The sequence below is a fragment of the Ziziphus jujuba genome, chromosome 2 (genome assembly GCF_031755915.1).
Source record: "Ziziphus jujuba cultivar Dongzao chromosome 2, ASM3175591v1".
Taxonomy (NCBI): domain Eukaryota; kingdom Viridiplantae; phylum Streptophyta; class Magnoliopsida; order Rosales; family Rhamnaceae; genus Ziziphus; species Ziziphus jujuba.
In genome coordinates, this window is record NC_083380.1 from 29,891,761 (window position 1) to 29,956,284 (window position 64,524).

Consider the following 64,524-nt stretch of genomic DNA (forward strand, 5'->3'; position numbering starts at 1 on the left):
ACCTTCTTGAGGTAAACGACTATCTGCTTTTTATTCTTCTGCTACTTTGGAAACTGGAAAGATTACTGTTTTATACAATTCATATTTTGTTGAATTGGCTAGTCTCATTTTGACACTTCCTCTCAACTGACAGGGTAAAGACTCCACCATCCGGAAGAAGCTTTTGGAATCAGATATTACACTCTATATTGGAATTCATGAACTAGAATTTGCTTTGAGGGTTAACTGTGCTGCCTATGTTGGTGATCTTTATCGAGTAAAACGTTTGATTGGAGCTGGAGCAGATCCAAAAAAGACAGATTATGATGGAAGATCACCTTTGGTATGAACTCTAAACAACATATTACAGAAAGTTCTAGAATAAATTAGAGCAAAATGAGGTTGGAAAATACCCGAATAAACCAAGTAACCTAACCAATTAAACTCAATCTAACTTGGTTGGACAGTGTATTCCGGTTGGTTTGCGTAAACGATATCCATTTCAACATTGGTAGGTTCAGTTAAAATTCTAGTTCATGATGCCCAAGTTATTGTTTTTGACAGCACGTTTCTGCATCCAAAGGATATGAAGATATTACTGCTTTCCTAATTGATCAAGGAGTGGATGTCAACATGTCAGGTTAGCTTAAAGAGCATATGATATAATTCTTGTCCTTGCTCGTTTCCTAAGAATCTTCCAACTAATGATTCACTGTGAAAAGAAATCTCTAGTAACTAATATTTATGTTGTATCTAGATAAGTTTGGAAACACTCCCTTGATCGATGCCATCAAGAATGGTCATGATCAAGTAGCCTCCTTACTCGCCAAGGCAGGGGCAACACTTACCTTCGATGATACTGGTGGTTTTCTCTGCAATACTGTAATGAAAAGAGATTTGGATCTTCTTAAAAGGGTTTTGGCTAATGACATCAATCCAAATGCCAAGAATTATGATCTTAGAACACCACTGCACATAGCTGCTTCAGAAGGGTTATATACAATGGCAGAATTACTTCTAAGTGCAGGAGCAAGTGTCCTAGCAAAAGACAGGTAGAATCTGCATTGAAAATCAACAAAAATTAGTTCTTAAAAATCACATATATCTTGTCCTACATTGAAAATTTTTGTGTGATTTGACTGCAGAATGTAATTTTACTTACATTGAAGCTCCTTTTCTTTTCTTTTCTTTTCTTTCTTTCTTTCTTCTTTTTTTTTTTTTTTTTTTTTTTTTTTTTGGTTTTAACTTTAATTTTTAGTGAGTTTGATTAGAACTACTAGTCACCAATCTTCTAGTTCGTTTTGGATTTAGGACCTTAACGTGAAGCAAAGTAAGCATGTAAAGTATGATAAGCCTCTTGACCATAGAGATATTACTGCAGGTTTAACTATTTTAGATTACTTCCTGCTTGCAGATGGGGAAATACTCCGCTTGATGAAGCCCGTATAGGCGGAAACAAGAATTTGATCAAGCTGCTTGAAGTTGCAAAAACTTCCCAGTTGTCTGAGTTCTCTATTTCTTCCCAAGAATTTCAAGGTACCAACAACACATTTTCAATAATGTGATTTATATGTGGACTGCTTGATTGTAGGTAGTTTACACGAGAGTTTTGCTTGTGCTTGAAGCAACAACCATGGATAATATGGAAGGATTAATATTGTTCTTTTTGACAGTAAAAGACGAGATTCGAGAAAGAAATGTATAATACCTTCTCTTCCTTCCAACGGAAACATAAAGAAAAAGAGCTTTTCATGGGTTCCACAGAGCACTCCAACTTTATCAAGGAAGCTGTGGAGCAGTTGAAATGTCCTGTACCTCCTTTACATACAGAAAAATTAATGGTCATGAAATCCTTGGCATATACATGATTAGCAAATTTTATCAGAGTACTGTATTTGCTTACTAAGGACAATATGGTACTTTGTTATACCCAATTGCAATATTAATGCTACGTAGCTATGGAGTATTGAAAGCTATCTATTTTCATGTGTAGAAGAACAAAGCATCTTATTCTTTATCTTTCTTTGAAGCATTTGCAATTATAGTTATAAGGACCTTGATTAGGGTGGTTAAATGAAAAGCATAATCTTTTCTTTAGTACAGTGAGCGACTCATTCCATCTCAATAGATTGTTGTACTCTACTAAAATTTGCTAATTGGTACAAAGTTGAAGCTATAAATTAATTAATATGCAAAACATGCTTACCATCCAAGAATTACCTAATTTTCATTATGTCGGTAAGTCTTGTCAAACCTTTTAAAAAGGAAAAAGATAAAAATTAAGGATTTTATTTTATTTTTTCTGAAATATGTAAGAATTTCTTTTCTTTTTTTCTTTTTTTGTTTTTTTCCCAAATCTGAATGAAATTCAAGTACCATCATCTCCGAAAGCAAGATCATTGCAAAGGAAAAGTTGGTAGATATTTCATATCTCTGTTACACAAGATTACAAAGCAATTTATGCACTGTTTCACATGGACATATAAATCAATCTTTTTCAATTGATGGATGTAAATCTTTATCAAATGATTGATGTAAGATACATAAGGTAAATTGTATTTTTCCTGCTTTCTTCTTTTTTTTTTTTTTTTTTTTTTCCTAGAAGAAAACAGCCGATTTAACTCGGTAAAAGTTCAAGTTCCGGGACCATCAACCTAAAAATATAATACCCAATTTTGGAAGCAAATTATAAACCAAAATTTATCCAATATATAGTTTGGTGCCGCAATAACCAGAAACAATGTCAGGTTTAAGGAGTTTAATTTTTCAACTTATTAAATTTTTGTGTACGAAATGTAATGATAGTGATACCAACAACATGGTTATAAAAGTAATATTTGTTTTAATTAGATTCCAATTAAATGTGAAACTTTTTTTATTACCTTCCACTAGCTGTAACAAATCTTTTTTTTTTTTTTCCTCCTTTTCTGAACATATGTTAAATTGAGAAAGGGGATTTTTTTTACTTAAGCATTATGGAAACCAAATCCTGAAAAAATGACACTAGCTGTCATTGCGGTCAGGGATATCTTCATGAGGCAGAGGACTGCTGATAAAGTAATCAAAATAGTAAAAACAATTAGTGAACCAAGCAAAATTTAGATTTGCTATTAATTGTGTTTAAGATATCTATCATTAAGAATAGTGAAGAGTAGACAGCGGCAAATAGGTGATTTTGCAAAATTGAAATAGGAATAGAAGCATTCAATAGAATAGCCTAGTTTGCAAGCAATAACAAACGAAGTATACAAACTCAATTTTGGGAAGCCTTGACGACAAAGAGAGCGCCACCAACTACCAAACCGAAATGGCATGTGTGTGAGAGAGAGAGAGGGCCCCAAAGTCAAAAAGAATGCCAAAAAAGCCACAAAGCTAAATCATCAAACTCAGTTTCTCTTCTCCTTCATATCCAGTGGAATTCCCACTTGCCATAATTTTCTAAAGTCTCTGCTGCAACAACTATATATATATATATATATATGTATATATTCTCCTGGCTTCCTCTAGATCTTCTAGAGAATGAAAGAAAAACTTTCCAGGAAACTTCTCAAAGATGCATTCAACTTGGAAAACCCAAAGAGCTTTCGGTATGAGGATAGAGAGGAGATTCAAAGTGAAGGTGTGGAGAATGTTGTCTGGCACGAGAAAACAGATCTAAGATGAAACTATGTTTCTTAAAAAATTAAAATATGTATATAAATTAAAAAGATTTATTATGATGGTGATCAACAAGAAGGAGAATTATAATGATCAGTTTTCTCGGACCAGGCTTCATTCCCCTCACTACCTTCTCTTTCTCTGTTAGTTTTCATTCCAGCGCATCTCATGCTCCATATATGGATGCAATATGTCAGTTCTTCCAGGTATTTAATTTCTTTACATATAAATCAAATCATACAAGCTAGCTACTTTCACTCTCCATTATGTGTATCATATTATATAGATTTTCTGTCATATAAGTTTATATTTTTTTTGGTATCTTTTCTATGTCCTTATTTATTTTTGTTTTCTCACATGTTAATTAGACATATATATAAGATTGTGCAGCAGCTATATAAAGAATTCTTTCATCAATGGGTTGGAAATTAATTAAAAATTGATAGGACATGGAATTAAGGAGAGGTAGAAAGCGCATGGGACAAAAACATATATATATATATATATATATGGAAATTCTACGGTGAGAACGGTTCGCATAAGGATCGCAGTATTAGTGACGGTTTTTTATAGAATTAACAATGGTTTTTTAAAAAATCGTCACCAATACTATGAAAAATCGTCACCAATACTGTGGTCCGTATGAGAATCATCCGCACCATAGACTATATATATATATATATATATATGTGAATTCATCCTTTTGTTATGAATTCGTCAATTTCAGTTATTGATATATAATTTGATTCTTAGGCGCCTGGCCAGCTTATAATCTTTTTGGGGCTTTTAAGTGATGATAGCTTCTTTCCCCGTCCCCCTTCCCAAAATAATAATAATAATAATAATAATAAATAAATAAATAAATAAAAAATAAAAAAGGCCTAGGCTTATCGTGGCTCCAACATCTAGTTGAAAAGAACCATATATATATATATATATATATATAGACACACACACACACAAATGCATAGAATTGTCTTTTGTTAATTTCCTATACTGCTAGACTATAGAAAAGTTCGTAGTATTGAACATAATTTCGATATGTTAATTGTAATTAGATATGTTAATGGGGCATTAGTTCGTATAAGCATTGTTTGAAATTACTTTTAAAAAGGTGTTTTTGACTTCTATAATTTAAAAGCTATCTGTATAAGCGTTTGAAAAATTTTCGAAAAATACTTTAGAATAATTTCTAATCAAAACTAATAAAAATTAATTTCTCCAGAAATATTTACAGAAAAGAAGAAAAAGCACAAGTAAAATCTATACCATATAATGCTACTTATGCCTTGAATTGGCTATGCAAAATTTTGTATGTCTTACAAATTACAATCTCAAATACATACATACATTTATAAGTAAAATACGATAATATTATAAGCATTTCTTAAATAGCTTTATAATAATATTGATATTTTTAACTACCGTTATACAAAAAAAAAAAAAGAAAAATATTTCAACAGAAAAGAGCAAAATTATATCTTCTCAATAGAAGAGAGAGAGAGAGAGAGAGAGAGAGCAAAATTTTATAATGCATGCAATATATATTTACACTGTCAAGATTAGTTGATCACCCTAATTAGGGAAAATTTCATAGACGGCAGGTTTGCCAAAACATCAGCCACCCCGTTAAGTTTACAAATTCATAACCTACCTTCTATGTTTTAACATCTATTAAAAAATTTCCTAATTTGACTGAAATATTTAATTAATAATTATCCTTTTATCATTAGATGCCATAAATTATTATATATATATTATCTTATAAGTGTAAAATATGAAAAATCTCAAAAGGGTAAATGATATTTTATCAAACCAAAGAAGTTTAAGATATTTTTCCTTTTAATTAAATTGAACTACTTATAAGTGTAAACTTTTCTTTAAGAATAATATTACGGGTACAAATTTAATAAAATAACGCCAATTTATTTTGCTACATAGTTTTTATTTTTTTTATTTTTTCCCTCTCTTTTATATTAGAATTGGAAATTTGAATTTAGGATAATTTTTTGGGCTGTCTTTATATATACTTATATAATGTTTAAATGTTGAACATGTTTTTTTAATATATAATAATTGATAGTCAGAGTTGATTAAACATATCAATTAACTATAAATATTAAAGAAGAAAACAAATTAAAAATTCTCATAATACTAAGTTGTCATTCATTTTCTATTTATATATATTTTTTCTTCTTATATTTATAATTAATAAAAATATTTAATTACTATTAACTAAATAAATCATTGAAGTAAATAAATTATATATAATTTAAAATAAAAATAAAAACAAAAATAAAAAAACATAATTTTGTTATCGAACTGATCTAAATTATTAATTCATGTAACCAAATGAATTTATACTTTTTATTATCATTTATAAAAAACGCTTTTTATTTCAAAGAAAAAAAAAAGAAAAAAAGAAAAAAAAAAGCAATTTTCAAGCCCATCTCATTATCGCACAAGCAAGAATTTTCTTCAGTCCATGCTGAGTCATGCACACATTGACCAACGTCGTGATCATCACAAAATAAAATACATCGACGGTCCAAACAGCACCACAAACTCACAGGGACCCACCTAATAAAGATCCATCCCCGAACCAGTTTTGCACTCATTTTTTTCTTCGCCATTAAGCCAAGAATCCAGAACATAAGCGAACCAAGAGAACCAGATCAGGAAGAAAAGAAAACCCCCCCAAAACAACAAAGTATTGGAGGACTGCCTCAGAAGAAGAAGAAGAAGAAGAAGAAGAAGAGACGAAGGCAATGGCGTTGCAGTGGATGATACTGACGTACGTGGTGGCAGCAGAGGCTGCCGTAGCAATCCTCTTGACGCTTCCATACCCGAAGCTCCTCAAGAACCGCTTCGTTTCGTTGGTCTCTCTCATCCTCCAACCTGCGCTTTTCATCGTACCCTTTGCTGGGTTTCAGCTCCTAGGTTCTTCTCCTTTCCCATTTCGCTTCTTTTTTCATTTTCCTTCTCTGTTTAATTTGTGGGCCAAAAAAAATTGGGGATTTTTGGGATCTGGGTTTTTATTTTTTTCTTGTGTTTTCTCGGAAAAATAGGAAAATAATTGAGGTGAAGTAATTTGGCAAATTTGTTCTTTGTTTGGATTTAGATATCTATTGGAAGAACGAACATCGGTTGATGTGCACGTCTGAGATCTGTACTGCAGCTGAGAGAGATCGCTATGAGAAATCTGTGAGTTTTTGATGGAACGTTTACTTTTTTATTCATTTCGTTAGTAATGGAATTCGAATCTAATAATGGCCATTTTAGGACCTTAATTTGATTGGAAAAATTCATTTTTACTTGCTTTTCATGTCAATTTTTTAGCATCATCATCATTATAGATACACTAGTCAATTAGCAATGGTTAGTTCCTTTTCCACAATTAATCTAAAGTCAAAATATTCTCATGAGGAGCTGCCCTTTGTTGAAAAGGATAATCATAACTGCTTGGCTTTCCAAATTTGTTTTCAAGGTAAAAAGCAATTTTATGGGTACCCGTCAAAAACCTTTAGAAGTATTAATGTCAAGCTTGCTCCATTTGAAAGGCTGCTATCCACTGTTTCCTCCCACTCCTTCTAATTTCTTTTGTTATCAGGGAGTACTTTTGGGAATGCATTTTGGTAACTTGTACAAGTTTCCGGATCTAGTACAATGAGAGTTATATTTCATAAAAGCTCCTGTTGAAAGTTAAGGAAATATGGTTTAATCATCAGATTTAAATTTGCCAAACTTTTCTGTTGTGTAGCTTTTTAATCGAAGATGTTATGTTGGGCAACATGGTACTTATAATTCTTATTGAAATCATTAATTATTCTTATCTCTGAGATATGAATGTACAAAAGTAGTATGAAATTTAGTTGAGAGCTCAAGATAAGTTAAAGTTCTTTTCTCAATGGAGAAGGAAAGGTCAGTTTTGGAGCGGGTTAAATATCTTAATGCTGCTGAGCAATAGACCTGTTTCTTATAAGGGTACGCCTCTTAAACAAGTGAATAAACACTTATATGACTGTGGATCATGTCTGACTTTTTAAAGCATAATGTCTTTATCCTGGGTATCACAGGAGATTTCTTTATTATCAGTGTATTTATCATTCATGCAACATGTTTATTGTAGTATAAAGTGAGTTATTTTTCAAGGGTACACTCTGCCATTGTTTAGGACATGTTTACGTTTTCTGATAAACTGGAGTGTTTTGGTTTCCAAGGCATGTGTTACGAAAGTTTCTATGTGTTTTGGTTTCCAAGGCATGTGTTTCAAAAGTTTCTTTCCCCTTCTTCTTCTTCTCTCTCTCTCTCTCTCTCTCTCTCTCTGTTTTCTTAGTTATAAAGTTATTGTTCATATCATGGATACTGTTCAAGGATGCTGTTCATAAATTTTGAGATCCAATGTCTGTCTTCATTTCTTTTCTGTATCCTTCAACCATAACCTCAAGCCCCTTTTTTCACCTGATTGACACCTCAAATTGCCAATTATTTTTCACTACTTGAAGCCTTCAAATAATCCTTTAAAAGAGCTCTATAATCCAACAATATATTGGTGCTTCTCTCACCTAGTGTCCTGCACACACCGACACTTACACATGCATGAATTTTTGTGTGTGTTGCTCACTATTATTCTTGGTGCCCCTAACCATGGATATTATGTTGTGCAGATCTACAAAGCTCAAAGGAATGTAATTCTATGTGCTACAGCATGTCTACTTTATTGGTATGTTGGAAAACTATTCACTACTCCTATCATGGAAACCAGTTTTACAAGACCATACTAGATTTAAATTCCACCTGTAACATAATATAACAATCTCTAAATGTTGTTGTAGGTGTATTCACCGTGTTTGTAAATATCACAAGGAGATTGAACGTTTGGAACAAGTGGAGAAGAGGTACAAGGATCAGTAGCTTTCTCATACGTAAATGAATTAGATGGAGTGGACGAATTTGATGTCACTCAACTTTGTTTGAAGAATTGAAGCTACTTGTAGAGATATTTGTCATGTTATGGATTTTTGGTATCCAATCTGCTTTCGTGATGTTTTCTTAGTAGCTTAAAGCTTCAGATTTATCTTATTATATTTTTCAACTATTGCATGATGTATTATGAGATTCTGCAGAGTTCTCTTTGTTTATTTATTAGTTTCATGCTTATTTTAAATGATTTTACGTATATTTTATATAATATATAATATAATAATTTAATTTTATACTTGGAAGCAAAGACCTCAGTGTCTGGAGATTTTATACCGACAGCTAGCCTTATTTGCCTTTTAAAACATCGAGCAACTAGTTTACTTTGAATTCTGATCAGAAGGAGGTTGTGAATGGATGATCGATTCCCAATTTTTTATTCTTTTCACTTGGCCTTGACAAAGTTCACCAACAAGAGTGATATCAGATTGATGAGATGAAAATGTCTTTTTGCACAGTTCATTGATAGTTGAGGGATGTAGTTGCATGAAAAAATAAATTAGGACCGATGGGAAAGTTAAAAGAAATTTTACATTCTACATTATTCTAAAAACTAATCCATCCGACAAAAAAAAAAAAATAAAAATAAAAATAAAAATAAAAAATAAAAACAAAAATTTAAAAACAATCACTCTGTGGAGTCAAGTCAACGTGTTTTTCTCTAATGGACCGCCAGATTATGTTTGTATGCTGATGTGATACAATGGATGTCTTGTAGGTAAAGCTTTTTTTAAATATACGTAGTAAAGCTTGTTTTAAATATACGTAGTGTACATGGAAACTGCCAAGAAATAGCAAGAGATCCCCTTCTTTATAAAAGCTTATCGGGCAATAAACTAATACATGGTTGAGTGAAATTGGGCACTATTGAGCAATAATTATTTACATCGTTAGATTATTCAGGTTCAAATTTGATGGTTATGGATGACAGTCATTTATCAAACAGTGAATAATTTCTTTTACAATAATATTTTCGCGTATATGTCTATACATAGTGGCAAACTCAAAAAAATTTTTTCAGAAAAATTTTCATTGTATGTAGTCAAAGTAATAGGAATATTCTTTAAACTAAAGACTAAAATAATCGTTTTTTAAAATTTTTTTCTCAAAGCTTTTTGAAGGAAAAATATGTTTTCAAAGATTTAGTTAAATATGATTTGGTAATCATAGTTGACTAATTACAAATTTACATATATATATATATATATATAAGAAAAAAAAAACTTAAACATTAATTATACTTCTTGAAAAAAAATTGAAAATTAGGAAAAAAAAAATAAAAAAAAAAGAAGAAAAAATTAGTAGAAATGATGTTCGAGTGACAGGGATGATCTCATAATTATCTTATTATATTTTTCAACGGTAGCATGACTTAAGTGAATTCTGTGAGTTCTCTTGTTTATTTGTTATGCTTATTTTTAATAATTTTACGTATATTAATATTATATAATATTTTAATTTTATATTCTGAAGGCAAAGACCTCAGTTCCTTGAGATTTATGTCCGTTTATAACAATTGAGTAATTAGTTTACTGTGAATTCTGATCCTAAGCTTATTGTAAATGGATTATTATTCGTTCACTTGGCCTAGGCAAAGTTCACAAACAAGAATGACATTGGATCGAAGTTTATATTCAACCGTTATATGAATAAAATATAATGTCATTCATAATAAAAGTACTTAACAATTACTTTGTAGAGTCAACATGTTTTACTTTGAATTTAATATGCCACAAGATTATGTTTCTATGTTATTTGCCCGAGTGATGTGATACAACGGTTGTTTTCCGGGTAAGGCTTGTTTTAACTGTACTCATATATATGTATATATATATATATATATATATATATATACAGTATATACAGTCTGTCTATGATGCAGACGGTCCTCATGCGGACCACAGTATTGGTGACGGTTTTTTATAGTATTAGTGACGATTTTCTAAAAAACCGTCATTAATACTATAAAAAAACGTCACTAATACTGCGGTCCTCGTGCGGATCGTCCTCACCATAGAATTTCTATATATATATATATATATATTTGGTAAAGTTGTATTCATATATTGATCGAGAATAAATAACTAAATATATTTAGCCTGAATGATTTCCAAATATATATATATATATATATATAGTCTACATGGAAACTACCAGGAAAGAGCAAGGGATCTTCTTCTTTATAAAAGCTTATCACCACTAATTGGGACTATAAAAAAAATAGATGAATAAAATAAGGGCTATTCAATTTCAACGAAAAACTAATTAAATAAAGTTGAATACATGATTTCCAAATATATATATAGTCTACATGGAAACTACCAAGAAATGGTAAGGATCCCGTTCTATTCAATTTGAACGAAAGACTAATTAGTTTCTTTACGTGAATGACAAGGAACCTACGCATACCATTTTCAAAAGTCGGTCCTGTGGAGAAGATTATTTAATAGAAAGTGGTGTCTCCATTACGTTGGTTGATTCTTTCGAGGTACTCTAAAAACACTTTATATTTAGGTGAATTACCATCCTCTCTTTGCGCTTGTGGTTACATGAGACACACAGAAATTTCTTTTGTCAAGGATGAGTACAATAACTTTTCAGGAGGGGGCGTGGTGAATCCGCGGATGTGAAATTGATTAAGTCTGAAACACACAGAGTTGTACGTATGTGATTTTGATATTCTCTCTGCACTTGCAAATAAAAAAAAAAAAACGCTGCAGAGGCAGTGAGCAGTACCCCTGAAAACCAATTGTAACACATTTTCTATGGCCCTGACGACCTTTAGCTCCTATTCTTCTTCTTCTTCTTCTTCTTTTTCCACCCCTAAACATCTGAAATATGATGTTTTCTTGAGTTTCAGAGGTGAGGATACTAGAAACAATTTCACTTCCCATCTTAACCGAGCTTTGCATCAGAGGGGAATCCAAACCTTCATAGACAACTAGCTTATAAGGGGAGATGAAATATCACCCTCACTCATTAATGCAATTCAAGAATCCAAAATATCCATTGTTATCTTCTCCAAAAACTATGCATCCTCTGCATGGTGTTTGGATGAGCTTGTCACGATCTTGGCTTGTCGAGAATCACTTGGACAGTTGGGTTGGCTAATCTTTCTCAATGTGGAGCCTTCCCATGTGAGAGATCAGACTGGCAGTTTTGGAGATGCTTTGCTTTTATATGAAGCTCCTTATGATTCCGTTACCGGTAGTAAGTACAAGGAAAGGCTACCTAAATGGAAGATTGCTTTGACGAAAGCTGGCAATCTGTCTGGATGGCATTTAAATGAAGGGTATTTTTCTTATTTATCCAAAGTTTATTCTCAATTCCCTTGCTTCAAATACGTGATGGGTACTTGGGGAGGATAGTGGACCTTATCTCCCTACTACCTCCACTTAATTAGATTTTGTGTTTTTATATTCTCTTCAGATCATTGGCAAAATGATAAGCCAAAGTTTTAAGACTTCAGAATCTAGAAAATACTGATTTATTTCAGCAATATATGAAAAATAAAACTTAATCTTAATCTTAGCTACCTGAACATTTTTTTGACGTTATACATAAGACCACTTACCTCTTTGTCACAATTACCATATTAATAATTCATATTGTATATTATAAATTCTTAAAGTTGTCTTCTATATTGGTAGAGATGAATCTGAATTAATCCAGAGAATTGTGGAAGCAACATTGAGCAAAATGAATGGCATACCTCTTGACGTTGCCAAATATTTAGTTGGAATAGATGCCCGTGTACAGTATTTGGGTTCATTAGCAGATATGGAGCAAATGATGTCAGAGTGATAGGGATTAACGGAACTGGTTGTATAGGCTAGACAACTATACCACATGATCCAGAAAATACTGATTTATTTCAGGAACATACGGAAGATAAAACTTAATTTTAACCTTAGCTAACTGACAAGATCAAATTTGCCATACACAGTTGAGCCCTGTTAGACCTGTGGAATTTTTCTTGTATTTTTGGAATTTATTTTTAGGATTTTATTATGATTATTCGTTCAGTTTCTTATTTTTGTATTTGTTTAGTTTCCTTTTCTTTATATTTGCTTAATTACTTATTTCTAGTTAAATTAGGACTTTATGCCTATTTGATATTTCATTCAAAATTGAGACTATTATTTCAATAATATAATTTCTATCAATCTTCTTCTTCTCTAATTTTATAATTTTTTAGTTTTATATATCTATCTACATATATATATACATATATTTAACGTAAGCTTATTTGCAACAAGCCCTTTTTTTCTTAATACATAGACCGCTTACCTCTTTGTCACAATTACCTTATCAATAATTTGTTCGGTATATCGTAAACTCTTAAAATTGTCTTGTACACTGGCAGAGATGAATCTGAGTTAATTCAGAGAATTGTGGAAGCAACGTTGAGCAAAGTGAACCGCACACCACTTTTATGTTGCCAAACATCCAGTTGGAATAGATGCCCGTGTACAACATTTGGGTTCATTAGCAGATGTTGGAGCGAATGATGTCCGAGTGATAGGGATTCATGGAACTGGTGGTATAGGCAAGACAACTATTGCCAAAGCTGTTTTCAACAAATTTGCTGATGATTTTGAAGGTTCTATGTCAGGACCCGTCCAGAATTCCTCCTCCGGAATCCTAGACAAGCCCTGATCCCAGGGAAACCCTACCGAACCCTCCAACGGAAAATCCGGCAGAGCCTCCCCTAAGGGATTTACTTACCACAAATTACCTGCACTGAAAACACACTTCTATAAACATCCCCTTATTCCTCCCACAATACTACAAATTGGCTCCACAAATTTCAGCACTCCAAAATAAATACAGTAATCCAGTGCAATTTAAATACAACAAGAGTGAAGAAATATTACAACTGCAATAAAAGAAGAACAGGGTACTTCACGAACTAAAACAGCGAGGAAGATCGAGTCCGCTCCGAATGAACAACGACAACCTGGTACCTAGAGGAACGGAATTTAAGAGTGTGAGATGCTAATCATCTCAGTGAGCGACCCTACTACTAAACAATATAATACCACGGTAATAGGTATATAAATAATAATTATTTGGAAATAATATTTTCTCTCAAAACCCTTACAATTCTCTCAATTGGAAAGGTTCCCCTTTTAAAACATTTTCACAAAACCCTTTATTCATATTCCCTGAAAACCAAGACATCAAATAAATTCCAGAAACAGTGATAATTATTTTTAATTCCAATACAGTTTTAAAACATTTTATTTTTAAAACACAGTTCCGAAAATCAGTTGATGCACCCACTATATACTAGTGGCGCCAACGGTACCCAGCGTCCCGAGGTACCGCCAGACAGGAGGTTATAGAAAGAAACCGGCATACGATCGCGTGGCGTCCCACTGCGCCGCTGCTAACCTGGTGTCCCGGCCATGGGGGGTGGCCACCCTCATCCGATGGCAACCACAGGACACCCTCATAATATCACCTGCGCGCTACTCACACCCACCTGCGCGCTAATCATATCCGTGTGCACAATATCCATATCACATATACCATATCACATATAATCAGAATACCAGTACGTGCACGGTGCATCTAAAAATCATAAAATCCACAAATTTAAATTATAAAACAAATTTCACATTTTTCATAAGCATAGCGGGCATAATCCATCCGCTTGAACTGGAAAATTCTCCACAATTTCTTTATAATCAATACCATAAATTCCATGATTTTCAAATCCACCAACTCCCAAATCCATCAATTCAAATATCCACATTTTTCCAAGCATAAATAATTTCTCAAAATATAATAATCAAATCTCATAATATTCCATGGGCATATTTTATAAAAATTGAAATCACCAACATAACCAAATATTTTCCTCGAAATATTTGAAAATCAAATCGTGCCCAATTTACCATTAAAACCACACAAATTTCAAAATCCTCAAAACCATAAAATAATTTCACATGGCATAAATTTGTAAAATGCACATTTTCTTAAATCCAATAAATGCATAAATAATTCCACAATAAATCCAATAAATATTTGGCACATAGAAATTAATTTCCAAATATTTAAATCACACATAATATATTCACCAATTAAATTTCCCAAAATAAATTTGAAGGTGGGTCACTCACCTTATGCACGTATCTCAATCAAGATCCTCCGTAGGATCGACTCCGCTACTCGCACGTGCACCTAAAACATCCACAGTACCAAACCACAAATATTAATATTTTATTCGGGTAATTCCCAAATGGGTACCCGATGGAGCGAACACCAACGATAACTAAAATTTACGAATTATATACCGAATCGAAGCTCGAGTGATGCTAATCACAGATCTGGTCTTAATTTCTGATGATCGTACCCGACGGGGTCGGAATTTCGTCGGGAAGCTTTTCGGATTTTGGCTCCGCAATTCTCCCAAACCATCGCGAATTGGCGGAAACGGATGCTGGATTCGGGTTCAGGAGGTTGAACACAGTGGACTGGAGCCGGCCGGAAAACTGGGTACTCGCCGGAACAGTACTTTCTGGCGAGCCACCGCGGTCACCGGCAACCGTCGCCGGCGGCGGCGCGTGCGGTGGCCGTTGGTCGTGAAATTTTGCAGACTTGTAGATCGTGAGGAGAGCAACCCAACGGGACCGACGGTGAGCAAAACGGAGGTCGGACGGCGGAGAAATCACCGTTTGAAGATTTCCGGCCCCTCGCCGGAAAATGCTCCGATCCAGGCGCGTCGGTGGTCCGATGGCCGTGATTTTTGGTGGGTCGGCCGGACTTGAGGAGAGGAGGATGGGTGTACGGTGCGTGTGGCCGGAAAATGGCTGGAAGTGGGTCGATTTGCGGTGGTCGGCGGTAGAGGGGAAAAACTCGCCGCCGAACTTCGGACGTTCGATCCGGGCGCGTCCGGCGGCCGTTCACCGTGAAATTTGGAGGTTTTGCCGGAAATGAGGAGGGCAACCTTGCTGGCCGGCGCGTGTGCAGTAACTCGGTCGAAAAATTTGAAAATCTCCTGTGGCCGGCGACTCTCTCTCTCTCTTTCTCTCTCCTCTCTCTCTTTCTCTCTCTTCCCCGAGAGTTTTAACAAATAAAAACCCCTGTGTGACACTGTTCATGCCACGTGGACCAATCAGAAGCTGACACGTGGCGTTACTGTGCACTTAAGCCAGATATATTAAAATAATACGGTACCCGGCGAATTTCAAACGTCCGTAACTTTTTAACCAAATGTCTGATTTAAGCGTGCCACTAGTCTATGAACTCGTATCGACGAGTACTTTACAACCATACAAGAGTCAACTCAAAATTACATAACAAGAAAAAGTCAACTCCCGGCACCTTTTGAACAGTTTGCACTTCAATTTGTTTCGCCCATAACTTTCAAACCGTAGCTCCGTTTTTGACATGCTACTAGTCTACGAACTCAGGGCGCCATGCACTTCGGCACGGTACCCTGGTCAACTTGAAATTCCAACTAGAGCAAAAAGTTAACTTTTGACCCGTTCGGTCAACGGTCAACCTCGGTCAACGTGCTCGGATTCCGGTGCGATTTGGGACGGGGTGTTACATTCTACTTCCTTGCAAATGCTAGGGAAACATCACAACAATATTATGGTTTGGTCTAGTTACAGGAAACACTTTTGTTTGACGTGTTGGGGGATCGAAATTTAAAGGTTGGGAATACACATAGAGGTATCAACATCATAAGGGATAGACTTTGTCACAAAAGAGTTCTTCTGGTTCTTGATGATGTGGATCATATAGACTAGTTGGAGGCATTGGTTGGAGAGCATGCTTGGTTTGGCCCAGGAAGTAGAGTTATCATAACAACTAGAAATAAGCACTTTTTAACCACTTACGAAGTTGACGCAACATATGATATTAAGGGACTCGATTACTATGAAGCTCTTGAACTTCTTATCTGGAATGCTTTTAAAGGGAACAAGCCAGCAGAAGGTTACCATGGACTCTTGCGGTGCATTGTAGAATATGCTGATGGGAATCCTTTGGCGCTAGTGGTTTTAGGTTCCTTTCTATGGGGTAGAAGCAAACATGAATGGACAAGTGCCATCGAGAATATAGAAAGGAAACCCCACAAGTAGGTTTATGGCATACTTAAGATAAGTTTTGATGCTTTACGGGATAATGAAAAGACTATCTTTCTTGATATTGCATGTTTCTTTGTTGGTGAGGACAGAGGTTATGTCATCAAAGTACTTGAGTGCTTTAATCTCTGTCCGACCATTGGAATTGAAGTTCTTATTGATATGTCTCTTGTTACTATAGAGCAGGGAAGAGTGAAAATGCATAACTTAATACAAGAAGTGGGTTGGGAAATTGTCCACCAAGAATCTCCTGAAGTTGGCAAATGCAGTATATTATGGTTAACTGAGAATGTTTTTCATGTGTTCTTGGAGAACATGGTAAGGATTGTGTAGGATTTTTAGAACAAAAAACACAACAAAAACGAAAGAGAAAGAAGCTTAAACTGGTGTGGTTCACACCCTCGTTCATTTTGGATATAACATATAGCCATAAGTTTTCAGAAACAATAAACCACCTAATTTTCACCTACTACTGCAGTAATCATATTGCCAAAAGACAAATCATACTTTGGCTACCTAATACAACACTGTTTTTACCAAAAACTGAAAGTACAGTAACTAATCATTACAAAGCAACTTATGACAACAACAAAAGTGATATTACACTAACACTCCTTCTTGACACTTTTGCTGGAAACACTACGATCATTTCTTAATGTTTCAAACTTGTTTCTTGGCAAAGCTTTTATCAAAATATCAGCAAACTGGACCTCAGAACTGCAATGAACCAGCTTCACTTCATCATTTCTTTCAGCTTCTCTCACAGCATTATATTTGACTGGAATATGCTTTGTTCTTCTATGTTGATCTGGATTTTCAGCAATAGAAATTGCAGACTTGTTGTCACAGTGTATAGTGTTAGCTTCTTCTTGCCTCTCATTTAAATCAACAAGCAACTTCCTTAGCCATAAAGCTTGATTTGAAGCAACTGCAGCAGCAATATATTCAGCTTCAGCTGTGGATTGAGCAACTGAATCTTGTTTTTGTGAGCTCCATGAAAAAGGACTTGAACCAAGAGAAAATAAATACCCTGAAGTAATTTTTGAATCCTCCATGCGTCCAGCCCAATCACTATCAACATAGCCCATCAACTTGCCTTATTCTTGCTTCAAAAACCAAATACCATAGTCTATGGTGCCTCTAATGTACCTTAATACTCTTTTAGCTGCAGAATAATGCATATGTGATGGAGCATGCATAAATCTGGAAAGCAAACTCACAGAAAACATAATGTCAGGTCTAGAAGCACATAAATACAGCAAATTTCCAATAAGGCTTCTATAGGTTGAAACTTCAATCTTGGCAGCACTATTTTCGAGTTCAAATTTTTGATTGTAAACCATTGGAGCGTCAACTGGATTACACTTCTCCATGTCAAACTTTTTGAGTAGTTCCACAGCATACTTCTTTAGAGATAAGAAAATGCCATTACTAAATTGATATATCTCCATGCCAAGAAAGTAGTTCATCACTCCTAAATCTGATATTTCAAACACCTTTTGCATTTCAGATTTAAACTCCAACACACTTTGTGAATCTCCTCCTGTAACAAACAAGTCATCAACATATAGTGAAACAATCAATTTTTCATCATTTGAACCTGACTTCATGTACAGAGTAGGCTCATTCTCACTCCTTTTAAATCCTTTTCCAATAAGATGTGAGTCAATTCTGCTATACCAAGCTCTGGGAGCTTGTTTCAAGCCATAAAGAGCCTTTTGCAATTTATAAACTTTGTCTTCCTTTTCTTGAACAACAAAGCCTTTAGGTTGTTCAACATGTAATTCTTCCTGCAGATAACCATTTAGAAATGTAGATTTCACATTTAAATGGTAAACTTTCCAGCCCTTTTGAGCGGCAAGTGCTAGTAGAAATCTGATTGTTTCATGTTTTGCAACTGGTGCAAACGTATCTCCATAATCAATACCAGGTTGCTGCACATAACCTTTAACTACCAATCTTGCTTTATGCTTATTTATTGTACCATCTGCATTGACCTTGGTCCTAAAGACCCATTTCACTCCAATGACCTTTTTGCCTTGGGGTTTGTTCACTAATTTCCAAGTTTTGTTTTTGATTATCATATTGATTTCCATTTCATGGCCTCTCTCCATGTCTCGAACTGATTTGCGTCATAGAAAGTAATTGGATCACACAATGCTAGGTTGCATCTTTCATATTCATCAGTCAAGCATTTTGTACCTCGAACATCGGACATGCGTCTTGTAACTCGAACATTGGATAGGAATCTTGTATCTCGGACATCAGACAGGGGTCTTATAGCTTGGACATCGGATATGGGTTTTGTATCTCGGACATCGGACATGGGTCTTATAGCTCGGACATCGAACAGGGATCTTGTATCTTGGACATCGGACAAGGGTCTTATAGCTCGGACAGGGGTCTTATAGCTCAGACATCAGACATGGGTCTTGTATCTCGGACATCGGACATGGGTCTTATAGCTCGGACATCAGACAGGGGTCTTGTATCTCACCCATCGGACATGAGTCTTATAGCTCGGACATCGAACAGGGGTCTTGTATCTCGTACATCGGACATGGGTCTTGTATCTCGAACATCGGACAAGGGTATTGTATCTCAAACGATTCTTTTGGATGCATCAGTCAGAGGTCTTGTACCTCGGATGCTTCTCTCGGATGCATCATTCAAAGGTCTTGTACCTTGGATGCTTTTCTCATATACATCAGTTAAGGATCTTGTATCTCGGATTCCAACAGCATCTTCATCATTTGAATCATTCTCCTCCTGAATCTCATCATGTTCTTGGATAAAATTCTTTTCTGAGGCTTGAACTTCACACTTTTTCCAATTCCAAACAGCAGCTTCATCAACTTTAACATTCCTACTAACAATTAGCTTGTTAGTTTTCAAATGATATACTCTGTACCTTTTTGTGTTGCTGCTGTAACCAACAAAAATTCCCATATTAGTTTTATGATCCAACTTGTCTCTCTTAATTTCAGGAACATGCATATAACAAATGCTCCCAAATATCTTCAAGTGCTCCACAGTAGGCTTAACCCCATACCACACCTCATATGGAGTTTTAAATTCCAATGCTTTAGCTGGTAATCTATTTATCAAATACACTGAGGTATTCACTACTTCAGCCCAAAACTTCTTTGGTAATTGCTTTTCAAACAACAAGCATCTACACATCTCTATTATGGTCCTGTTCTTCCTCTCACTAACCCTATTTTGCTGAGGAGTATAGGAAGAGGTCAGCTGATGTTGAATTCTAGCTTCTTTGCATTGCAACTCAAACTTTTAAACTGTATATTTAGTCCCATTATCTGATCGTATCACCTTGATGCTACATTTTGCTTGATTTTCTACCATGGCTTTAAAGTTAGTGAATATCTCAGCAACGTCAGATTTTTGTTTCAGAAAATACACTCAACACATTCTGGAGAAATCACCTATGAAAGTGAGAAAATATCTACTACCGTTGATAGAATTCTCACTCATAGGTTCACATATATCACTATGAATCAACTGATGCTTTTCAGAGGCTCTCCAAGCGCCTTTCGAAGGGAATGGTAGTCTTTGTTGGTTACCAAGCTGACACACTTCGCACACTTCCAGGTTTTTGCTAACAGCAGGTATATTCTCCACCAATATCTTTTCATGCATTAGATTCAAGGAGTCATAGTTAAAATGACCAAGTCTTTTATGCCACAACATCATTAGTTTTGGCATAAAAAATATTATTTCCTTTCTTGTTCCACTCTACCACAAAACTTTTATCTTTCATTCCAACATTTAGAATTTCAATTCCATGTTGATCATATATTATGCAAGACTTATCTTGAAAATTCAAAGAATATTCATTTTCAAGCATTTGTCCCACACTTAACAAGCTTTTATTAAGTTCGGGTACATATAACACATTTGAAATGAGTTTAGTACCTGTTGAAGTTTCCACAGCCACTTCTCCTTTGCCTTGAACTTGAATAAAATCTCCATTTCCTATTTGGACTTTGGAAACAAAGCTTCTATCCAAGGTCTTGAAGAGATCAGCATCATGAGTCATATTTTGAGTGCAGCCACTATCCACCAACCAAGCTTCTTTGCTGCCGTTTTCTGCAATAATATGTAGCAACAAATAGCCTTTTCTCACTTTGCTGTGCTTTATCAGCAACTTGTACTTGGTATGCTTGTTGCACTGGTCTTCCTTTGTTTTTGCAAACTTTTTCAATATGTTCAAGTTGTTTGCAAGCTCTACATTGAAATTAGGCCTAAACCAACAATATTTTTTAGGATGGTTGTCCTTTTTACAATGAGAGCACTTCATAAACTTCTTTCTTTCACCTTTTCTGCTTGTACCAGCACCATGTTTTCCTTTGACATTACTTCTTCTACCTTGCTGCTTCCTTTGATTATTGTTTGCTGGGGCCTTACCTTTTTGTAATGCTAAAAAAACACTTTCTGAGGTTTCTTCTTGTCTTATAGATCTTCTTTGTTCAATTGCTTGTAAAGCATTAACAAGCTTTGACAAAGAAATTTGATTTAGGTCTCTTGACTCCTCCAAAGATGAGATCTTTGCTTTGAACTTTTCTGATAAGCTGACCAGCACTTTCTCCACCACTCTTCTATCTCCTAGCTCCTCTCCAAGAATTCTGATCTGATTTACTACCTTCATCTGTTTGTCAATAAAGTCTTTTACCAACTCAGAATCTTTCATTCTTAAAGTTTCGAACTCCCTCCTTGAGTTCAATACCTGCATTTGTCTTGTTCTTGCACTTCCCTGGAACTCTTCTTTCAGCTTGTCCCAGACTTCTTTAGCTGTAGTGCAAGCCATAATTCTGGTGAACATCACTTCTGAAACACCAGCATATAAGGCAGATAAAACCTTAAACTTTTTAGCAACCTCCTCACTATGTTGCTTTATTTGAGTGATAGTGGGATTTGTTGTCAAAGGGGGAGAATTTCTTTCGGTCTCTACTACTTCCCACAAGTCAAAAGCTTGAAGGTAAGCTTTTATTTTTATAGACCACATGGCATAATTTTCTCCAGAAAATATAGGAGATGATGAAGCAGAAAAATGAGTTGAAACCATTTAAAAAATGAAGGAAAGATAGAAGGAAGGTTTTCTGTATTTTTACTGTTTTACTCACAGCCCCACTAAGATCATTAGAGCTCTGATACCATTTGTAGGATTTTTAGAACAAAAAACATAGCAAAAACAAAAGAAAAAGAAGCTTAAACTGGTGTGGTTCACACCCTCGTTCATTTTGGATATAACATATAGCCACAAGTTTTCAGAAACAGTAAACCACCTAATTTTCATCTATTATTGCAGTAATTATATTGCCAAAAGACAAGTCATATTTTGGCTACCTAATACAATATGGCTCCATAATCCAGTTTATACGTCCAGGACGTCATATTCCACACTGGTTTGCCAAAACATGTGAAGGGAATTCTATACGCATTGCTGTATGTTCAAAAAAATTGAAGGAACTTGCAGGAGTGATTATCTGTGCAGTTTTTGAATTGGACGGGAAAAATGCTAGACAGTTCGAGACGAATGATGATTGTTCATACCAGCTATGACTGACAAACTTTGGAACTGGAGGAAGCTCATGTGGATCGATTCCCAGATATATCTTTTCAATAAAGCCAGGTCACATGTGCCTTTACTATCTCCCTTCTTATTATGTTTACAACATGTTTGCTCGATTCGGGAGGGTTGGTAACAAATATATGGCCTCATTTTCAAAATTCTACGTAACCCGGTCCGACTTGTTTATCTCTAGGTGTGGAGTCCACACTGTATGGCATGGAGGTGAGAAAATACTTCCATGTCCTCCTCCTCCGTATCCAGCCAGTAGATCAAGCTAGAGAAGTTGGAGTGATAACCCCAACGAGGCCATTTTGCATCCACGGGAGACTAGGTATCCTACACACTTGAGAACCAAAAGATTTAATGCAAGAGAGCAGCAAAACCAGCCAGCTCCTGCAACCTCTGAGACCCTCGTGGAAAACACAAGCAACTCTATTGACGAATGATAAAGACCAATGCCGACTCTCTAGAAGAATCTAAAATCATCTTGTTTTCTCTTAAAAATGGAGAACAGATAGTGTCATGGGAGTGATGAGAAAAAAATCTATAATTAAATATCAATATATTATCTATCTAGAATCAAGCAAGCAACCGACCTTCACCACTATAAAAAGGTGATGATGTATGACTTTTTGTCTTGTCCAATCACAATAAAAAAGGGCGACTGAGGGCTTTACGTGTGTGTGTGTGTGTGTGTGTGTGTCCTTTTAAGTGAGTAGAGTGTAAAAAGTTTTTTGCGCTGTGTTAATTGTGTGTTGCTCATCTGTGTGAGTGAGTGTATTAGTTTTTTTATTAATTAACAAAAATCAATATTTTGATTAACAAAAAAATCTCTCTTTTATTTATTTTATTTATTTTTTTATTTTACTAAGAATCACTTTTAGGATTGTATTTAGGTAACGTGTACAAGTCTCCCGATCCAGAACAATGAGAATTATGTTTCATAAAAGCTCCTGTTGAAAGTTCTGGAGATATGGTTTTGTACTCATATTTAAAATTATCGAGAGCTCAATAAAATAACTTAAAATCTCTTTTCTCAATGAAGAAGGAAAGGTTAGTTGTGGAGCGGGTTAAATCCTCTTTTGCATTCTGGTATTGCTATTTTTATGTCAGTCTAGTTATCCATGTAATATGTCTTGAAGCTGCTGAGCTATAGACCTGTTTCTTATAAGGCTACACCTCTTAAACTAGTGAGTAACACTTATATGACTTTGGATTGTGTCTTTCTTAAGGATAGTTTTTTTATCCTGGGGTATCACAGCAAATGATTTCTGCATTTTCAATGTTTATTTACCATTCATGCAAAATATTGGATGTAGTAGAAAGTAATCGAGTTGCTTTCCAAGAGTACGTACACTACTCCTTTGTATTGGACATGTACTTTTGAGTTTTGATTGCAGTAGAAAGTAATCGAGTGTTTTTCAAGAGTACACTACTCCATTATTATATTGGACATGTTGTGTTTGCCTAGTAAGCTAGGGTGTTTTGGTCTACGAAGCCTCGAAGGCATGTCTTTCCAAAGTTTCTTTCCCCTTCCTCTTCTTCTATCTCTTTCTTCTTAATTATTAACATATTGTTCATGGGAAACTGTTCAAGGATGCTGTCTTCTTCTTCTCCTCTCTCTCTCTCTCTCTCTCTCTCTCGTTTCCTAGTTATGTTCGTGGGTACTGTTCAAGGGTGCTGTTGATAAATCTTGTGGTCGATTTTTTTTTTGGTTTCCTTTTTGTATTACCAATTATTTTTCACTAATTTTAAGCCCTCAAATAATTCTTTAAAAGAGCTCAAGTAATTCTACAATTTCTTGGTGCTTCTCTCACCTACTGTTCATACACACCAATACTTAAATACACATATATTATATAAGTGTGAGTGTACTATTGCAGGTGTGATTGTCTGTGCAGCTTTTGAATTGGTCTGCCAAAATGTCAGTTTTACACTACATTTCGACACGGAAAGAAAGTAAAAAACGCAGATTCTTTATGTTGAAGATGAACCAGATAGAGAGAGAGAGAGAGAGAGAGAGAGAGAGAAGAAGAAGAAGAAGGTAGAGAGAGAAACTGTTTCACATTTATTATTAAAAGAAAATAAAACTTACAATAAAAGCTAAGCTACTGTCACGTTGCACCTCAATAAGTTGAAAAGTGTTGCTGAAATAATTGGAGTGACAAATCAATGATGAACACGTGTCCAATAAGTGGGGTATGTGTTCTTATTTATCCAAAGTTATTCACAATTCCCTTGCGTCAAATACAGGATGGGTATTTGGGGGATGGTAGTGGACCTTATATTCCTACTACCCTCACTTAATTAGAATTTGTGTTTTATATTCACTTTAGGTCACTGACAACATGATAAGCCAAAGTTCTAAGACTTCAGAATCCAGAACATACTGACATATTTAAGGAATACATGTAAAATAAAACTTAATCTTAACCTTTGCTACCTGACCCTTTTTTTTTTTTTTTTTTTTGTGTGTGTTTTCTTTATACATAAGAGGACTTGCCTATTTGTGACAATTACGAAATCAATAATTCATACTGTATACTATAAATTCTTAAAATTTCCTTCTATATTGGCAGAGATGAATCTGAGTTAATCCACAGAATTGTGGAAGCAACATTGAGCAAACTGAATCGTACATCTCTTTATGTTGCCAAATATCCAGTTGGAATAGATGCCTATGTACAGTATTTGGGTTCATTACGAAATGCAGGAGTAAATGATGTCAGGGTGATAGGGATTCATGGAACTGGTGGTATAGGCAAGACAACTGTTGCTAAAGCTGTTTTCAACAAATTTGCTGATGATTTTGAAGGTTGTAGCTTCCTTGCAAATGTTAGAGAAACATCACAGTAATATTGTGGTTTGGTTCGGTTAAAGCAAACTCTTTTGTTTGAAATGTTGGGGGATTACTTACCAGTTGGGAATACACATAGAGGTATCAACATCATAAGGTATAGACTTCATCATAAAAGAGTACTTCTGGTCCTTGATGGTGTGGATCAATTAGACCAGTTGGAGGTATTAGCTAGAGAGCATGCTTGGTTTGGCCCAGGAAGTAGAGTTATCATTACAACTAGAAATAAGCACTTCTGAACCACTTATGGAGTTGATGCAACATATGAGTTTAAGGGCGTTAATTACGATGAAGCTCTTGAACTTCTTAGCTGGAATGCTTTTAGAGAGAACAAGTCAGCAGAAGGTTACAGTAAACTCTCGCAGTGTGTTGTAGAATATGATGAAATCCTTTGGCGCTAGTGATGTTGGGTTCCTTTCTATGTGGTAGGGACAAACCTCTATGGAAGAGTGCCATTGAAGATATAGAAAGGAATCCCCACGAGAAGGTTTATAGAGTAATTAAAATAAGTTTTGATGCTTTACAGGATAATGAAAAGAAAATCTTTCTTGAAATTGCATGTTTCTTTGTTGGAGAGGACAGAGATTATGACATCAAAGCACTTGAGTGTTTTGATCTCTCTCCAACCATCGGAATTGAATCAATGAAATGTTGCTTGACCTTCTTTTGGAACTTGAGTAAGGAGTAGATTTTTTGGGATTTCCAGGCGATCGCGCCAAAAAGTCGAGTTCCTTTTGGATTTCCTTCTTGATCAATAACAACCGCAACATTATAATTCCTATGATGCAATTGGAGCTTATCGGCAGAAAAGAATCCATTTAGATAGTCCTTTGTGGCTTTGGTGGCAACTAGATCAATGCGTCATTACTTCAAGAGAAGCTCCCCTCGAAGTTCTCTATGAACCTTTGGGTACCTATCATGAGATTTATGGGCCCTATCTAATAGTAAGAAGCATAAAAAAAGAAATTCTTTATACATACATTCGAACCACTATTGGACGATACTGTAGAGGAGGTCCTGCAGAAAAATAGCTCGACGCCAAGATGATAAAAAGCTTAACACCTCTCGTTCTTATTACTTTATTTTTTTCAATATGAAAAAACATAAAAAAAATAAAAAATGAAAAGGTCGTCTTATTCCAAACCCCAATACCGGTACTGTACTCCAAGTAGGCGACAACATTGCTCGTATTTATGGTCTTGATGAAGTAATGGCGGGGGAATTAGTTGAATTTGAAAAAGGTATGATAGGCATTGCTCTGAATTTGGAATCAAATAATGTCGGTGTTGTATTAATGGGTGACGGTTTGACTGGCCAACCATCGATGAACTGATCGGATTAACCAACCAAAGTTAGCTTCAGTCATTATATATTGAACAAAAGCAAAAGCCTCCGTATCGGTCGGAAGGTAATAAAAAACTCATAGCATGTCAGGACTCGTCCAAGATCCCTTACCGGAATCCTAGACAAGCCCTGATCCCAAGGAAACCCTACTGGACCCTCCAATGGAAAATTTGGTAAAACCTCCGGTAAAGGTTGGACTTACCACAAATTCCCTACACTAAAAACACACTTCTATATACAACACCTTATTCCTCCCATCTTACTACAATTTAATTTCATAAATTTACAGCACTTCAAATGAATAACAGGGAATCAGTGCACAATCAATTAAATAATACATCCAACATAGTATACAGAGCGTTCATAAAGTTCTAAGTATGATAATTAATACAACAGAGTAAAAAGAAAATTACATAATAAGAAATGAAGAAAAGAAGACTTCTCGGATTTCTAGGAACGATCAAACTGTCGAGCTCGTCCTGATCGAACAATGTTTACCACCTGAGCCTAAGGGAACGAAATTTAAAAATATGAGATGCTAATCATCTCAGTGAGTGACCCAGTTTACTAACTACTAATAATTAAGTAATTTAGTAATAAGTAAATGAATAAATAATAATTAAAGAAATAAATACATAAATGGTTTAGTAATAATAATTGAAATAATTTTTCTCTCAAAATCCTCACAGTCACTCAGTTGGAAATGTTCCCTTTTTAAAACGTTTTCACAAAACCTGATATTTTATGCCCTAAGATTCAGAAAATAATTAATCAAATAATTTACAAATAAAACACAGCAATTTAGGAATCCAAAATCAGAATGGAAATAATAATAATAGAAATGAAAATAAACTTTTATAACAATTACTAAAAGATTAATAACATATCATAAACAAATAATACAAAAATATCAATGAAACTCATATTAAGACAATTCAAGAATTAATTAAATAATTAGAATAAATCAATTCATTGAACAATTAAGTAAAGGAATAATTAAATCAAAATAAACACCCATTTAAAATAAATGGTAAGAAAAAAATAAAATGAAAGAAAATATAATATATTAGAATTGATTTCAAAATACCAAAACAAGTTGAATAATTAATTCTTAAAAACATTTTCATAAAAATGTGTAAACTTTTGAATTTAAATAAATAAATAATAAAACACTGTTAAATATATTTTTATTAAAATAAGATTTTATAGATTTTTATTAAAATAAGATTTTAAAATATTTCATATTTGAAATCATGTCATGAAAACCATTTGATGCACACACTATATATCAGTGGCGCCAACGGTACCCAGCATCCCGAGCACCGCCAGATAGGAGGTTAAAGAGAGAAACCGGCATACGGTCGTGTGGCGTCCCATCGCGCCGTTGCAAACAGGCGTCCTGGCCATGGGGGATGGCTACGACTGATATCAACTTGCCGATCCTCAGTCCGATGACAATCACAGGACAACCCATAAATCACCTGCGCGCTACTCACACCTATCTGCACGCTAATCATATTCATGTGTGCACTAATCATATCCACATATACAGAACACCAGTACGTGTGTAGTGCATCTAAAAACTCGTAACCATATTATTTTAAAAATAACAATTTTTCAAAAACTCACCGTGAGAATTATATCACTTTTCAAATTCACATTCCCACATTTTTCTTTAATATCACCAGTATAAATCCATTAATAATAAATTTCATAAATTTCAAATCCATCAACTCTCAATTCCATCAATTTAAATATACAAATTTTCCAATGGCATAAATATTTTTGAAACATAATTATTCAAATCAATAATTCTTCCTCAAATCTTCAAAAAAACCAATTTGAATCAAATATATCATTTAAACCTCATAAAATCCACAACAATCAAAATTCTCATAAATAAATTCCACAATAAATCAAATAATATTAAATTCATAATTCCTTTAAATATCAAATTTCCATAAAATCTAAATTTCCATAATTTGTCAAAAAATCATATACTTCAAATTCTTCAAATGTCAGGACCCGTCCAAAATTCCTCATAGAAACCCTAGACAAGCCCTGATCCCAGGGAAACCCTACCGGACCCTCCAACGGAAAATCCGGCAGAACCTCCTTTAAGGGTTGGACTTACCACAAATTTCCTGCACTGAAAATACACTTCTATACTTGTTTCCTTATTCCTCCCACAATACTACAAATTAATTCCACAATTTTACAGCACTTCACAGGAAAACAGTATTCCAGTGCATAAATAATACATAAGTGTCCAGAACAGTATACAAAGCTTCATGAAGTACTATTAAACAGAGAATACAACAAGGATGAAAGAAATATTACAATTGAAATAAACGAGTACACAGGTACTTCTCGAACTACGATAGCGGTGGAGATTTGGTTCGCTCTGGAAGAACATCTACCACCCCTTGCACCTAAGGGAACGAAATTTAAAAACGTGAGATGCTAATCATCTCAGTGAGTGACCCTATTACTGAACACTTTTAATATTAATTATATAACAAATAAGGAAATTTAATTAATATCGGCAATTAAATAGATAAATAAAAAATAACAATTGAAAATAATAATTTCTCTCAAAACTCTCACTATTCACTCTGTTGGAAATGTTCCCTTTTTAAAACATTTTCACAAAACCCGTTATTCGCATTTTCTGAAAACCAAGGGATCAAATAATTTAATAAACAATAAATAAATAAATACCCCAAATATAAATAAAATGTAATAAGATATAATAAATAATTTTTTGAACACTTTGGGGTTTAAAATTTCCATCCAAAAAATTTATACTTGACGCACCACACCATATACCAGTGATGCCCTCCGATACTCAGCGTCCCGAGCACCGACTAGCGGGGGGTTAAAGAGAGAAACTTGCAAACAGCACTTCGGCGTCCCGACATTACCGCTGCTGAAACCGTCATCCCGGCCAAGGAGGGGGGCAGCTGTGGCCAATATCAAACTTGCCTGCCCTCGGTCCAATGGCAACTCACGGGAGACATAATAACTTACGCGCTAACCACATATACACCGGAACACCAATACTGTATGAGTGCGTCTAAAATAATTATTAAATTAATTATAACCGTACCGATTTTCCAAAACTTACCGTGGGAAATATGCCAATTTTCAAATTTACCATCCCACATATTTTCCTTTAACATACCCGGTACGAAACCATCGATAACAATATAAAAATAATTTTTTTCGTAACACGAGGTCCAACAAATAATATTCCACGAGCATAATTATAAAATTAAACCACCAATTTAAACAAATAATTTCCTTAAAATATTTAAACCAATTATGCCCAAAAATAATATTAAAACCACATACGATCTATTACTGAATATACCTTGCTCATGAGTAATAAATAAAATTAAATCACAATAAAATAATAAATTTCCACAATTATAATTAAATTGCACTACATGAGCAAAATTGCAGATATCAATTAAACACCAATTAAATATAATTAATTGCCCTAAAATATTTTTAAAGGTGGGTCACTCACCTTAAGCGCGTATATCAACTAAGATCCTCCGTAGGATCAACTCCACTACCCCCACGTGCACCGAATCGAAGCTTGAGTGACGAGGATTACGGATGCGGTCTTACTTCCCGGAGATCGGACCCGAGGTGGCCGAAATCTCGCCGGAAAGCTTTCGGGATTCAACTCCTCAATTCTCCCAAACCATCGCGAATTGAAGGAAAAGGACACCGGATTTGGATTTAGGAGCTCAGAATTAGTGGACAGGGATCGGCGGTGCAACTGGGTACTCGCCGGAACAGTGACTTCCGGCGAGCCGCCGCGGTCACCTGCAACCATCACCGGCGGCGGCGCGTCCGGTAGCCGATGGCTGAGATTTTTGGAGGTTTTGTAGATCGAGGGGAGAGGGTTCCAACGGGACCGGTGGTGAGGCAAACGGAGGCCGGACGGCGAAGAGATCGGGGTTTGAAGGTTTTCGGTGCCTCGCCTGAAAATGCTCCGATCCCGGGGCGTCGGAGGTCCGGTGGCCGTGAAATTTGGTGGGTAGGCTGGAATTCCCATGGGTGAGAGACCGGTCAGGCGCGTGTGGCTTGAAAGTGGCTAGAAATGGGTCAAACGGCAGTGGCCGACGGTGGAGGGGAAAATCACCGTCGAACTTTGCCGGCTCGATCTGGGCGCGTCCGGTGACCGGCGGTCGTGAAATTTTGGGGTTCGACCGGGAATGGAGAGGCGCTCCCATCTGGTCGGCGCGTGTAGCAAGAATCGGCCAGAAAATTTGACGATTCCGGCGGCCGGTCAATTCTCTCTCTCCTCTCTCTCTTTCTCTCTCCTCCCCGTTGTTTTTGCCAAATAAAAGCCACCGTGGGTGACACTGTTCACCCACATGGACAATCAGGTGACGACACATGGCATTACTGTGCATTTAAGCAAAATATAATAAAATATTACAGTATCCGGCGAACTTCACATGTCCATAACTTTTTAACCAGATGTCTAATTTAAGCGTGCCACTAGTCTATGAACTCGTATCGATGAGTACTTTACAACCATACAAAAGTCAAAACAAAATTATACAACGATAAAAAGTTAACTCCCGACACCTTTTGGACAGTTTGCACCTCGACTTGTTTTGCCCATAACTTTCAAACCGTAGCTCCGTTTTCGACGTGCTACTAGTCTACGAACTCGGGGCATCATGCACTTCGCCACGGTACATGGTCAACTAGAAATTTCAACTGGAACAAAAAGTCAACTTTTGACCCACTCGGTCAACGGTCAACCTCGGTCAATGTGCACAAATTCCGATGTGGTTTGGGTTGGGGTGTTACAATTGGCATCAAAATTTAATTCACATTTTATCACATAATCAACATAGAATTAAAACATTCAAATATTAGAATATCCCAAAATATAATTAATTTAACACCCGAAAATAATTTTGAAGGTGGATCACTCACCTCGAGTACGCGTATCAATCAAGATTCTCCACAGGATCAAATCCACTACCCACACGTGCACCTAAAATATCAACATTACATAAAATCAAATATATTAATATTTTAATCGGAAAATTCACAAACGGGTACCCGGGGAGCGAACACAAACGACAACCAAAATTTACGAGTGATATACCACATCGAAGCTTGTGAAACGAGGAATACGGATCTGGTCTTACTTTCTGGAGATCGGACCCGAGGTGGCTAGAATCTCATCGGAAAGGTATAGGGTTTTGGATCCTCGGATCTCACAAACCGCCGCGAGTTGGAGGAAACCAACCTCAGATCTGAGATCAGGGGGTTGGAACTAGTGGGAGAAGATGGGTGGCGCAACTACGAATTCGTCGGAAAATCGATTTCCTAGTAAGCCGCAGTGGTCATCGGAACCCGTCACTGCTGGCGGCGCATCTGGTGGCCACTGGTCGTGATTTTTGGAGAAAATGTAGATCGGAGGATGGGCGAATGGATGGGACCAATGGTGAGGGAAACATAGGCCAGATCGGGGAGAAACCTAGTTGGGAAGTTTTCGACGCTGCTGTCGAAAAATGCCTCGATCTGGGCATCGGTGGTTGGGTGGCTGTGAGATTTGTGGGCTGGCCGGAAATGGAAGGGGCAAGGTTGTGGTCAGGTGCATGTATGGGTGAAATGGGCAGAGGACATTGAACGGAGAATGGTCGTGGGTGGTGGCTTCTCTCTCTTTCTCCTCCTCTCTCTCTCTCTTGTCACACAGCTCACACACGGGTTTGAGCCAATAAGAAGCCATCCCGTGGGTGCCACTGTGCACTCACAGGACAGGCTGAGGGCTTGACACGTGGCACACATTTTTTACAATAACACCATTTAAATAAAATAGTATAAAATAATACTGTATCTGAAAAACTTTGCAAGTCCATAACTTTTTAACCCGGTGTCCAAATTAGGCGTGCCTCTAGTCTATAGACTCGTATTGACGAGTACTTTACAACCATATAAGAGTCAAATTGAAATTCTACATAAATAAAATGTCAAAATTGGCACCCTTGGATAGCTTGGACGGAAACTTGCCTTGCTCATAACTTTCAAACGGTAGCTCCGATTTCAACATGCTACTAGTCTACGAATTCGGGACGATACGTACTTTGAAAGGTGCCTTGGTCAACGCAAAATTGTATCCATAACAAAAAGTCAAAATTTTGACCCTCTCAATCAACGGCCAACCTCAGTCAACATGAAAAAATTTCAACGTACTTTGGGACGAGGTGTTACATAGCAAACCCTGTAGCTACTTGTACTAAAAAAACAAGTGTAATTCCACCTAGACAATAAAAAATGTTGAGATGAGGAGGAACATATTTACTAGTTATATCATCTGCAATTGCCTGAATCTCAAGATGTTCTTCAGAAAGGATGAAGATTAAACTTATATATACATATATGTACTAAAATACTATTATATACGTATACGTACTGAAATACTATCTCTAAGCCAAATGATTAATGATGACCCGAATCTTTTTATTTTTATTTTTTTATATATATGTTTATATGAAAAATGAAAGAATTTAGAACCATATCACATCCTGGATCTGATGAAATAGGATGAATTGTGACAGTATTTTGTAAATACGTAATTATCTTGAATATCTCCAATTATAGCCCCTCTGGGATGTAAAATATATCTTTTCTCACTATCCCCATAGTGTATGAGACAAATGTATGTCTTTTTTTTGTTCCTGATACGAAATGTATAGATTATATTGGAGCAGAGCTAGGCCAAATAGTCTCTTTCATTTTTATATTTTATGTTATTTATAGTATATATAAAATATAATTTTATATAATTTTAAAATTTATTATATTATGATATATTGTGAATAAAAAAAGAATCTTTTTATCTTAATTAATTGTTTCTAATTCACCAGCTTTTATTTCTTTTGAAAGGGGTCAGTTAATAAAAAAAGTTAAGATATACAAAACTGAAAATAATTGCAGGAAATCTTTTGATAACACAGATTCCTATTTCTCAATGATATCTCAAGATCAAGACAATTGTCTGAATCCCGTGAAACCATGGTATATATCAGTACTCCAGTGCATTTCTCCCTCTGAGTCAGAATAAATATGTTTTCGAACCTTTTCTTTAAAATTTAAAGTGTATGTTCCTGCGTGAATTTCAGCAATAACTTGTTCGGATTCTACATATTACTTCAATGAAATGTACTCCGGGATTCATTCAATATTAATTAGATTTAATGGATAATTAGCTTTGACTTATTTATATATGTATTTATTATATATATATATATATTTATTTGAATATATTATGTATTTGTTTATGTATTGAGATTTTTTATTTTTATTAATAATAAATAAAAAAAACCTCTTTGATTTCGTCCGAAAGGGCCTTTTATTTCCACGGCTTGGCCTGGTCAGCACCTAGCCGGGCCGGGCCTCTTTTGTTTTGTTCAATCATAATAAGATAAAATGATTTATTTAATTTGAAAACAATTAATTTGAAACCAAAACAAAAAGGCTTGTTATTGAAACAACAAAAGTCATAAATAGACCTATTCTGATATTGATATGTGTCTCATTACTGTAGAAAGGGGCGGCAAAGTGAGAATGCATAATTTAATACAAGAAGTGGGTTGGGAAATTGTCCACCAAGAATCTCCTGAAGTTGGTAAACACCGTAGATTATGGTTAACTGAGGATGTTAATCAAGTATTATTGGTAAACATGGTAAAGGTTGTCAATTAGACTCTTTTCATTTTTTTTTTCAAAAAATTAAAATGAAGAAATTTTTGTTGTTACTTTTTCTTGTTTATGTCCTCATGCACCATTCACTTTGCTTTGAACTGTTTAGGGAACAAATGCAATTGAAGGCGTTAAGTTGGACTTGCCTGGTATTGCCCCCGCGGTATGGATCTTTCCAATTTTTTAAGTTTTTGTCTATACAATATATATATATATATATATTTTCAGGGGTTTTGGATGTATGGGTTTTTTTTTTTTTTTTTTTGGCTCTATTTGCTCACCTTTTTTTTTTTTTGGTACCAATCTTCATCAATAAAAGTTTGCCTCTCTTTGTTCGCGATTTTTTCCCATCAAGGGTTTTTCACGTAAATCTGTGTGTGTTTTTCTTCTCCTATTGCTATTGTTTTTGTTCTATTTTTGTAACAGCTACGATTGCTTATTTTTCATAATCTAATTCTTTCAACACCCATAAAATATCTTCTTGGAGAATTGAGATTCATTGGTTGGCCTGGATATCAGTTTTTGACTTTACCTCTCCATCCTGGCCCGAAACAGCTTGTCAGACTTGATATGCCTTGTAGTAGTATTCGACAACTTGAGAAAGGATTCAAGGTACGAGTATTATGTGTTTTATTATTTCTTATATAGTTATATTGTTTTGTTCTTGGAAGGCTGACTTGCATAGGTTTTTAATTTTCCTTTTGTCTTTTGTTTTTGCATACAAAATTTCAAAAAATTGAAAGCTGTGAACTTAAGTTCGTCCAAATACTTAACCGAAATTCTTGCAGCAAACCTTTTAACCATAAAGCCTCTTTCATAGCTTCTGTAGTAGCAATATATTCAGCTTCGGTTGATGATAATGCCACTCTTGACTGTAGCCTAGACTTCCAGTTGATACAATTATTGCAAAGTGTAAATACATAAGAACCAGTTGACCTTCTTCTATCTCTGTCACCTGCATAATCAAAGTCCACATATCCTTTGAGAACCACACCTTCTTTGCAGTGACTAAACATTAAGCCAACATCACAAATCCCCTTAAGGTATTTTAGAAGCCATTAAAGAGCCTCCCAATGTTTTCTTCCAGGATTTGCCATATATCTACTAAGAATACTGATTCCATGAGCTAGATCAGGCCTTATATAGATCATAACATACATGATAGACCCTATTGCACTTGCATAAGGCATATTACTCATGTCTTTTTCTTCTTCTTCGGTTTGAGGACACAAACTGGCAGATAGCTTGAAATGATTCGCAAGTGGTACATTTGTTGAATTTGCAGCACTCATTGAAAACTTAGACAATATTTTCTGAATATAACTTTTTTGATTCAAGAAAAGCTGATTCTTCAATCTGTCCCTTTCGATATTTATGCCTAAAATTTTCTTTGCTGGTCCAAGCTCCTTCATATCAAATTCAGCCTTGAACTCATCTTTTATGTCTTTGATATTCTTCATATTTTGACCAGTAAATAGCATATCATCTACATATAAGAGTAAGTAGACTGATTCATGATAGTTTTCACCTTTGTAATATAAACAACTATCATAGCTTCAAACCATATAACGACCTCTTCAGCAAGCAAACCATCTCCTTGTTTGAGTTTGAGACCTCAAAACTTTCAGGTTGCTTCATATATATAACCTCATCAAGCTCACCATGTAAAAATGCTGTTTTCACATCAAGTTGTTTTAGCTCCCAGTTGAAATGAGAAACTAATGACAAAATCATCCCAATAGTTGTATATTTCACCACAGGTGAGAAAATTTCAATATAATCTATCCCTTGTACCTGTGTGAATCCGTTGGCAACTAATCTTGCCTTAAATCTGACTGGATCAGCACTGGATATCCCCTTTTTCACTCTAAAAATCCATTTGCAGTCAACTATCTTCTGAGTTGCAGGTTTTGGAACCAACACCCATGTCTTATTCTTGTGTAATGACTCCAATTCTTCTAACATAGCCTTATACCACAATCTGGAATGCTTACTCTTCATAGCTTCAGAATAGGACTTAGGTTCCTCATCAGCATGTTCCTGAAAACTTACTAGAGCAAACATAGTGGAGTTAGAAAAAATAAATTTGATAGGGGGTTTTACCACTCTCCTTTGCCTATCTCTGGCCAACTGGTAATGTTATAAAGGATTAAAGTCTTCAGTAGCTGCTTCCTCTTCATTTTCTCGATCTGGCTGTTCATCTACAAATTCTGGAAGTTGTATTTCAGCTTCAGCTTCCACTTGGGTTACTTGATCTTCCTTTGCCTTCATATATGGCTCCACCTCAAATTGAACTGACTTGTCTTTGGTGGAAATTTCAGTCCCTGCATCTTTATTACTCAAGCAAGGCATAATATTTTCATTAAACATAACATCCCTACTTATTATAGTTTTAAAACCTTTCAAGTCTCTTGCTCATAGCCTATATCCTTTAACTCCTTCAGGACAACCTAGAAAAACACACTTCAATGATCTAGGTTCAAGTTTTCCTTCACTTTGATGAGCTTATGCTGCACATCCAAAAACTTTTAACCTAGTGTAGTCTGCTGGTTTACCTGACCACATTTCTTCAGGAGTTTTGAATTCTATAGCTGTTGATGGACACCTATTCACCAAATAAGTTGCTGTCATGATAGCTTTACCCCAAAATGGTTTTGGTAGACTAGAACTTAGCAACATGCACCTAACCTTGTCTAATAAGATCCTATTCATCCTCTCAGCAACTCCATTTTGCTAAGGGGTATAACTAACTGTCCTATGCCTAAGAATTCCAACTTCTTTACAGAAATTATCAAATTCAAGGTTACAAAATTCCAGCCCATTATCAGTTCTTAACACTTTCAATTTTTTCCCTGTTTGGTTTTGAACTAAAGAATGCCAATGTTTAAATTTAACAAAAGCCTCACTTTTATGTTTTAATAAAAAAATCCAAACTTTTCTTGAAAAATCATCAACAATTGAAAGAAAATACTTATTACCTCCATGTGTAGGTGTGCTGGCTGGTTCCCATAAATTTGCATGTGCATAGTCCAGTATTGAGGTAGCTTTATGTGTTCCTAGCTTGAAACTCAATCGATGTTGCTTCCCCAATATGCAGTGTTCACAAAATTCCATCTTGCTAATTTTGTTCTTACCAAACAGCCCTTGCTTATTGAGAATCTGAAGGCCTTTCTCACTGATATGCCCCAATCTCTTGTGCCAAAGTTGAGTCTCATCTTGTTTTAAACCCATAGTTGCTGCATTAATCCCAGTTACGGTTTTTCCTTGCAAAACATACAACCCATTTCTCTTTATTCCTCTCATGACAGTAAGAGCACCTTTACTGATCTTCGTTGACTCATTTTCAGATTTACAGCTAAAACTTGATTTATCTAAGACTCCAAGTGAAATGCGGTTTCTTTACAGCTCAGGAACAAACCTTACATTGCTCAAAGTCCTTATCACTCCATCACTCATTTTAATAGGAATATCTCCAATTCCAGTCACATTACAAGCTTGATTATTGCCTAACAGCCCTTGACCACCATTTAAACTTCGAAAATTAACAAACCAATCCTATCTTGGACACATATGGAAGGTACATCCAGAATTCAGAATCCATTCTTGACTTATTTGATCTATTGAGACAGCCAAGACATCTCCAATGTCATCCTCATTACTTACTACTACAGCATGTCCATTTTCAGAACATTTCTCTCTATTTTCTTTATTTATCCTCTTGTAGCAATCTTTAATGAGATGATCTTCTTTCTGGCAATAATAACATTTCCTTCCTCTATTTCTTGACTTAGATCTAGATCTGTCTCTAGATTTTCCCCTAAAATTGTTATTAAAGCCTTTTGAGTTTCTAACAGGATTTCTTCCTCTAGTAATCAGACCTTCCCCATTAGTGTCAGGCCTCTCAATCTTCAGTTCCAATTCTTTTGCTCTCAAGGAATTTATGACAATATCAGTGGTCAAAATCTCTCTTCCATACTTAATTGCATTTTTAATATCCTTATAACTATCTGGAAGGGAATTTAACAGAATCACAGCATGATGTTCATCAGTGAATTTCTCATTGCAGTTAGCCAAATCTAAACCCAGCTTGTTAAATTCATCAAGATTCTCCTCTAAATCCTTTGTTGGATTCATCTTGAAACCAAAAAATTTCTCCAGCAAGTATATTTTATTTGGCAAAGATTTAACCAAATATAATTGCTTTAATCTACTCCAGATTTCAGAAGTGGTCTTAGAATCATTTATCTTCCTCAAGATGCTGTCAGACAGATGTAAAATTATGGTGCTGTAGGCAATTTCATCCATGTCTCTCCTCTATTCTTCCGTGAGACTCTCTGGAAAGGAACCATCTATTGCTTTGGCAACTTTCTGTTGCATCAAGACAGCCTTCATCTTCTGTCTCCATAAGAGAAAATCTCCTTTTCTATTGAAGACCTCTAACTCTACCTTTGAACCCATTTAGCCTTCTGGTTCGTCACTCAAGAATTTCTTCGAACAATTGGCAGGCAGCAGCTTCTTTCTTGTGAATGAGTATAAGAAACAGCTCTGATACCACTATTGAAAACTAATTCAATACAAAACTCATTCACAACAGCATTAAAAGAAAGAAACACATAGAAAACATACTAGATTTTAACGAGGTTGGGTCTAAAAGAGACCTACATCGTTGGTGAACTCCATCCAAAGAGTTCTTGCACTATGAACAGTGATCAATACAGAAGCTTCTCTTCCTCTATGATGGTTATTTATACCCTGAAAACCAACCCTGGAACCCCTTTTACAACCTCTCACTTTCTCACAAAACCACTCATGCAGGATGGCCTAATCACTCTAGAGAAAGAGATGATAAACTCAGAGAAAAGAGGAATTTACAACCAACAAAGAAAGAAGAACAAGAACCTGAAAAATGCCTTTGATCGAGAGCTTAATCGAAGCTGTTATCCTTTTCTGTTTCTGCAGTTTTTATAGCCAAAACAGAAAACTAACTTGCTGACTCATCATAACCACCTTCTTAACTGCAACGGCACCGTTTCACAATTGAAGCTATAGGAAACGTTGACTTTTGACCTCCTCTCAATTGAATCACAACTAACAAGCTTCCCAATTTTAATGTAGAAATTAAATTTTTACATACACTCCGTTTATCTGGTACTGCTATAAAAGAGTTGCCTTGCTCAATTGATAACATAGTCACGCTTAATTTCCTAGACTTGTCCTGTTGTAAAAAACTTGAGCATATTCCAAATAACATTTATAACTTGCATAATCTTGAGCATTTTTTTTTTTCTTTCCAGTTGCTCAAAACTCTCTCAGTTCTCAAGGAAGGAGTTGCTTCGGCCGGTTGATTCGGATAGCAGCAGTTTGAAATTGCCCTTCCAGAAATTAAAATGGCTTGATCTTGAAAACTGCATTCTATCAGAAGCTGATTTCCTGATGCCTCCTAATGGATTTGATAATCTTAAAATTTTACGCCTATGTGGCAACAAATTTGTTAGCTTTCCATGTTTTAAGCGGGTTTTCTGAACTTCGGCAACTTGATTTGTTCAACTGTGAATACCTTGATAAAATTCCAGAGCTTCCAGGAAATCTAATGGTTGTTGATGCAAGTAATTGCAAATCATTAATTGTGACTAATATCGGCAATGTTTTTTTTTTTTTCATTTGATATTGTGCTATATTATATATAATGATTTTTTTTTTTTTTTAATTCCATTTAACTCCTAACGTATTCTTGAAGGACACCGAAATCCAAGTTATATGTCCAGGACGTCAAATTCCACACTGGATTACCAATAAATGTGAAGGAAAATCTATGGACTTGAATTGAAGAAAATTGCAGGAGTGATTATCTGTGTAGTTTTCAAATCGGACCAGGAAAAAAAATTGGATACATTGTGACACGAATGATGTTTGTCCGGGCGAACTACTGCAACGTTCAAGGCTCCTCGTTCTCAGATATATCCTTTCAGCAAAGCAAGGTCACATGTGCCTTCACCATCTCCCTGTTCGTTTTATGTACTACTCCTGGACTGGTAACAACTAAATTAGCGTCTCATTTTTCAATGGTTATAGAAACTTTATTTCTATGTGTGGATTCCACATTGTATGGGATGAAGTTGACAACAAAACCACACCATGTCCTGCTCCTCCTCCTTCGTGTATGACGACTATAAGAGTTGGCAAAAGTGGCGATTTGTGTATTCATATTTTACTAAAGTGACTAAAAGTGACTATGGCAGTGTCATTTGGCCTGTGACTATGACAGTGTCATTTGACAAAAGTGGCGACTTGTGCACTCATATTTTAGAAAGATAAGATATTCTAAAATATGAATACATAGTTTTTGGTGGGGGACTCTGGCGATCTAAGAAAAAGAATGGTTTTTGATGACTGTTGTTGAGTTTTTATAAATTTGATTTGTCCACGTGTCCATATCCGTAATCGTGTCTTTTTAAAACCCTTTGTTTTATGTTTAACGGTGTCGTTTTTGCTTTGCTTGTACTGCAAGTTATGGACGTTTACGTACCGCATCTGATTGGTGTGAGAAGATACCACCAGATGCCATGTGTTACCGACGGTTGTACACACAACGGCGTCGTTCTTAGTGTCTTTTGATTGTATAAAATATTTGATCATCTTTCTCCTCTATTGTTCACTCGTTGAAAGCTCTGAGAGCTGCTTGTGATTTGCTAATGGAATTGGACTAATTGAGCTTGGGTTCTTTACTTTTTGCTTGATTTTAGTGATTCTGCAACCTTTTGTTTCAGACTTCGTACGTCAGATCTAATAATAATGAAAAAAAGAAGCAGCAAAAACACTCAGCTCCAGCAATCCCTGAGATCCTCGTGGACAACACAAGAACCGCTTGGTTTCTCTGGTCTCTCTCATCCTCCTCCAACCTGCGCTTTTCGTCGTACCCTTTGCTAGGTTTCAGCTTCTAGGTTCTTCTCCTTTCCTTTTTCGATTCTTTTTTCATTTTACTTCTCTGCTTAAATTGTGGGGAAAAAAAATTTGCGGATTTTCGGAATAAAAAAAATTGCGGATTTTTGGGATCTGGGTTTTCATTTTTTTTTTTTCTTGTGTTTTCTCGGAAATATAGGAGAATAATTGGGGTAAGGTAATTTGGAAAATTTATTCTTTGTTTGGATTTAGATATCTTGGAAGAACGAGCATCGTTTGATGTGCACGTCTGAGGTATGTACTGCAGCTCTGAGAGATCGCTGTGAGAAATCTGTGAGTTTTTTCATGGAACTTTTACTTTTTTTATTCATTTCTTAGTTAGGGAATTGGAATCTAACAATGGCGATTTTGTAGCATCATCATCATTATAGATACCCTAGTCAATTAACAATGGTTAGTTCCTTTTCCACAACTAATCTTAGAAGAGTCAATTTTCTCATAGCTGCTATCTGTGGAAAAGGATAATCATAATTGCTTGGCTTTCCAAATTTCCCTTCATGGGAAAGAACGATTTTATGGGTACCAATCAAACAACCTGTAAAATTATTAATCCCTAACCTGCCTCATTTGAAATCCTGCTATTCATTGCGCCCTCTCATTTTTTTGTTTTTTTGTTTTTTTTTTTTTTTGGTTTTTAAGAGTACTTTTAGGAATGTACTTAGGTAGCTTGTACAAGTTTCCGGATCTAGTACAATAAGAGTTATATTTCATAAAAGCTCCTCTTTAAATTTCAGGAAATATGGTTTTATCTTCAGATTTAAATTTACCAAAATTATCTTTTCATAGCTTTTTAATCAAAGATGTTATGTTTGTGAACCTGGTACTTATAATTCTTCTTGAAATCATTACTTGTTCTTATCTCTGAAATATGTATATGCAAAACTAGTATGAAAATTAGTTGAGAGCTCAAGATAAGTTAAAATTATTTTCTCAATGAAGGAAAGTTTAGTTGTGGAGAGGGTTAAATCCTCTTTTGCATTATGGTACTGTTATTGTTTGGCAGTCTATTTATCCATGTAATATCTCTTAACGCTGCTGAGCGGTAGACCTGTTTGTTATAAGGGTACACTCAACAAGTGAATAAACACTTACATGACTGTGGATCATGTCTGACTTTCTAAAGGATAATGTCTTTATCCTGGGGTATCACAGCAAATGATTTTTTGATTATCAGTATTTATTTATCATTCATGCAAAATGTTTATCGTAGTAGTAGAAAGTGATTGAGTTATTTTTCAAGAGTACTCTATTGCATAGGACGTTTTGAGGTTGCCTAATAAACTTGAGTATTTTGGTTTATAAGGCATGTGTTTCAAAAGTTTGTTTCTTCTTCTTCATCTTATTCTTCTTCTTCTATTATCTCTCTCTGTTTTCTTAGTTATTAACCTATTGTTCATATATCTCTCTGTTTTCTTAATTATTAACCTATTGTTCATATATCTCTCTCTGTTTTCTTAGTTATTAACATATTGTTCATATCATGGGTACTGCTCTTGGATGCTGTTCATAAATCTTGAGGTCCAATGTCTTTCTTCATTTCTTTTCTGTATCCTTCAACCCTCTTCTTCTTCTTCTTCTTCTCCTTCTTCTTCTATCTCTCTCTTTTTTCTTAGTTATTAACCTATTGTTCATATATCTCTCTCTGTTTTCTTAGTTATTAACCTATTGTTCAAATCATGGGTACTGCTCAAGGATGCTGTTCATAAATCTTGAGGTCCAATGTCTTCACTTCTTTTCTGTATCCTTCATCCCTAACCTCAAGCCCCTTTTTTCACCTAACTAACACCTCTAATTGCCCTTTTTTTTTTTTTTTTAAAACAACTTTAAGCCCTTAACCATGGATGTTATGTTGTGCAGATCTACAAACCTTGAAGGAATGTAATTCTATGTGCTATAGCATGTCTCCTTTATTGGTATGTTGGAAAACTTTTCACTACTCCTATCATGGAAATCAGTTTTACAAAACCATACTATATTTAAATTCTACCTGTAACATTATATAACTGTCTAAATGTTGTTACGGGCCTATTTACCTTCACAAGGAGATTGAACGTTTGGAACAAGTGGAGAAGAGGTTCAAGGATCAGTAGCTTTCTCATGCGTATATGAATTAGATGGAGAGGACAAAGTTGATGCCACTCAACTTTGTTTAAAGAATTGAAACTACTTGTAGAAATATTTGGCATGTTATGGATTTTTGGGATGTTTTTCTCAGTAGCTTAAAGCTTCAGAATTATCTTATTATGTTTTTCAACTATTGCATGAGTTATGTGAGATTCTGCAGAGTTCTTTTGTTTATTTATTAGTTTCATAATTATTTTTAATAATTTTATGTATATTTTATATTTTATGTATATAATGTAGTAATTTAAATTTATGCTTAGAAGGCAAAGACCTCAGTGCCTTGATATTTATACCAACTGCTAGCCTTAGGCATTCGCCGTTTGAAACATTGAGTAATTAGTTTACTGTGAATTCTGATCATAAGCATGTTGTAAAAGGATGATCGATCCCCATTTGTTATTCATTTCACTTGGCCTTTACTAAGTTTGTGAACGAGAATGACATCGAGATGAAAATGTCTTTTTACATAATTCAGTGATAGTTGAGGGCATGAAAAGGAAAAATTACAGACTAAATTAGGACCGACAGGAAAATTGAAAGAAATTTACTAATAAAAAATTTACACTGTAGAGTCAAGTCAACGTACCACAAGATTATGTTTGTATGTTGTTTGTCCTAGTGATGTGATGCAATGGTTGTCTTTTATGTCAAGCTTGTTTTAACTACGTATAGTCTACATGGAAACTACCAAGAAATAGCAAGTGATCTCGTCTACATCGAAACTACCAAGAAATCGATCTTGTCTACATGGAAACTACCAAGAAATAACAAGTGAATTGTTCTTGCTAATTGGACCATAAACAATAAAGATGAATAAAATAATGCCATTCAATTTCGACGAGGAATTAGATTCTTTACGTGAATTCGTTGATTGATTCTTTCGACTAAAGGTGAACCTGCCGACATACCATTTTCAAAAGTCGGTACTCGGGAGAATGTTCAATCTAATTCGTTGATCGATTCTTTTCAAGTTACCATCCTCTCATTGTTCTTGTGATTAAAAAGCTGAAGAGGCAGTGAGCAGTAACCCTGAAAGCCAATTGTAACACATTTTCCATGGCCCAAACGGCCTTGACCTCCTATTCTTCTTCTTCTTCTTCTTCCACACCTCAACGTCTGAAATATGATGTTTTCTTGAGTTTTAGAGGTGAAGATACTCGCAACAATTTCACTTCACATCTTAATCACGCTTTGCGTCAGAGAGGAATCCAAACTTTCATAGACAACCAGCTTATAAGGGGAGAAGAAATATCACCCTCGCTCATCACAGCAATTCAAGAATCCAAAATATCCGTTGTTATCTTCTCCAAAAACTATGCTTCCTCTGCATGGTGTTTGGATGAGCTTGTCATGATCTTGGATTGTCGAGAATCATTTGGACAGTTGGTTTGGCCAATCTTTCTCAATGTAGAGCCTTCCCATGTAAGAAATCAGACAGGCTCTTTTGGAGATGCTTTACTTTTATATGAAGCTCCCCGTGATTCCAATACTAGTAGTAAGCATAAGGAAAGGCTGCCCAAATGGAAGATAGCTTTGAGGAAAGCGGGCAATCTATCCGGATGGCATTTAAATAAAGGGTATGTGCTCTTTTTTATCAATGTTAATTCAAAATTCCCTTGCTTCCTTTACATGATAGGTATAGTTAATTTGGAGAAGGATAGCGGACTTTATCTCCCTACTACCCCCACTAATTAATTAGATTTTGTGTTTTATATTCTCTGTCGATCATTCACCAAATGATAAGCCAAAGTTTTAAGACTTCAGAATCCAGAAAATACTGATTTATGTCAGGAATATATGAAAAACAAAACCTGATCTAATCGTAGCTACCTAACAATATGAAAATCCCCATACATAGTTAAGCCCTTTTTTTCCCCTCACACGCAAGACGCCTTACCTTTTTGTGACAATTACCAAACCAATAATTCATACTATTTACTATAAATTCTTAAAATTGTCTTCTATATTGGCAGAGATGAATCTGAGTTAATCCAGAGAATTGTGTACGCAACATTGAGCAAGCTGAATCGCACACCTCTTTATGTTGCCAAACATCCAGTTGGAATAGATGCCTATGTACAGTCTTTGGAATCATTAGCAAATGTTGGAGCAAATGATGTCAGAGTGATTGGGATTCATGGAACTGGTGGTATAGGCAAGACAACTGTTGCCAAAGCTTTTTTCAACAAATTTGCTGATGATTTTGAAGGTTCTAGCTTCCTAGCAAATGTTAGAGAAACATCACAGCAATACTGTGGTTTGGTTCAGTTACAGCAAACTCTTTTGTCTGAAATGTTGGGGGTTCACTTACGAGTTGGGAATACACACAGAGGCATCAACATCATAAGGTATAGACTTTGTCACAAAAGTGTACTTCTGGTTCTGGATGATGTGGATCAATTAAACCAGTTGGAGGCATTAGCTGGAGAGCATGCTTGGTTTGGTCCAGGAAGTAGAGTTATCATAACAACTAGAAATAAGCACTTCTTAACCACTTATAGAGTTGATGCAACATATGAGGTTAAGGGACTTAATTATGATGAAGCTCTTGAACTTCTCATCTCAGCTGGAACGCTTTTAAAGAGAATAAGCCAGTAGAAGGTTACCATGAACTCTCGCAGTGTGTTGTAGAATATGCTAATGGGCTTCCTTTGGCGATAGTGGTGTCGGGTTCTTTTCTAAGTGGTAGGAGCAAACTTGAATGGAAGAGTGCCATCAAGGATATAGGAAGGAAACCCCACAAGCAGGTTTATGGAATACTTAAGATAAGTTTCGATGCTTTACAGGATAATGAAAAGACTATCTTTCTTGATATTGCATGTTTCTTTGTTGGAAAGGACAGAGATTATGTCATCAAAGCACTTGAGTGTTTTAATCTCTGTCCGACCATCGGAATTGAAGTTCTTCGTGATATGTCTCTCATTACTATAGAGTCAGGCAGAGTGCAAATGCATAATTTAATACAAGAAGTGGGTTGCGAAATTATCCGCCAAGAATCTCCTGAAGTTGGCAAACGCAGTAGATTATGGTTAGCTGAGGATGTTTTTCCTGTATTCTCGGAAAACATGGTACGGGTTGTCAATTAGACTCTTTTCAATTTTTGTTTTTGAACTTGTTTTGTTATTAGTTATTCTTGTTTATGCCCTGGATGCAGCATTTACTGTGCTTTGCACTTTTTAGGGAACAAATGCAATTGAAGGCATTAAGTTGGACTTGCCTGAACAAAAGACATTGTACCTGAGTTCCAAGGCATTCAAGAAAATGAAAAGGCTGCGATTGCTTATTTTTCGTAATGTAGTTCTTTCTACAACCATTGAATATCTTCCTACTGAATTGAGATTCATTGATTGGCCTGGTTATCCCTTTCCCACTTTATCTCTCAATCCGGGCCCCAAACAACTCGTCATACTTAATATGCCTAATAGCCAAATTCACCAACTTGGGGAAGCATTCAAGGTACAATTATTATGTGTTTTATTGTTTCTAATATAGTTTTATAGTTATGTTCTTGAAAGCTTACTTGCATAGGTTTTTCCTTTTCCTTTGTCTTTTCCTTTTGTATACAGAATTTTGAAAGCTTGAAAGCTGTGAACTTAAGTTCCTCCAAATTCTTAACAGAGATTCCTGACCTTTCAACAGCACAAAAACTCGAGAGTTTATACCTCAGGCAGTGTACAAATTTAGTTGAGATTCATGAGTCTGTTGGATCTCTCAATAGGCTGGGCGCATTGGACTTTAAGTTTTGTGATAAGCTCCAGATTCTTCCAAGCAGTCTTCACTCTAAGTATCTTGGAACACTAAATCTCACAAGCTGCTTTAGTATTGAAAAGTTTCCCAATATTAATATAGAAATGGAATTTTTATATAAGCTCTGTTTATCTGGCACTGCTATAAAAGAGTTACCTTCCTCAATCGATAAACTGGTTAGGCTTAAATTCCTGGACTTGGCCTTTTGTGAAAAACTTGATCGTATTCCAAATAGCATTTATAGTCTGCATCAACTTGAGTTTTTTGATCTTCATGGTTGCTTAAATCTCTTTAAGTTTCCAAAGAACATGTCCTTCTCAAATAGGAAGGAGTGGCTTCTGGTTGATCCTGATGACAGTTTGAACTTGCCATTCCAGAAATTAAAATCCCTTATTCTTGAAAACTGCAATTTATTAGAAGCAGATTTCCTCTTGGCTCCTAATGGATTTGACAATCTTGAAAGGTTACTCCTAGGAGGCAACAAATTTGTTAGCCTTCCATCTTTTGAGAGGTTTCATCAACTCCATAGACTTCTTTTGGACAACTGTGAATCCCTTACGAAAATTCCAGAGCTTCCAGGAAATCTAATGCTTCTGGATGCAAGTGATTGCAAATCGTTACTTGACACTAACGACAATCTGATGGACAAGATCAAACGGAATAAGGTAGGTTTCTCTCTCTCTCTCTCTCTCTCTATTTTCACTTGATATCATGCTTCATTGTTTATAAAAAAAATTTCTTTTTCATTTAACTGCTATGTACTCTTTGAAGCACATCGAAATCAAAGTTATACATCCAGGACGTCATATTCCGCACTGGTTTACCAAAACACGTGAAGGGGATTCAGTAAGCTTGGTTTTGGATTCAAAAGGATTGAAGAGTACTGCAGGAGTGATTATCTGTGCAGTTTTCAAATTGTACTGCAAACAAGTTATTTTAACTGTGGATTTTAAGACGAATGATCCTTGTTCGTCCCAAAAACTTCTCAGATATATCAATTCAGTAAAGCCAGGCCACATGTGCCTTTTGTATCTCCCTGTTCGTTTCATTTGCAGCCTGCATGCTTTTTTCAAATATGAAAAAGTTATCTCTATGTGTGGAGTCCACGTTATATGGGATGAAGATGAAAACAAGCTCGCATGTCTTCCTCCTCCTTCTCTGTATTCAGCCAGTAATGACAAAAGGAAAGGTCTTTGCTGCATGCATACACAAGAACAGAATAAGGTCATAGCAAAAAAACAAAAAAAGTAGAGAGACTAATTAGATGCTGCACTCTTTTGGAATGGTTTTTTTATATGATAAGGCTTTTTGTTCTGCATTGGAATCCCAAGTCGTCCTACTATGGGTAACGTTGCTCAGCTTATTAGCTACCATGGAAAATAGTTTTACAGGACCATGGAAACCGGTTTTACAAAGACCATACTAGATTTTATAAATTCTATCTGTGACATAACATAACAATCTCTAAATGTTGGTGCAGGTCCATATACCGTATCTGTAAATATAACAAGGAGGTCGAAAATTTGGAACAAGTGGTGAAGAAATACAAGGATCAGTAGCTTTCTTATACGTATATGAAATCACTGAACTTTGTTAGAAGAAATTGAAACTACTTGTAGAGATGCTGGCATCTTATGGATTTTTTTGGCATCCAATCTGCTTTTGGCATGTTTTTCTTAGTAGCTTTTAAAGCTTCAGAGAATTATCTTATTATTATATTTGTGAACTATGGCATGACTTGTTGACTGCTTAGAAATTTGGCCATTTAGCTGTTATTTTGCTTTTGGAAATAATAACATTAATTAAATAGCCTCATTTTCTAAAGCTTTTGCTGTTTGCATAAACAAAATGATAAATTGACACTTTTGTTCTTTCAAAAACTTATAACCTTCTATAGTTTTGTAGAAACTACACTTTCTTTTTTTTTTTTTTTTTTTTTTGGCTCAATAAAGACAATTATAGACTTATACTCTTTCCTTCCTCTTTTCCCTTTTAATTTTCTCTTTCTTTCTTCCTTGTTACCAAACATTGCGACATGTCGTTAACCATGTTGTCTCCAACTACCAAAGGTTCTAATGAGGGTCTTTGACATGTGTATTTTGATACTCGCGCTGACTCTTATGAACATGTAATGAAAACCTTGGTTGGAGTTGCCAAGCAAGACTATGAAACCATCAAATATGCAATAATATAGAGTTGGCCAACATCCTACAGAATTTTTTATTTTATGTTATTTTACTTTTTTTGGTAATTAAGATCCTACGGAATTGTACTTCCTTGTACTGGAGTTTTGTATTAGTCCTATGTGGTTTAGACATGAGTAGGTAGACTGGTAGAGTCCATCTATTACTAATAATTTATTTTGGCTTTTTTGTTGTAGTTTTATTTCTTTCGTTTTCTTTTATTAAATATTTAATAAACTATAACTACGGTCAATAGATACTTTATATAAACAAATTATATACAATTAGATATGAAAAAATAAAAATATTAAAAATTAAAAACAAACTCATGTTTCCAAATGATACTTTTATTTGTTTAACTTTTTTTTTATTAAAGCTACTTTGATCTGCAAATTTTAGAGTTCCAATTCCCATTTTTCAATATCAAAAAATATTACAAGTTGAGTATCAAATAATAGAAAATAAGACAAATTCATAGGAGTTCCCAATGGAAAGTCATAAACTCTTGGACCGTTGAATATATGAAAAGTAAAACTTAATCTTAACCTTTGCTACCTGACCCCCTTTTTTTTTTTTTTTTTTTTTTTTTTTTTTTTTTTAAATACATAAGACCACTTACCTCTTTGTCACATTTACCATATTAGTAATTCATATTGTTATAAATTCTTAAAGTTGTCTTCTATATTGGCAGAGATGAATCTGAGTTAATCAAGAGAATTGTGGAAGCAACATTGAGCAAACTGAATCGCACGCCTCTTTATGTTGCCAAATATCCAGTTGGCATAGATGCCTGTGTACAGTATTTGGGTTCATTAGCAAATGTAGAAGCAAATGATGTCGGAGTGATAGGGATTCATGGAACTGGTGGTATAGGCAAGACAACTGTTCCTAAAGCTCTTTGCAACAATTTTGCTGATGATTTTGAAGGTTCTAGCTTCCTTGCGAACGTTAGGGAAACATCACAGCAATATTATGGTTTGGTTCAGTTACAGGAAACACTTCTGTTTGACATGTTGGGGGATCAAAATTTAAAAGTTGGGAGTACACATAGACGTATCAACATCATAAGGGAGAGACTTTGTCACAAAAGTGTACTTCTAATTCTTGATAATGTCGATCAATTAGACCAGTTGGAGACATTGGCTGGAGGGCAGGATTGGTTTGGCCCAGGGAGTAGAGTTATCATAACAGCTAAAATGAGCACTTCTTAACCACTTATGGAGTTGATAGAACCTATGAGGTTAAGGGACTTAAGCACTATGAAGCTCTTGAACTTCTTAGCTGGAATGCTTTTAAAGAGAACAAGCCAGCAGAAGGTTACCATGAAATCTCACAGCGTGTTGTAGAATATGTGGATGGGAATCCTTTGGCGCTAGTGGTGTTTGGTTCCTTTCTATGCGGTAGGAGCAAACTTGAATGGAAGAGTGCCATCAAGGATATAGAAAGGAAACCCGACGAGCAGGTTTATGCAATACTTAAAATAAGTTTCGATGCTTTACAGGATAATGAAAAGACAATCTTTCTTGATATTGCATGTTTCATTCTTGGAGAGGACAGAGATTATGTCATCAAAGCGCTTCAGTGTTTTGATCTCTCTCCAATCATCGGAATTGAAGTGCTTATTGATATGTCTCTCATTACTGTAGAGTGGGACGGCAAAGTGAGAATGCATAATTTAATACAAGAAGTGGGTTGGGAAGTTGTCTGCCAAGAATCTCCTGAAGTTGGCAAACGCAGTAGACTATGGTTAACTGAGGATGTTATTCATGTATTATTGGAAAACATGGTAAGGGTTGTCAATTAGACTATTTTCATTTAAAAAAAAAAAAAAGAAAAAAAGAAAAACACTAATTTTTGTTATTATTTTTTTCTTGTTTATGTCCTCATGCATCATTCACTTTGCTTTGAACTGTTTAGGGAGCAAACGCAATTGAAGGCATTAAGTTGGTCTTCCCAAAACAGAAGACTCTGTACCTGAGTTCCCAAGCATTCAAAAAAATGAAAAGGCTACGATTGCTTATTTTTCGTAATGTAATTCTTTCAACACCCATAAAATATCTTCCTACTGAATTGAGATTCGTTGATTGGCCTGGATATCTTCCTACTTTACCTCTCAATCATGGCCCCAAACAGCTTGTCAGACTTAATATGCCTAATAGCCCTATTCAACAACTTGGGGAAGGACTCAAGGTACGAATATTATGTGTTTCATTGTTTCTTATATAGTTATATTGTTTTGTTCTTGGAAGGCTCACTTGAGAAGGTTTTTAGTTTTCCTTTGTCTTTTGTTTTTTGTATACAGAATTTCAAAAGTTTGAGAGCTGTGAACTTAAGTTCCTCCAAATTCTTAACCGAAATTCCTGACCTTTCAACAGCTCCAAAACTTAAAGAGTTTATACCTTGGGGAGTGTACTAGCTTAGTTGAGATTCATGATTCTGTTGGATCTCTCAAAAGGCTGCCCACATTGGACCTTAAGTTTTGTAGTAACCTCAAGATTCTTCCAAACAGTCTTCACTCTATGTATCTTGGAACACTAAATCTCATAAGCTGCTTTAGTATTGAAAGGCTGCCCAATATTAATGTAGAAATAAAATTTTTAGATAAAACTCTGTTTATCTGGTACTGCTGTAAAAGAGTTGCCTTGCTCAATAGATAGCATAGTCAGGAGTTGCTTCGGCTGGTTGATTCGTACAGCAGCAGTTTGAAGTTGCCCTTCCAGAATTTAAAATACCTTGACCTTGAAAACTGCAATCTATCAGATGCCTTTGACACCGAAGGGCGTGAAGCTTGCCATGTTAGCAGGGTCAGCCTTGGTTAGGTCCGCTATGAGTATAAAGGCCAACACAAAGATATGTATGATGCTTGTGACCGAGTTGAGGCGAGTGCACCGATACAGACTGAAATGGAGACCACCACCGTGATTGGGTCCAAGTGGTTGTAGTTCTCGGCGAGGGCAGAGACATTCAAACTGAAATCGTTAGGTTGGTGATTTGCACAGGGTGGCAAAGTATGAAGCCCAGGACCTTGCCACGCTGGCACTGGCTATCATGTACTCGAAAAGAATGTTCCCGGTAGCAATATAGGCAGCGAAGTCTCCGAGTTCGACCCTGAGATAGGCAAATGATCCTCCCGCACGTGGAGTTCAACGGAGAACTCGGTGTAGCATAAGATGGAGAGCAATGCAGCAACGCCTGATATGAAGTAGGAGACCACAACTGCAGGACTAGCATCGCTCCTGGCAGCCTCGTAATAACCATCTGTAAAAGGTTCAAGTCAACTAGTAACTTGCAAGTACTAAAAATCTCCAATCTATTCGTTAAATCAGTTCCCCTACCCCAACAAACACGTATTTCAGAGCTACCAAACTTCTTAGTACGTAGTGTTTCATTCTTCTCAGAATTCCTTGAGACATTTGACATTAGACATTGACCATCCCTTGGATTTCCTTTGATATATGTGATCCTACATATGCCAAATCTAAAACCCTTCTCACCAATACTAAAATATAAAAGATTGTTTTTCCCAACATATGAGTATACATTTTCAGGAAATAATAATAATAATAATAATAATAATAATTACAAAAAACAAATACATATTTAATTTGAATAAAAATAAATGGGAAAGAATTCAGCTTCTCTCACTAGTAGTAGTTAACATGTGTAAAAGCGGTGCAGTGTTGGGACAACACTACCAAAACATCGAATTCATCGACCATTGTATTTGATGCCAAGTTGCCAACCAATTTTAGGTCTTGCTTTTACTTTACGCATGGGCATGCACATATTTCTTCCTTTTTCATTTTCAGTTTTTGTATAAATTATAATACTAAAAAATCCATTAGTCCATTTAGCACCTTCTACTCTACGTGGGGGACCAATTGGGTATTTTTCCAATTTTTTTTTTTTCTTTTTATTGGTGTGGTAATTTTATTTTACAAAAGAGTTAATTTCAAAGTTTTTAAAATTTTGCGGTTTAAGTTTTTAACTTTTAAAAGTAACCATTTTTAATATTTAAGTTTTAAATTTGTTACAAATTTTATGTTCATATTTTTAATTTTGTTAAACAAATTGATAACAGTTTTATCCATATTATTGCTATATGATTGCTATTCTTATTGATAAAAAAACCTATTCTATTTTCATACAAACTCTGTTACAAGTTTTTGGACGGTTGTTACTAACTTGTTTTGCTAAAACGGCATTTGAACCAATCTCTAACAAATTAATAAAAAAATTAAATGCCTAAATTGATACTTTTCAAAGTTAAAGGTATAAATCACAAAATTTTACAAATCAAATGCACCAAAGTGCAATTAACCTTTTAAAAATGCTCAATGTAAGAGGCACTCTTTAAGGATGAATGCTTCATGTAAAAGGTTTTTCTTTCTTTTCTTTCTTTCTTTTTTCTTTTTTTTTTTTTTTGGGTAAAATTTATTAAAGTAAAAAGATGAGTTCAAGTTCTGATAGCTTGGGCTTTACTTTTTTTTTTTTTGGGTAAAATTTATTAAAGTAAAAAGATGAGTTCAAATTCTGATCGCTTGGGCTTTACAAGGGCAATCCATTGATAAAAATCATTATTTCCTTGGATAATATTAAAAAAAAATCCTGCACTTTTAATATAAAAAATTAAAAAAATAATAAAAACTTTCTAACTTTTTTGCACCTATGCCTCTCACTATAACCCCAGATCAGGGGTAATTCAAAATTAAAATCTCACATTTGTCTAAACTATGCCCTAACATAGCATATAATTAATGTAGGTTTAGAATTATAAAAACAACACTTTTAAAATAAGCCCAATAACCCAATGAGTGACCAAACCAGCTCAAAGGTTAGCCGTATTGGTGCAAAAAAAGCTAAACATTTTTAATTTTTTTTTTTAAAATGTAACAATTTTGTATTCCCACGCACGCGCGAACACACACAGACAGCCAAGGTTTTTACATATATAAAACCGGTCATTCTGCTACGTCTTGCCCATTGTAACGTAGGCGATGAAAACTATTTATACCATTTACCATGGTCGAAGCCCCCTCTGCTTTTATTTATTTTTTGAATGGTGCACTTCGTCTTTTATAGCGAAATATCGTGGGTATACACTTAAACATTTGATTAAACACTAATGTTGCTTTCATCAAGTATTTTGGTTGGAAAAATGTAAAGGGGATTTTCACATATAGTTTTTTATTTGTTTATTATAAATCAGTTTTTAAAGTAGATATATATTTTTAATATCATATTTTTTATTAGTTTTTTATTACATTAAGTGTTAAGATTTAAAATTTAAATATGGTAAAATATGGATTTAATGGTATACTAAAATTTTATTTAGAAAAAATAAATCATATAAATAAATATAATTTTAAATTTCAATTTTTAAAACGATTTAAAAGTTGAAAAAAAAGTATATTAAAAACATGATTTAAACTTAATTGTGTATATATGGATATATATATATATATATATATATATCCTATGTTTTTTGGTAAATATATATAGAAGACCTTATTGACAAGCAGAAAATGCTTTTTTTTTTTTTTTTCTGATCTTTTACACAATAACAACTTTACAGGTCTAGGTTATTTCCTTTCTTACTTCTTCTTCTCCGATTTTTTGTTTAATTTTATTTTTTATTAATTGCACTTTAGTACCCTATATTTTAGTTATATTTTACATTAAACCTTTAAGTTTAAAATATTGTATCTCTTAATTTACAATTTATTCATATTAGTCCAAATTCTCGAATTGATTGCTAACACAACGTTTGAAAATTGAGAAAGTTAACTGATTTTCTCATTATTCAATTAATCGATTCTTTTTCCTCATCTTGTTTGAAAATTGAAAAAAAAAAATGATCAATTTTTTCAATTTTTAAGCTTTATGTTAGTTAAATTAAGAATCAATATTGAAAATTTAGACCAATGTAAAACAAATTGTAAATTAAAAAGTAATATAAAATGTTTTAAATTCACGAATCTAATCTACAATTTAACCAAAATAGAGAGTACTAATTTCGTAGCACACGTTTAAGCTTCAATAGTCAAAGTAAATAATGTATACATAAACAAGTAAGTTGAACATTCATATACGATATATATATATTTTTCAAAAGCAATCATGGACCCTTGAAACAAGCTGATGGATTACAGAATTTGACTAGATCCACACGTGCCAAAAGCATTAAGAAGTCATATTTCAGTTTACATATATTGAAATAATAAATATATACCAATGAGCATTTTATATCTGTAACTTAATTGATTACAAGGTCAAGGTAGTGTTGGTTGATCCTTGATTTCCAACTGGGTGGTGGCATCATTTTGGTTTTGATGAGATTCAGATTCCTTTGCGATGTCGAAGGAAGCATGCAATCCTACGAAAAGATAGTAAATCAAGATAATCACAGTCCACACTGCAAACCTAACAAAAGAAGCTTTATCTATGGAGCCAATAAGGAAGATGTTGATTCCAATGGAAGCGGACGGCAACCAGGGGACCAGTGGTACCCCCCACACTTTCGGAAACCTTGCTTGGGGAACAAAAAGCCAAAGCCCCGTATTTCCTAACAACCAGAAGGGCAAGGCCACCGCGTATCCAATCCAACCATCATCGCTCACACCCCAGTAGACGGAGGTGGCAACGGACGAGCCAAGAATGAACAGGAGGCACGCGACCAGCTTCAGCCGATCAGCATGCGTGGAAACCCCGGTGGCGTAGTAGCGGCGGACCAGTAGAGCGAGGGAAACAAGCATGAAGATGAACAGCGTGGAAATGGAGACGAGGTTGGAGAGAATATCAAGGTCCGTGAACAAGGCAATCACAGCAGTGGCTGCAGCCAAAACGAGGGAGGCGTTGATGGGGGTCCCAGTCCACGGGTGGACATGGGCGAACCAGGGAGGCATCATGTGGGTTCGTGCAATGTGAGTGAGATATCGGCCTTGGCTCACGGCTCCCACAAGCAGGACGCTTGTCATTCCTTTCAAAGCGCCCGCGGCAACAATGTATTTGGCCCATCCCATCCCCACGGCTTCGAAGGCTACGGAGAAGGGGGCGTTTTTGTCCACCTCCTGGTGCGGCTGCATCAGGCACAGCGTCACGGCCATCAGACAGTAGAGGAAGGTAATGATGATCATGGAGCCCACCAGACCGATGGGGATGTCGCGGCCAGGATTCTTGGTCTCTTCCGCCATGGTGGTGATGCCGTCGAATCCCGCATACGCGAAGAACAGCACTGCGGAAGCTTTGAAGATCCCCCGCGTTCCGAAAGGAGCGAAAGGGGTGTAGTTGTTGGGGTCGGCTTTTGAAAGGCCGACGACAATGATGAGGAGGATGACAAGCATGTGGACGATGGAGGCCACGTAGTTGAAGCGGGAAGAGCCCTTGATGCTGGCCACCGCCAATGCACAGGTGACCATCAGCACCACCACTGCAATTGGGTCCAGTTGGTTGTAGTCCTTCGGCAGACTGCTCACCACGATCCGGAATTCCTCCGGCTTCTGGTTGCATAGCGTGGCGAAGTAGGATGTCCAAGCACGTGCCACGGCTGCACCACCTATCACGTACTCCAGCAGGATGTTCCCCGCTGCTATGAACGCAATGAAGTCTCCCAGTTCTACTCTTAGGTACGCAAATGATCCACCTAATTCATATTCATCCATTCATCATCATATTATTCAATTCATTTCAATATTTTAATTATAATTTAGCCAATCAATTTCTTCTATATTATTAACATATATGTACATATATATATCGCTGGTGTACTCCAATTTCATTTTATGTTTTTTTTTTTTTAAATTCCAAATCAATTATTGATTATTGAATACTAATTAAGATATATCATCTAATCTAATAATAAATAAAATATATACTTGATGGTGAATAAAATTTATGGAATGGGCCAGCAAGAGGTCGTGCATGTGGGGCAAACAACAAATGAATGGAAATCCAGAGAGACATGTACCTCTAGAATCTTGTATTAATGATATACAAAGTCAATAAAGAGGCGATCGAATGATTATCCAAAAAAAAGAAAGAAAAAAAAATCACAATATGAGCTGGATTTATGTTATCCTCATCTTACTTCACTGCTGTGGAAAAAAAATGATATATGAATTCAGACATTGTATGGCTTAAATGCATCATATGGGGTTTGGGATGGGATAGGCCAATAGGGATAAGGATAGGTGATAAGACAAAACCGAAAATGAAATGATATCGAGTTATACTCTTACATTTGTTCAAAATCATATTTCTGAATGCTACGTACACATAACTAGTACTTTTAGGTCAATTTTGTGTGGTTTTACTTTTCAGCTCTTCAAATGTAAATGTTCTGATCTAAGATGAGAGATTGCATTATTGGATGAACTCATAAACTTTTGAATTTCATTTAAACAATTAATTAGTTTGTTCATAATAAATCTAATAAATCTATTTGGAGTGTAAGTCAAATAAACGTCAAAAATGTAGATCAGGAGAAAGGGAAAAATAACACTTGGAATAATGGCATATATATAATAATATAATGACAAGTTTGTTCATAATTTGACTAAAAATTTGACTATATATATATTGCGTTGTAGAAGAAAATTGATGTAATTCAAGAAATAAATAAATAAATAAATAGAATAACATAGCTACCTGCAACGGGGATCTCAACAGCAAATTCAGTGTAACAGAAAACAGAAAGCATGGCGGAGACAGCAGCAACCGCATAAGATAAGACGACGGCAGGCCCAGCCACTTCCCTGGTCTGGAGTCCGGTGAGGACGAAGATTCCGGCGCCGATGACTGCGCCGAACCACATGAGGTCCCACCAGTTGAGTTTCTTCTTCATGTCGTTGTGGCTCCGAGCCTTCACCTCCACCAACTCCGTGATGTCCAGGGAGCGGGTCAGGAGCCGATCCTTCAAGCGGAAGGGAGTGTCCTTGAGCGCTCTGGCATAGCTCCCCCAGCTCCTGAACGACTCTTCCGGCAGAAAATCGTCTTTGCTGCACCGAAATAATCTTCCCCCCCGGATCAATATCCCTCCATCGCCCTCCTCCGTTCCCATTTTAATTTTATATTTCTAAATATCCTCTATAAACTTATAAACAATCTTATCATTATCAGTTTCCAGGAATTTATTGCATTTGGTAACCCATTGACACTAAGTTAAAAAAAAAAATAATAAAAAAAAAAAAATAATAATAATAATAATAATTAAATCAGATTCACAACACTCACAACAATTACATGATATTTAAAGAGACAAGTAACAAAGAAATTAAATTCTGATAAAATCATGGAAAAAGAAGTAGAAAATGAAAAATTCTGAAACCCAACAAAAGCAGATCAAAGAAAAAATGTAAAGAAGATCTCGACAGCTACTATACAAACAAACAAACTAACCTTCAAACTTTCCGGCTAGAGGGAGAGATGGGAGAAGCTGTCTTGTCTGGTCTCGTTTTTGCTGTGGATTGGAGGTGGGAAAACTCCGTGCATCACCACCAGGTAACACTTAAATAATATATAGCAGTCGGCAGTGCTACATCTTTCATATACGTCCAAAATTAAATAAAGAACTTGGAAATTGCAAATAAAACAAAATAAGTCAATAACCATTCTAACACCTATCTTTATATTTTCTTATGCAATATCAGAAAATAGACATGAAAAGTCACCATAAATTTCTTGTTCCTTTGAAAAAAAAAAAAAAAAAAAAAAACAAATCCCAAAAATATTAAAATTACATTTTTAAACTTTTAGTAGCAACAACTTTATTAATTTTTTTTTCTTTTTCCTTTTTAAAAGTACAACATATAAGTTCTGCAATGCACCTCCTGATCTAGGATTTAAATTTTGACTTGGATTATAATGACTTTCATGTTACCCAAAACTCTAAACTAAGAATTGTTTTCAGGATTCATCATGAGTAGCAAATTTCATTTTCCTTCAGAATTAATTCAACCATATTAATAGAAATAAAAGCCAATTTTACGGCCTGTTTAGATAACAATAAAGTTAACGCAAATCTAATTCTTTTGAAAAAGTGATGTTTTTTTTTTTATTTGGATATTCATTATAAGATGGAAAAGTATAGGTCCAAGGAATTAGATTCCCATCAATATAGAAAAATATGTGGGAAAGTTGTTGTTACCTGTGAAGATATCATTTTAGAATTTCAGAAAAAATAGTTTTAGATTTTTTTAAAAATATATATTTGCCCTTAATTTATTATACAATATTAAATTTAATTACTTACAAGTTTTAATTTTTCTATTATTCACTAAACACAATAAGAAAAAAATTAATTATCAAGAACTAATTTCTAAAAATTTAAATCTCGAGAATCAATTTCACTCAGAAGTCAGAACTTCGATACTTCCCAAACAGGACCTTAGATAATGAGAAAAATGTAACAAACTTTCCCCATTTTGAGAAATAAAGAAAAATGGGAATCCCATTGTGACACGAAATGAAATAGTGCCTTGACTTGTTACAACCACATGTATTAATCTAATAGCGAAAGTCTTCCTGTGAACCTACAGTGCAAGAGTTTGTTTCTTATTACTTTAATTGTATGCCAAATTATATAGACAGCAATATGCATATGGATGGTTAACAAATTAAGAAATAAATTATGAATATGAAATATATGAATTGTACTAGCGGGCGGCTATATATATAGTGTATGTAATTGAGAGTTCAAGTAGTCTGTGTTGTGGTGGAGATAGAGCCCTCTCCTACCTTTTGCAGTGTCGGAGGATTGTTTGGCAGTGTCGTATGAAGCATGCAGTCCGATGAATAAACAGTAAAGCAGCATAAGCAAGGTCCATATTCCAAACCTCTCAAAGGAAGCTTTATCAATGGAACCCAGAAGGAAAATGTTGATGGCAATGGAAGCGGAGGGCAACCACAGCACAAATGGAACACCCCAGAGTTTCGGAGCCCTTGCTTGGGAACGGAAAGATGCAGGCCGAGGGTTGCAAGGTGATGGAACACGTGTAGATATAGCTGTATGTCATTAGATAAAGCAAATATATCTGAATAAGCTATAGGATTGTAGTTAGCCTAACTGCTGTGTCAGATGTATATAGCCTAACTGATGTATCTGATATATATGCCAGACTTACATGTGATTATCTTTTATCATGTGAACTTGTATACAAGCATACGTTGACTATTAAATGAAACATATCAGTTCATACCAATTCATATTATATATTTTAATAAATCCTTTATGGTATCAGAGCCATAAAGCTCTAACGAGATGTGTTTTTTTTTTTTTTCTTTTTTCTTTTTTGATCTTGATGGCCAGTTTGTAACACCCCGTCCCAAAGTACAACGGAAATTTTTCAATTTTTATCAAGGTTGACCGTTGACCGTTGACCAAAGGGATCAAACGTTGATTTTTTGACTCGGATGAAATTCTAGGTTGACTAAGATACCGCTATGAAGTACACGTTGGCACGAGTTTGTAGCCTAGTAGCACGTTGAAAATAGAGCTATGGTTTAAAAGTTATGAGCAAAACAAGTTGAGGTTCAAACTGTCCAAGGGGTGCCGCAGTTGACTTCTTATTCATGCAAAGTTGAGCTTTGATTCATGCATGGTTGTGAAGTACTCGTCGATACGAGTTCGTAGACTAGCGGCACGTCCAATTTGGACATGTGGTTTGAAAGGTATGGACCTGTAGAGTTTTTCAAATACTGTATTATTTTAATATTATTTTTTAAAATGTGTAACAATGTGCCACGTGTGACTTAATAAATGTGACCATGTGTCACCATGGTGAGATGCCACATGTCAACCATGTTTAATACTATATTATTTTATTATTGTTATTTTATATAATAATATTATTTTTAATATTATTTAATTATTTTTTTTTATTTTCTTTTTCTTTCTTTTTCTTTTCTTTTCTTATTTTTTTCTTCTTTTTTTTCTTTTCCCCCACGTGAGAAAACACCCAGCCCCCACCCAAAGCCTTCTTCTTCTTCCTCTTTCTTCTTCCTTTCCTTTCCTTCTTCCTCTGGGGCCCTCGCCATTTCTTCGTTTCCGGCCATCAGACGGCCACACGAGCTGGCCACCGGTGATGTCAGGACCTGTCCAAAGTTCCCCACCGGAACCCTAGACAAGCCCTGATCCCAGGGAACCCCTATCGGACCCTCCTATGGAAAATCCGGCAGAACCTCCCCTAAGGGATGGACTTACCACAAAATTTCCTGCACTGAAAACGCACTTCTATAACTGTCCCCTTATTCCTCCCACAGTACTACAAGTTGGTTCCACAAATTTCAGCACTCCAATAAAAATACAGTAATCCAGTGCGAAAATAAATACATAAGTGTCTCATACAGTATACAGAGCTTTATGAAGTACTACAAGGTATAGAATACAGCAAGAGTGAAAGAAATATTACAACTGCAATAAAAGAAGAAACGGGTACTGCCGAACTAAAACAGCGAGGAAGATCGAGTCCGCTCCGAATGAACACCGACAACCTGGTACCTAGAGGAACGAAATTTAAGAGTGTGAGATGCTAATCATCTCAGTGAGTGATCCTATCTACTATACGATATAATACCACGATAATACAGTAGATAGATAATAATTAATTGGAAAATAATAATTTCTCTCAAAACCCTTACAAGTCTCTCAGTTGGAAAGGTTCCCCTTTTAAAACATTTTCACAAAACCTTTTGTTCGTATTCACCGAAAACCAAGACATCAAATAAATACCAGAACAGTAATAATTATATTTTTAAATTTCCAATACAGCTTTAAAACATTTTATTCTTAAAACACAGTTCTGAAAATCAGTTGATGCACCCACTATATACCAGTGGCGCCAACAGTACCTAGCGTCCCGAGGTACCGCCAGACAGGAGGTTATAGAAAGAAACCGGCATACGGTCGCGTGGCATCCCACTGCGCCGCTGCTAACCTGGTGTCCCGGCCATGGGGGGTGGCCACCCTCATCCGATGGCAACCACAGGACACCCTCATAATATCACCTGCACGCTACTCACACCTACCTGCGCGCTAATCATATCCGTGTGCACAATATCCATATCACATATAATCAGAACACTAGTACGTGCACGGTGCATCTAAAAATCATAAAATTCACAAATTTAAATTATATAACAAATTTCACATTTTGCATAAACACAGCGGGTATATTCCATCCGCTTGAACCGGGAAATTCCCCACACTTCTTTTATAATCAATACCATAAATTCCATGATTTTCAAATCCACCAACTCCCCAAATCCATCAATTCAAATATCCACATTTTCCCAATAGCATAAATAATTCTCGAAATATAATAATCAAATCTCATAATATTCCATGGGCATATTTTATAAAAATTGAAACCACCAACATAACCAAATATTTTCCTTGAAATATTTGAAAATCAAATCGTGCCCGATTTAATATTAAAACCACACGAATTTCAAAATCCTCAAAACCATAAAATGATTTCACATGGCATAAATTTGTAAAATGCACATTTTCTTAAATCCAATAAATTCACAAATAATTCCACAATAAATCAAATAAATATTTGGCACATAGGAATTAAATTCCAAATATTTAAATCACACATAATATATTCACCAATTAAATTCCCAAAATTAATTTGAAGGTGGGTCACTCACCTTATGCACGTATCTCAATCAAGATCCTCCATAGGATCGACTCCGCTACTCGCACGTGCACCTAAAACATCGACAGTACCAAACCACAAATATTAATATTTTATTCGGGTAATCCCCAAATGGGTACCCGGGGAACGAACACCAAACGATATCTAAAATTTACGAATTATATAGCGAATCGAAGCTTGAGTGATGGTGATCACAGATTCGATCTTAATTTTCGATGATCGGAACCGACAGGGTCGGAATTTCGCCGGAAAGCTTTTCGGGTTTTGGCTCCGCAATTCTCCCAAACCGTCGTGAATTGGCAGAAACAGATGCCGGATTCGGGTTCAGGAGGTCGAACACAGTGGACTGGAGTAGGTCGGAAATTTGGGTACTCACCGGAACAGTAATTTCCGGCGAGCCGCCGCGGTCATCGGCAACCGTCGCCGGCGGCGGCGCGTGCGGTGGCCGTTGGTCGTGATTTTTTGCATATTAGTAGATCGTGGGGAGAGAAATCCAACGGGACCGGCGGTGAGCAAAACGGAGGCCGGACGGCGGAGAAATCACGGTTTGAAGATTTCCGGTCCCTCGCCGGAAAACACTCCGATCCCGGCGCGTCGGTGGTCCGATGGCCTTGAAACTTGGTGGGTCGGCCGAACTTGAAGAGAGGATGAAGGGTGTCAGGCGCGTGTGGCCGAAAAATGGCCGGAAGTGGGTCGATCTGCGGTGGCCGACGGTGGAGGGAAAAACTAGCCGCCGATCTTCGGACGTCCGATCCGGGCGCGTCTGGCGGTCGATCGCTGTGAAAATTTGAGGTTTTTCCAGAAATGAGGAGGGGAACCTTGCTGGCCGGTGCATGTACAGTAATTCAGCCGAAAAATTTGAAAAATTCCGGTGCCGGTCGGACTCTCTCTCTTTTTCTCTCTCCTCTCTCTCTTTCTCTCTCTTCCCCGAGAATTTTATCAAATAAAAACCCCCGTGTGACACTGTTCATGCCACATGGACCAATCAGAAGCTGACACATGGAATCACTGTGCACTTAAGCCAGATATATTAAAATAATACGGTATCCGGCAAATTTCAAACGTCCATAACTTTTTAACCAAACGTCCGATTTAAGCGTGCCGCTAGTCTATGAACTCGTATCGATGAGTATTTTACAACCATACAAGAGTCAACACAAAATTACACAACAAGAAAAAGTCAACTTCGGCACCTTTTGGACTGTTTGCACTTCAACTTGTTTCACCCATAACTTTCAAACCGTAGTTCCGTTTTCGACGTGCTGCTAGTCTACGAACTCAGGGCTTCATGCACTTCGCCACGGTACCCTGGTCAACTCGAAATTCCAACTGGAGCAAAAAGTCAACTTTTGACCCGCTCGGTCAACGTGCACGGATTCCGGTGCGATTTGGGACGGGGTGTTACAGGTGAAGCCCAGTTCCCGGCGATCCCGAACTCCAAGTTTCCCGGCCAGACCCCGTCGGTCGCTCCCAGATCGAGCCGGTGAAGTCGGCGGCGGCGGGTTAAGTTTTTCCGGCGATTCTAGCCGTTTTCGGCCAACCCAGCTCACCCCATCCCTCTATCCCACCATTTTTGACCCCTCTAAGTCCATTTCTGGGGTTAGAT

The 64,524-nt window shown here is 35.7% G+C and overlaps 5 protein-coding genes and 1 pseudogene across 6 annotated transcripts in view; 5 read left to right on the top strand and 1 right to left on the bottom strand.

Annotated features, from left to right (window-relative positions):
- Positions 1-1,957, top strand: part of LOC107419429 (potassium channel SKOR) — a 6,582-nt gene extending 4,625 nt beyond the window's left edge. Inside the window, exons 8-13 of the mRNA XM_048474554.2 lie at positions 1-11; positions 134-322; positions 544-619; positions 737-1,031; positions 1,394-1,515; positions 1,653-1,957. The exon at positions 1-11 is cut by the window's left edge and continues 214 nt beyond it. Coding sequence (XP_048330511.2) covers positions 1-11; positions 134-322; positions 544-619; positions 737-1,031; positions 1,394-1,515; positions 1,653-1,684 — 725 coding nt within the window. The 3' untranslated portion in view covers positions 1,685-1,957. The remainder of the gene's footprint in view (positions 12-133; positions 323-543; positions 620-736; positions 1,032-1,393; positions 1,516-1,652) is intronic.
- Positions 1,958-6,255: 4,298 nt separating this feature from the next.
- On the top strand, positions 6,256-8,803 carry LOC125422517 (uncharacterized). The gene is made up of 4 exons (XM_048474458.2): positions 6,256-6,576; positions 6,758-6,840; positions 8,304-8,359; positions 8,472-8,803. The coding sequence occupies exons 1-4, from the start codon at positions 6,405-6,407 to the stop codon at positions 8,548-8,550; spliced, it is 390 nt and encodes a 129-aa protein (XP_048330415.1). The 5' UTR covers positions 6,256-6,404; the 3' UTR covers positions 8,551-8,803.
- Positions 8,804-11,381: 2,578 nt separating this feature from the next.
- On the top strand, positions 11,382-17,048 carry LOC112491781 (disease resistance protein RUN1-like; annotated as a pseudogene).
- Positions 17,049-40,834: 23,786 nt separating this feature from the next.
- Positions 40,835-48,901, top strand: LOC107419450 (disease resistance protein RUN1). Its single transcript, XM_060814739.1, is given in 8 exon segments — positions 40,835-41,173; positions 41,399-41,479; positions 43,064-44,907; positions 45,304-45,886; positions 45,889-46,398; positions 46,511-46,786; positions 46,897-47,742; positions 47,849-48,901. Coding segments are annotated over 6 exon segments (3,216 nt in total). The 5' UTR covers positions 40,835-41,173; positions 41,399-41,479; positions 43,064-44,386; the 3' UTR covers positions 48,329-48,901.
- Positions 48,902-49,393: 492 nt separating this feature from the next.
- LOC125422693 (disease resistance protein Roq1-like) lies at positions 49,394-50,608 on the top strand. Its single transcript, XM_060815059.1, has 2 exons — positions 49,394-49,401; positions 49,952-50,608. The coding sequence occupies exons 1-2, from the start codon at positions 49,394-49,396 to the stop codon at positions 50,469-50,471; spliced, it is 528 nt and encodes a 175-aa protein (XP_060671042.1). The 3' UTR covers positions 50,472-50,608.
- A 4,724-nt stretch (positions 50,609-55,332) lies between these two features.
- Positions 55,333-58,810, bottom strand: LOC107416028 (cationic amino acid transporter 1). 2 transcript variants are annotated; one of them, XM_048474363.2, is made up of 3 exons: positions 58,657-58,810; positions 57,907-58,344; positions 55,333-56,902 (listed from the first exon to the last, which is right to left on the bottom strand). In XM_048474363.2, the coding sequence occupies exons 2-3, from the start codon at positions 58,316-58,318 to the stop codon at positions 55,533-55,535; spliced, it is 1,782 nt and encodes a 593-aa protein (XP_048330320.2). In that variant the 5' UTR covers positions 58,319-58,344; positions 58,657-58,810; the 3' UTR covers positions 55,333-55,532. The 2 variants fall into 2 exon arrangements, with proteins under 2 accessions (XP_048330320.2, XP_060670688.1); XM_060814705.1 differs by having other exon boundaries at positions 57,907-58,414; positions 58,657-58,786.
- Between the last annotated feature and the right edge of the window lie 5,714 nt (positions 58,811-64,524).

Bases quoted from the DNA above. Each gene is read 5' to 3' on its own strand.
- LOC125422517 (XM_048474458.2), top strand. From the start codon at position 6,405: ATGGCGTTGCAGTGGATGATACTGACGTACGTGGTGGCAGCAGAGGCT. The intron at 6,577-6,757 runs GTTCTTCTCCTT...GTTTGGATTTAG, and splicing joins TGCTGGGTTTCAGCTCCTAG to ATATCTATTGGAAGAACGAA. The intron at 8,360-8,471 runs GTATGTTGGAAA...ATGTTGTTGTAG, and splicing joins ACAGCATGTCTACTTTATTG to GTGTATTCACCGTGTTTGTA.
- LOC107416028 (XM_048474363.2), bottom strand. From the start codon at position 58,318: ATGGGAACGGAGGAGGGCGATGGAGGGATATTGATCCGGGGGGGAAGA. The intron at 56,903-57,906 runs GTAGCTATGTTA...AATATGAATTAG, and splicing joins TGTTGAGATCCCCGTTGCAG to GTGGATCATTTGCGTACCTA.